The following is a 70,088-nucleotide window of genomic DNA, read 5'->3' as shown; positions in this document are numbered from 1 at the left end:
GATAGGGATAATAGGGTTAGATCGTCCCTGTGGTCTTAATGAGTTTCTTTTCTCCTCTCTTCTCCTCCCTTGATCTGCACTGATCTCATTAATGTCTGGATTGGCAAATGTAACACTGTTGGAAATTGCCAGTAAGTGTGTCTCTTCATTTTTCTGGTTGTTTTGGATCAAATGAGGCAGAGGGGGCATGCTTGTTAAAGGAGGTGCTACAGTTTAGTCCATAGTTTGTTGTAGAATATAGACTTAGTCACAAAAGAGAGCAAGACTCAGGTAAGATGTGCGACAATGTTCTTGTTCACTAACTACTTGTGGTTTTTGCCACACATTGTTGCGGCTTGACTGTGCCCTCACTGAAAGGAAACTGGATGTGTGAAAACAGTAAACTAGTGAGTCCTGTACATTAATTTTACATTGGTAATTGTCCTGAGAAAGGAGTGTGCTTCATGTGTGATTACACTTTGTATACCTGTATATACCTACAACTCTGTGACCGACTCCCTTTAGCTTGTTTTAGGCCACTGATGTACTTAACTCCCTAAGCCTTCATTACCCCCAAATCCCCAACATGGCTGTTTACTGAGCTCTGTTATTGATGGACTGCGCTGAGGATGAAACAAAACTAAAGGCCTGATGCATTGAGTTAATTGAAAAGGGATTGATGAAAACAATCACAACATCCTGCAGGGTACAGACCCCGAGAGACGGAAGGACACATGCTCTTTCTCTGGGAGAAATAGTTGAGATAAGTGTGTCTCCATCCCTTGGAGGCCGGAAAGGTCTTGAAGAACTAACGTCCAGTTTGTGAGCTTTGGAAAGAGACTCTTGACACAGCCCTGCCTCTTCAAAGTGGCAGATATTTCTTCAAACTGCTGTTTTATGGCAGTTTCATTATGGCACCTTTCAAACGTCTCCAACCAGATTTAAGGGAACTTGCTGTACATGAATCTGTGTGGGTGTGTATCTTTTTTTATACTGCACGTTTAAACATGAATATCTTTCAGTCTACTGCAAAACAGAGAGGGGAGACAGACAGAAGAGTGTAGAGAGAAGAGTCCATTGCCCACTCATCGAGACACTTCCGTGCACATCATGTACCTGTCATCCCCCTCGTGCTTTTAACCTTATAGCCATGTACAGATAAAACTACACTGTAGAACAGACAACTGGAAACCATAACAGACAATGGCATGCCTAAGGTCTTCAAATCTGCACTTGAGAAGAAAAAAAAAAAGAAAAAAAATGTTATTTTTATTTTCATCTTCTTTGTTTTCTTTTCTTATGGGGCTGGCTCTGTTTTTTTTGCTGCTCCCTTCCTGTAATTACATAATGAACTAATTGCATTTGCTATACTGAGGAAGAAGGAGCGGTTGACGAATGGTTTGGTATGAAGATGAATCATGTAAAAGTTTGACTTTGACATTAAAACTTCAAACACTCTTGTTTTTCAATTGTTTTCCACAGTAACTATGAGATAAGCAGTAGTTGGGGCACCTATTATAACTCCAAACTAAATCATTTTTCTTACAAATATCAGCTTGCGGGGCAACCTCTAGCTCCCCCAGTGCGCCCCATGTAGGCTGAGGCCTTTGCTGCAGCCCAGATTGGAGTCCGACCTGCAGCCCTTTGCTGCGTTTCCTCCCTCCTCTCTCTCTCTTTCCTTTTAATCCACTGTCAACTTTAGCCCTTGTGTTGTCCTCGTGTCAAATTTAACCCGTTTCCAAAGTTTTTCATGTCAGAAATATGGGTTTCCTCAAAACAAAATGCTTTACTTTTGACCTGAATGGACAGCGAGTTCATGGTTGAAGGGAAAACAACGCAAGGGTTAAAAATAAAAATAAAAAAATAAGAATATCAGCTTGCGATGACCAGTCTTTGGGAACGACTCCACAAACATGGGAACATGGGAAGATAGTTGTGTTGCTCTCAAATGAATTTTTGGTAACGCTTTTTCATAATGCACCATTTACAAAGGGTTTAAAGCTTTAATTAATGGTAAATAAATCATTAACTTTATTGTACTGCTATAACCCGTTAATAAAAAAAAAAAATTGGATTGCCAGTTTGGGAAAAATCCCCTTCCAGCATAAAATTTTCGGGAAGTTTCTTTCTGGGAAAGGGCTCTAATACATTTATTAGCCACTTATTAACATACATTACAGGCTTGACGGATAGCCTGTAATAACTGTTGACCCTTTATTAATGCCTTGCTAACATTTACAACCTAAAGGGTACCTTGTTAGAAAGTTGTAAACTGGTGACAAAACCATCTCAAGATCCATTTGCTGGCTTATTCGGGAGCTTTTGATTGTAGATGTTCAAACTCCCACTTCCAAAACAACTGAGAAAAGTGCATATGTGATAGAACAAGCAAATGAGTGTTCTTTGAGTGAAGATTGTTTTGACATCTTCTGTTTCTAAGGTCAAGAATAAACTGTGAAGCTCTGTTTTTAAACTGTTTTTATGCCCAAGCAACAGAACCAAAAACCTTTAATTTAGCAGAATGACATCTTGATACTCTTATGTTAATATGCACCTGGCTGACACACGTGCTGACTAGCATACAATTTGAAAGTATCACTTAAATGTGACACAAGCCATCAACTTTATGTTTGATAGGTGAATTTCCTGAAGTGGATCCTGCTGCATGAAACCTTTTAAAATGTAGGGGGCAATTTAGACTTAGAGTTATCTGAAAAACGCAAGGTGTTAACTACTGCAAAGATTAGTGTGAAGGACTCAAAATGTCAAAAGAGTCCTGCAATCTTTTTTTTTTTGTCCAGTATGCAACACTGACACCATATGGTCATGAGTCAGTATTACTTTAGTTTTCTGGCTGTGCACATCATTTTGTAGCATGTAAGGAGTGGCTCTCCTTTGTTTCAAATGCATTTTGGTAATAGTGAAGGATAAAGTATGAAAAGCAGAAGGACAACGAAAAAAAATAAAGAAAATAAAAAAATGTAAGCATGCTTCTGAAACAACAACTCAAAAGTAATAGCTATATTTCTTTGCATATTCAGTCCAAGGCCATTTCTTTTGAGCTGACAGCTGGAAGACACAAGTGCCAGAAACCTCTTTATACTTCAATATTTATGTCATATTAGATTTATAAAATAAAAATAGGTGGATGATACATTACACTCAGAAGTGTAAATCTGAGAAAAAAAGAGGGAGCTGTGGCTGCAGATTTAAAAGTCTAATCAAAGGGGTAACTACTAATTTGATGTACAACAAAACAACCATTACAAATATTGTAAAAATTAAACACATTTTAACGATCAATTATTTATTATGTTCAACAACCAAACAAGCAAAAAGCAGAATCTACACTAATTATGATTTGAACAGGCCAGGAAGTTGGTAGCACTTAGTACTATTCCGCAGGCCCATCACAATGTCAATCCACTGCTGCCTACTAATTCAATTGTTTCAAACAATATAAACCTAATATTCACATCCCAGGTTGACTGAATGATGTTGTTTCAGGAAAGGTTTAAAAATGTGGAATTCTATTTTTCTCGACTGGGTTTACTTGAAATCTCAATTTACGGGGCAGGGAAAGCCTCAAGGTTAAAGAAGCAAGCTTGTGACGGGGAGGTAGTGGGTTTAATCTCCAGACCGACAGGATAAAATCCGGGTGAAGAAAGGCTAAGAAAACAACCTCACAAGCCACCTCTTCCAAGCCTGTATCTCTCCAATTCCAGAGCGTTGACGCATAAAATGGATAATCTGGAATTACAACTTGCTGGAAATCTCTTTGTTCGTGACTGCTGTGTTTTGATTATCACCGAAAACCTGGCTTCACCCGGGAATACCCCATCTTAAAATACAGCTAGCGGTCCACACCCTACTACGCTGGGACAGGACTGAAAACTCCATTAAGAGTAGGGTAGGAGGGCTCTGTATGCACTTACATGATAACTGGTGTAATAACGGGACAATCATAGATACAAACTGCTCCCCTGACCTCGAGTACATGTCTGTAAGATGCCAGCCTTTTCCTACCGAGAGAGCTAACGGTAGTGATCCTCACGGCTGCGTATATACCGCCCCACGCCAATGTAAAAACAGCGCTCTCTCTTCTGTTGAACACCATCAACGAACAACAGCGGGCCCAACATGATGGCGTAAGTAAGTAAGTAAGTAACCCTTTTTTTAAACTTTATTCATATAGCACCTTTCACAGACAAGAGGGGTCACAAAGTGCTTTACAGTAAAAACAAAAACAAAAGCAACACATAAATTACTAAGCCATATTGCTAGTTAAGAAAAGATGTGTCTTCAGTTGTTTTCTAAAAGTTTACACAGAATCAAAAGCGCTCAAGGCTGAAGGAAGCGAGTTACAGAGCCTTGGAGCCACCACAGAAAAGGCACGATCACCTCTGGTTTTAAAACATGTTCTGGGGACAGTTAAAAGGTCTGGGCCTGAAGACCTCAGAGAGCGACCAGAAGTGTGTGTGCAAATAGATCCTGGATGTAAGCGGGAACTTGACCATGCAAGACTCTATTAGAGTTATTATTATTATTTCTACGGATGATTTGTTTAAACAAGTGTAGAGTACATTGCAATAATCCAAACTTGAAGAAATAAAAGCATAAACAAGCATCTCATCCCTTTTTTAAAAACCACAGATCTGATATTAGCAATGTTCCTGAGATGGAAAAAACAGGAACAAACCACAAAATTCTCATGACTATTAAAACACATAGATTTGTCAAAAATGAAACCCAGATTTTTGCCCAACATTATAATCAGAGAGCCACAATGGCCTGCCTAATTTTAGAGGTAATGCTGTCTGGGGCAAAAATCATCACCTCAGTTTTGTCTGAATTTAATTTAAATGTCAGCCATCCACTTGTTAATGGAGGCAAAACAAGCGTACAGCAAGGACAGTTTGTCTAGCCTATCAGGGCAAAAAGATAAATATAATTGGATGTCATCAGTATGATAATGGTAAGATATTTCTTCAAAACTACCAATAATCTTTCAGAGAGAAAGCAAACATAGACTGAACAGCAGGCGGCCGAGCACCGAACCTTGGGGCACACCACAAGACAGAGGAGCAGGACCATCACTCTCTCTCCTGCTCACCCCAGCCTACACAGCCCTCAGACGCAGCGCCAGGTCCCCCATAAAGACTGTTAAACCTGGCCTAAAAAAAATGCACTCTCCAACCTACAGGACTGCTTCAGCCAGATGGACTGGGACTTATTAAAACACCAGGAGTTGGGAACATTCACAGGAACAGTACTGGACTACATCAATTTCTGCATTGGGAATGTGACTGTGGCGATAATCATTCGGTTCTTCCCTAACCAGTAACCCTGGATGACCAGCCATGTGCGTACAGGCCTGAGAAGTGGATTTAAAAGAGCCAAGGCGGACAACAAGAGGAACATTGAGTCCCACCTGTCCAGCAACAACACATGGGAGGTGTGGCGGGGCATACATGACATCACAAACTACAGAGGTTTTAATGCAACATCAGGGGACCTGATTGCAAAGCTGTCAGAGCTGAATTGCTTCTATATAAATATATATATATATATATATATATATATATATATATATATATATATATATATATATATATATATATATATATATATATATATATATATATATATATATATATATATGTATATATGTATATATGTATGTGTGTGTGTGTGTGTGTGTGTGTATGTTTACTGTATGTCTTCCAAGGCCATATCATTTTGTATCCTCATTATCTACAATTAGTAGAATCACTTGTATTAAAATGCCACGTCCAATTAAAGACCATCATTTTAAGTCTTTAGGAAAGTGCAATCCCATTACTATAGAAGAAAAGTCATTACACCACACAAAAAAGATTTTTGAAACACCAAAAGAATCAGGTAGCATATCAATCAACTTCTAGTTGTAATTCATATCACATAAGTGGCCCATAAAAGGCTTTCTAAGTAAATCACACTGTTTCACCAGATAAATGGACAAGGAGTGTCTGCACTACAAAAAAGGATGTCAATTTCTTAAAACTATTAATTAAATCCCACGGACAGTCCCAGTGGATGTGCATTTTATGGATTTTATAAAGATAGAGGAAAATGTTGCGAGGGAGGCGTCTTTAAAGTAAACTGCAGAATATTAACCTCTTCACAAACTGTCCAGTATATCAAATGGTCTTTGGAGATGTCAGATGCTTTCAAGGGCTTAAGAAAACTCATTTTCTGATTGAAAGTGAGCTCAAGAGAATTGCCTTTCCGCCTTTACACGCAGAGAGAGGGCCAATGGCTTCAAAGTGAAAAGATTTATTGGTGTATATGCTGAAATGTTTTTTGATGTCCAGTCAAATAACAATTGTTGCAGAATGCTGCGACCCTCCAACACAAGCATCAGTACAGTTGAGCGTAAAGCCTCGCAGGTGTGCTATTTTCTGTCTGTGCTGTGATCCCTTGTTCAGAAAAGCCTTGGAGCAGAGCCGTAAACATTCTTTCTCCCTGATCCGCAGGTGGTTGATGTTAGTTTTGATCTTACCAGTGTTCCTCTGTAGGCTGTCACTTGTGTCTTTTCATCCTGTCATGGTCACATCAGCTTAAACTTATTGGTGCCATCAGTTTTTGGTAAAAAAGCAGGAAATATACACATAATCCATAAACAAATATACAACATGATTTACATGAAAGCATAGAATAGGATGACATATGTATGTATCAGCCTACAACTACAAAGAAACTTTCCAATAAAAACTGAGTTATCCACACAATCTAACATCTTTACAAGGTCAGAAACCCTGGTGACTATGAAAGAAATTAAGTTTGGCTTGCTTTATTTTTGTCATTAATTCATGCCACGATGGCCATCATAAAAGGAAACGCCCCACAGCTCCAGTGCTAGTGCACGGAGAAGGGTGCAAATCCCACATCATTCCCCATGTTTATCGGGCTGACTTATCTCTAAACATCAATGACAATGATTTGACTCTGTCTGCGGTCAAAGCCTATGCAACAACCATCTCATCCTGCCACGAAGGCTATGGCAAGAGGACAGTTTTTGCCCACCCCCTGGTAAAGCGTGTTTTGAAGGGGCTCAGGCGACAGAAAACCTGCTGTGCGCTCTCTCACCCCGCTAACCTAACCTAGACCTAGCCCTGGTGCTACGAGCTCTGATGAAACTTCCTTTCGAGCCTCTGGCCCTAGCCTCTCTCAGGTTTCTGTCACAAAAAATGGCGCTTCTACTTGCTCTGACGTCAGCCAAGAGAGTGAGCGACTTATGTGCGCTGTCAGTTGTCCTGCCTCTCCATTAGGGTGGACGGGAGCGTAGCCACTTTACAGCCGAACCCTTCTTTCACACTGAAAGTTCTAACAAATTCCTTTCGGTCAAGGTTTTTTTCCCTCGTAGGGTTTTACCCCCGCCTTATGACAACAACGCGGAGGAGGCTTTTCACCATTTATGTCCGGTGCGTGCGTTATCACAGCACGCTTTACACACACTCAGGCACACACAGCAGCGGTGTGTTTACTACAGTGAACACTCCTAAAGAGCGGCCCTTTCAAAACAGTGTCTGTCGCATTGGCTGTGCAAGGCTATTACCCAGGCTGATATAACGTGTCTTGTCTTTAAGATTATTGTATCCTTTATTTAACAGTTTTTACTAGGCTTGAGGCACATTCATTAACGCTTGTATATTCTGCATTGTGTTCTATGTTGTGCTGAGTGACGGAAGGACCTGGACCATGACCAGCTGCTAGCTGCTCTTTCAAAGAAGGCAGAACAGTGGAATTGTCTGTACAAATCAACAGAAAAACACATAAGGCTCTGTAACATACAGTCTCCTCCACACAGCACACAGGTCTTAAGCTCTTCCTCTCAGCTAGCACATACATAACTGGTAACACCTTTAGTAATAATAGCAAAAAATAGTTTAAATGAAATTGTGAAAATTAATTGAATAAATGATATAATACTCAATGTATTTGACAACATTAATTACTTTCACATGCTTTATAAAACCACTGTAAACACATGCCACACAACCACTATGCCAGATGAATTAGAATGAACATTCTGCACATACCTGTACAAATCAGAAGAACACATAAGGCTCTGTAAGATGCAGTCTCCTCCACACAGCATACAGGTCTCAAACACCTGATAAACATACAGAAAACCCTGTAGACTAGCACGTGAAAACACGTCTATTTTAAAGCTTGCAAAAAGTCTGTTTACAAGGTTTATATTCAATTGACACATGAATTGCATGTTCGTAACCTAAAACTAACATTTATACATGCATCAAACAAGGTTTGCATTGTCCAAAAAACTAATTAAATGTTTAAAAATCAAGAGCAAAGTATAACATTACCTCCTGTCAGCTAGTCTGGCGCGGACTGAGAGAAGCGCCTGAATGACGGCACAAGGCCTGCAACCTCTTAAAGTGGTAGGACAGGTATTGACACCTTGGCCTGAATACAATATTCAGGCATAACTAGGCAATACAACACATCTTAAACATATAAAGAAAATTTAATCAGGATTTGGTGACATTTCAACCGTAAAAGTAAACCAGGGCATCCCGGTTACAATCACACGAGGGCGCTTTTGGCGATGGAATACATGAAAGTAGCCGACATCTGCGCAACAGCCTCATGGGCATCCCCATGCACATTCATCCCCTCGGTCCTATCCACACTCAACGACGGTTGATGCGCCGTTGCATGTGTGTTCTGCCTGCTGTCCCATAATGATAATAATGATTCTCATTGATCATGCAAGCCTACAATCACGCAATAATGCGCCATTGCATGTGTGCTTTACCTGCTGTCCTGACCCCAGTGGGTCCGCTCTGTTTATGGACAGTTTCTGCTGACGTAGTTGAGGCCCGTGCTGGACGCAAGGGCGGGAAAGAAAATCGTCATGACTGCACATGTGCGGATGGGATAGACCCCCAGTAGCGGTGTCTTAGAGAGCTGCACCTATACTAATAGAATCTGGAGTTCCAATATGGAACTATCATTTATGCTGTTTTAAAATGTAGGTTTAGGTTAGGTTTCTGATGATTATGTTTTTTTGCAGTTCTGCAACAGCCAGTCTAGTCACTGATGTCAGCACTGTACAGTTGTCATACAACATAAACAACCTATGATAGAATATGTGAAGGGAATTAAATGATCGCATTCAAGAGCAAAATAACCTGCAATGTCCTGTTTCTCGGTATTGTGATGGTCTAAGATTTGAGTGAAGGGCCAAAATGTTTTATGCATTTTAGCATTATGTTTTGAGTAAACACATGCATATACTGTCTTTCTTAAGGAGTTATAAAGAAACAATTAATCAGATCAATTCAATGAATTTTAATGTCAAGCATTACATTCTACTTGCTGCAGCCCATGTTCTAAATGAAAGTGGACTTCCTGTAAATTACTAGAAACGCATTGAACCAGTCCAGATTGCCATATCTGCTTGCTAAATGTCTATGTAATGGCACTGGTGTTTTGGGACATCAAAGCTTTGCTAGAAGTCACTTAGTTTAATACAAAGGTGTCTTTGTAAATTTCGCATTTGTAATTTTTACTTTTAAAAAGCGAGAAACTGGAATACAAAACTATTAGAAAAAGTACTTTACCCCATTGTTTTCCAGATCTGGGTCATATATATTTTTATTTTGTTGATAGCAATTGTGTAATTTTATGTCTTCTCTGTCCTCACAGATAACCCTGAGATTGCGGTGGTCATAAAGTAATAAAGACTTATATGGATGTGTAATATATGTGTGTGTGTGTGTGTGTGTGTGTGTGTGTGTGTGTGTGTGTGTGTGTGTAGCTGAAGACCTGCAGATCTTGATTTGCTGTTTCAAGTGATTGCAGAGGTGTGGGTCTAGTTGATAGTGTCTGGCTTCTAAAAGACCAAAGACAAAAATATCTCTGGCTCCACCCTCTTGCTGTTTTTCTCAATGCATGTACAACTACTCAGCTGTTGTGTAGTTTACCTACTAATTGAGAAAGTGTTTTGCCTATGTGAAGAGGAATTACAGCTTTATGCTGTGGCTGTGACAGTAAAGCCTCGTTATGAGGCAGCTCAAGGCTGTCATTTTGAAACTTGTAGCAATCTTTATTTTTAATTCACCAGTAATTGTGATGCTTTCAGCTTAATTCATCTTGACTCACCTCAACAACAGAGATAAAAACCTGCTTCTTTAAACCTTTTGATACAAATTGGTCAATCTTGAAAGTATCTGGTGATATACCTGCCATGCCATGTCAGACAAGTCAGGTTCACCTAGGCCAAGGCAAAGAAGCCAGTGAAAGTATATGTCATTGATCATCAACCATCTACTGTAAATCTGCCTTAAGTACAAGCTTGACCTTTTACAGTAACAAAGCTCAACATGGACACCAACTGGACAAAGGGAAGTGTTACAGCCTGAATACCATGCCACATTTGTTAAAGGTCTCCAGTTAATTTCATTTGTTAGCTTTATAGCAATGTTAATTTGGTTCATAATCTGCTACTTTGAAATGTACTCCAAAAATAGAGTCCATAATGTTTAATTATTAGGTCAATTTAGTCAAACACAGTGAATCTTCATAGAATGCATGATGTTCGGACCAAGCAAATCTAAACAACTACAGTACATCCATCTACAATGCAACAGATAAAATAATGATATTATCTGATACTGATACTGACATCACTATAATATCTAAGAGCTAATTTTAAACAATGTCCATCTTGCCTCATGTTTTAGATATAATTGGTATGTGTTAATTGGAATTCTTAAAACGAATAAAAATTGTACTGTTAAAGTTAAAGATTAATGTTCCATGTTACATTACTTTGAAATGACTATCAAAACTGTTAAATATCAACTGAAAGCCAATGGACATTAGACATTGTGACCAAAAGTTTTGTTAGTGTTTGATTCGGTCTTATTCACAATGTGAATTTATTCAGAAAATGAATTTAGCATATTTTTATGTTCATTGCATAGTAGCGAGACTCAGCTCACATGTGCACATTATGGACCTGAGGGACCTTCAGTGATAGAAGAGAAGCACAGCTGGCCCAATAATTTGCCTGGATGTAGACCCTGTGTTATTCCCAAACATCAGCTCGTTCCTTTCAAGGGATGGGAAGCCTCTGGATCATTATGGCATCTGTTCAGACTTCTGTATACCCTAAACACAAACAAACTCTGTTTTCCACTGTTTTCATTTCTGTGATTTCCTGACCTGCTACAGAAAATGGAAAACTCAGTCTCAAGTTCAATATTACATCCCTTTGGTGTGCTCCCAGAGCAGATGGTAGCAGCAGAATGTAGGTCTCCGTTGGTCTCTGTGAAGGTAATGTTGTCTGGAAACAGTTCATATGGAGTGGAAGCTAGAAAATCCTCTTTTTCACATAAGCAGTCTGTGTGTTGTAAATAGAAGCCAGCAAGTAGACTCTGAGAGGTGACACTGGGAAGATCACATGACTGCAGGACTGTCAAAGTGTGCTATTAGGTCTACTACTTCCCAATGCTTTAGAGCATGGTTTTAACATGTTGGCATGTGTACAGAACCTCCCTATCTGCTACACATGACTTTATTTAAAATGTTCTTATATTTAAGATATTTTGCACTGAAAATAAATGTTTACATTTTTAATGATCATGTAGAATGGTAAAGTGGATCATTTGTTTGTAAGGCAAGACCCTGCACTGTATCTCAGGGTAATGCTTAAAACAACAATGTCTGATGTATAAAGTTATTATCATACACATAATTTTCCTGGCTTGTCTCAAACTTGTACAGCTAAACTACACTAAATGAACCTTAAAGTGTCATGAAATTTTTGGAGTGATAATTATCATAATATCAATGCAATTGATGCAGAAAATGTGTAAATACATAAAAACACCACTTTAAAACAAACTGCATCTGCCAAAGCCTTTTCCTTTGAGATAAAAAAAAAATCAGAACAAATGCTGCCAATCTCTGCCAGAAGAAACTTGAAAATGAAGTGAAGTAAATGTGCTGTTATTGTCAGGGACGACAATAAAGCCTGTAGAACCGCTGGGCTTCTTCTACATTAACATCATTTTTAACTGGCTGACACTGACCATTTATGATTCAGTCAGTTAATATGAAAAAGTGACACGCTAAGTTTAAAATTACATTTTTCTAAAATGAGCTTTGAAATGAGATTAGATTTCATCCTGACTGATCAGCTTTGAATCATTAAACATACCCACCTTAATGTTTTTACTGGACGGAAGAAACACATGCAAAATACTTTTATTTAAATATCTCTCACTTCAATTTGTCAGAATTAGGCTACAACCAGACACAGAACTAAATTCATTGCCACAAAGCTTAATAATGTCATCACAGCCTACATGAGAACTGTTCTACTGCCTTCATTAATGTACTTCTGCAGCATTTGGAGATCAGTTTAGTTATCAGTTTAAAACCCTTCCACGTATTCTATTTAACCATTATTATCCATCCTCCCTTTTCTTTGATCATGTGTCCTTTCCCTCTCCCCACACAGAACTGACTTCCTTCCACAAAGCTGTTATAATGTCAACACAGACTACATTCAATCCTGATGAAAACATCAATTTCATACAAAGTGTCATATTTGGTTTCTGAGGTAACTGAGGTTGCTGGATTTAGTCATTTGTGTGCTCCTTTTAGTTTTAGGTCAAAATAAACAAAATAAAGATTTTCTTTTTTTACCATAAAAAAGGATTAGGTCTTTCCTTGACGGTGATTCCGTTTTCTAGTACGTCTTAATGTCAGACAATTAATGTTACTTAATTAATTTTACCATAAAAAAGGATTAGGTGTAATTGAGGTGTCTATAATATTTTTTACCCAAAAGAATTGTTAACCATTGTTCATATGATTCCGTTTTCTAGTACGTCTTAATGTCAGACAATTAATGTTACTTAATTAATTTTACTATAAAAAAGGATTAGGTCTTCTTCCATTGTTCAAAAGTTTTAAGGTATCGTGCAATGCTCCGTGGCTTTTTCCTGCATGCAAATTACATTTGAACACATTTGAACATTCCTTTGTTTCTGACGCTAAAAGAAAATGGAAACATGCTGAAAAGTTGGGCATTTTAAAACAGGGTCTATGGGTCTATCGACTCCTTTTTGAAGCAAGCCTCAAGTGGCCACTCAATGAACTGCCGTTTTAGGCCCCTCCTGCACTGGCTTCTATTTTTCAGCACTGGAGGTTGCTGCTTGGGTCTCAGAGTGTTGAACTCATATTATCCTAACTGAAGCACTTGCTAAATCAACATGACAAAGACAAACCTGTAACACTAATACTACTCTTTACTTGTTAAGTTGGTATGAAACTCTCAGGAATCTTCGTTTTATCATCATTTTTGACAAAAGCCAAGTCTTTATTGATCATTAGTGGTTCCATTGGAGACACCAGAAAACAGCAACAAAACAAAGTGGCATATAAACACCAAAATTTACCAAGAAAACGTTCAGATTAATACAATTAAATTAAAAACAGCTTAAAAAATTCTTAGTGAAGTTTTGAAAAGCGGGGGTGGTAGCTAAAGCCCTTTTACAGCAGTGAGTTGAGCATATCATTACAACAAAGATCTATATCTGGCATGAATGATTGTCAGAAAACTATCACACACAAGTCTTTACAGTGAAACTCTAACATGTAGGTACAGCCATCTAGATATTCATTTTACAGTGCACAGTTGTTATTGTATTTGTTTCAACTGCTTATCTACTTTCACACTGTATAAGAGAGTATTGACGCATTTGCATATAGATGGTGGAGAGGAAGTTGCATTGATTTTAGTGCTTATAAGTTCACAGTAATATTAAAATGTATGTATGTGTGTCTATATGTGAACCTAGTACCAGCTTGCTCTATCTACAGTGAAGGTCATTGTGTTTTCAAAGCATAAGCCACAAGTAGTGCAACATCTAAAGACGTGTGCATGCAATATGTATAACTGATGCACTTGAGCTACATTGAAACAAATATTGCCAATATGTTGAAAAACAGATGCAGGAGAAATCAGTTATTTCTTCAGCTGGGCACCAGAAGGGTGAAAAGGAGCACCATGTCTGAGCTGACCCACACAGTATTTGTGGAAAGTGAGGAAGAATAAGGAGGAAGTCATGCTGACTGGGAAGGAGATAACAACATTATGACATAACACTGGGTACACATTTGGGATCTGATACCAGATGTGTGTGTGTGTGTGTGTGTGTGTGTGTGTGTGTGTGTGTGTGTGTGTGTGTGTGTGTGTGTGTGTGTCTGTGTGTGTGTGTGTCTGTGTGTGTGTGCCCCAATCTTGAGCCTGTGAGTTTTAAATGACTTGGTTCATTGTAAACCACACTCTTCTTTTATTGGAAGTATTATTGTGCTTCTTTTCTGTGACCACGCACTAAAGGCAAATGGATGAAAATCATAATGGTCTGAAAAGAGTGTCACCATTGTGCAAAAAAAAAATTACAAAGTTATTGATAAATGCCAGTGTGGTCACACTCGTAGCCATAAACACACACACAGGAGATGAAACCCCACAACAACAACACTCTGTGCACAGTCAGGTTGTTCAACCAAGGCTGGTGATGTTGGAGCGACCACCGGGAGGTGCTACAATTCGGTGGCCAGACCTACGAGGGATGTTATCATCGAGCTGTGACCCTGGAAAATATTAGATTTGTTTAAATAAATATTAGAAATCCATTAAATTCAGAACCTGTGCAGTATACATAAGAGGTCATAAATACATCTGGATATTGATTCATTTGACACATTAAAAAGAATCAAAGGAATCACTGGATTGGATTTTAAAACTAATATGAAATACATTGTTTCTGTTACCTGATAGGCTAAAGTTGGACTGGTGAAGATTGCGTATTGGTGGTGGTTGGTGAGAGATGGGTGAAGTTCTGGCTGACGGAGCAGGAGTTATATATTTGGGGGTAGGAACCACATCATACACGGGGCCATCATACAACCCACGAGTAACACCCTGCTGTTTCTTCACCTGGATAGAAAAGACACAGAGACATAAAACACTGAGATAATCTGTTTGTCATTCTTCCGAAACAAAATGGCCAGTTACCCACCAGTCACCATAATTTAAAGCAAGTTGGCTCAGTTGCTTCACTGGAATCAGCTAATATGGAAATAATTATAGAATTTATCAGACTGCAAATATTGTTGTGAATATATGAAGATATTTACTAAAACCAGTGTATTTTACTTAAAGCGTTGTTATCAAAACTTGAACCATAATTATCATATAGCATCTGACCAAATGTGGAAATACTGTATATTCTTGCCTCAGTTTTCCTTACCATAACAATGCAAAACAAAACTTTGACTATGACAGTGACTCTTGTCTGTAGGCTTTTATGATGTAAATGCTTAATTGAGATGTCCATAATATTTTTTACCCAAAAGAAATGTTAGCCATTGTTCATATGATTCCGTTTTCTAGTACGTCTTAATGTCAGACAATTAATGTCTTAATGTAAGTAAACACCAGGGACAAGAGTGGAAATAAGTCTCGGACTCAATGCACAACCAAGTGTTTTATAAATATATTAGACTGTTGCCAATAAACCAAACCAAACTGAACTGACAATGCTTTTTCAGTGGTTTTTATATGTATGGTTTTAATATGTATTAAAGTGATTTTGAAGACAGTAAGCAGACAAGCATGCTATAAGGAACTTGATGTTGCCCATCTAATCTTTTAATGGAAAATACTTTTACATGTATTCAAAATGAACTGTCTACTGTACCTGGTTCCTGAATTTAACGCGCTGGTAAGCGTAGTCTGGGAAGTGCTTGCGGGGGATAAATCGGCCGGTGCCCTGCTGGGCCTGCAGCTTGCCTTCCTCATAAACCACCCGACCTTGACTCAACACCAGCGCTGGACCTCCACGGCACTCCAGACCCTCAAAGATGTTGTATTCTGAAGCCTGTGTGGAGAAGGATAACATACAAGATAAAGAATGTGGAAAAAGTGAATTAAGCAGATGAATAAGGGAGAGCTCTTTCATTTCCATCCCACCATTCAGAACAGATGCCCTACACTGTCACGGCCCACTGTGTCATTTCAGCAAGCACAGTGTCAGAAGGCTTAATACATGCAGTAAAATGCAGCAGTTGAGAAAAAGGGGGATGAATATGTGAGAGACTCGGGGCAAATAGGAGGAGTGACTGTAACAGGAGGGGGATGGGTAGGGAGATGATAACACAGAATGGGTGAGGGGTAAAGGGGGATTATGACCTAAAGCCGGCACCAGTCTGGATTAAGACATTGGAGAGTGGCAGAGCAGACTGAATACATTAACCACTGTCTAACATTGTCACTGTACTCCATTGCCTAAAGTCTATTTTCACCTCCGAGGCCATTCGGCTTAGTTGAAATGTTTCATTTTGTTGTGAAATTAAAAGGCTAGGTTCACCTGAATTGCACAAAAGAGAACACGTGTTGTTACTTAACTCGTGGGGCATCTAACCATGTAGATAGCTCTGTATGTATGTAATATATATAGATTGCTGATGCAACCCCAAACATACAAAGGGGTTGAATTTAATTTTGCTCTTGGTAATTAAAGGAGTAAAACAACAGTGTCCCAATAAAATACAGTCCTAACTGTTAAAATCTTTAACTGGAAAAAAACTACTATTGTAGAACTTTAAATGGCATTGTCCCCAAAACAGTCATGTAACTAATGTAATACATGTATGTTGTTGTAATACTACCACAACTATGCTATATGACATCATTCTACTCACAGTAATGCCAGGCTTGACTATGTCTTATATCAAAATTACATTTAAGGGTTGTTTTCATCTCCTCTGATCTGACTCTTGTGTTTTTTCTTATTTCACATTCTCCTATATAAAACCTCTCTCTCCTGCAGCCTTCCTTCTACCCCCTGTCCTTTAAGTACTTCCGCTCCCTAAACTGGTGCACTATTTGTGATTACAGAACATCAGTTGCATTACACTTTTTATCCCTTGCATCATAACAGTTTATCCATCGTCCCTTTTCTTTTGTCATCTTTCCTTTCTCTCGCCTCCTATTTTCTTTTGCTCTCACCGACTGCTGGAGTTTGGCAGTGATGGTTTTGACGCTGCTGGGGTCCCAGATGACAATGTCAGCATCTGAGCCCACCGCTATCCGGCCTTTGCGTGGGTACAAGTTGAAGATTTTAGCAGCAGTGGTAGATGTGACTGCCACAAACTGGTTTTCGTCCATTTTGCCCATGGCCTGAGAGACAGAAATTGGTGAACAAAACTCAATGTCACTTCTACACAAAAGACACAAACACAAACACACATACACATCCTCATTTCTCACCACGGCCTTGTCCCAGACGAAACCCATTCTCTCCTCCACTCCGTTGGTTCCTTCTGGGATCAGGGTGAAGTCATCTTTACCGATTGCTTTCTGGGAAGTGCTGTAAGCGCAGTGAGCGCTGCCCACTACCTGGAGGTCCCCACTGAATCAAGGCAACAAAATTATATGAAATCATCCCCATACCCTTCACACTGCAGTGATCAAACTGTCAATTGTTATATTTTTCACATCAGAATTTTGAAAGGCCTTGAAGGCTGCTGGACGGATCGTTGATGTGTCACTCTTCTCACTCTTGGATATTACATTACAAAACCCGCCTCACCCGCAAAGCAACCAGCATTGTGGGTGACCCCAGACACCCTTCTCAAAGTCTCTTCAGCCTCCTGCCATCTGGGAGAAGGTACCAGAACACCTTTTCCTTTATATTGCACATTTTCAGTTTCTTCACTTTTCTATACTGTTTGGTTTTGCCTTACATTCACGTTATTTTAAATGTATTTATTGTATTGTATGTATTTTTACTTATTGCACTGTGGGTGCCATAAGAAATTTATTTTCAATTCCTGTGTATGTCTGGCACATATTATGAGAGAAATGACGATGAAGTTGAATGACTTGAACAATGGAAAGCTTCAGTTCAAGACAATTTTTAGATTCAGGCAATCGTGATGAAGATAATGACGGACATTTCTAGTTTAAGCCATTAGGTGTCCTCATTGAGCATCTGAGTTAAAGTAGAAGTCATATGTTGACCTGGGGCAGAAAAAACTGCCAGCTGAACCAGTCAGAATAATGCAACACAGCTGCAGTCCCAGTCCCTAAAGCTTTAACTATACCACATCAAAAATGTATTATCACATATCAAAACACTTTTAGTGTTTGTTTGGCCATTTCAAACAACAGATGTACTTCAAAACGCATTTGGGCCTTAAAGCTTTAACTAGACCACTACATTAATGTATTATCAATAAGCCAACACCATATATACTGCTTGACCCCTTATAAAATAGGTTGAATTTGACTGATAAAAAGCTATGATTAGAATGATTTGTCAGCTGAGGCCTTTTAGTAACTTCTTAATTACATTACTTTATGATAGTCGGCTGAGGGAGCGTCGCCCAAATGCCATGACAGTGCATATTATTGAAGCAATGGGTCTCGCTGAGGAAAAGTGTTGTCCTTTTGTTCACGTCTCCAGAAAAAGAACAACCTAAAAATACACCCTATTGCTTCTGCAGGAGCTCAAAGACAACAGCAGTATCACACCACCAGTGTGACAGCACAGACCCGCCTAGAGAAGATGATATTGCAGACAAAGTGTGGAGGAGGAGGAGGAGGAGGAGGAGGAGGAGGAGGAGGAGGAGGAGGAGGAGGAGGAGGAGGAGGAGGAGGAGGAGGAGGAGGAGGAGGAGGAGGAGGAGGAGGAGGAGGAGGAGGAGGAGGAGGAGGCAGTTGGTAGCCAAGGCAACATATGATGGGATTCTAGTCCCTGTGCTATTTATGGAATCAGGCACAGTCAAAAATATACAGTAGATTATTCTGTGCATTGAGTTGAATTGAATTGTGCGTGCGCACGCACGCACAATTCAATTGTGTCAATTAATCATTGATAATACTATACATATGCTATAATACATTATATAATATTTACATGTATAAGTGTGTGTATGCTGTTTAAGTGTTTTGCAAATGATTATGCATTTCTTTATCCATTATTAAGTCTCTCCCAACCCCTTCCTTCTGCCCTTCTTCTGCCTACAAATCAACACATTTTCTCCATCTGTTTTTTGTTGTTTTTTTACTATAGCTGGTCTAATAGTGTGCCTTACACAAGCAGTTGTTTGTGGCATAAAGACCAAACTAATATCTAAGGGCGAGTAGTGATAGTTAGATCCTTGCAGGAGTGTCCTTTGTCATCCAGCTGATTAGCATTTCACTTAAATTAAACTAAATTAAACACTTTGTCTGCCCTCAGTCTGCTGTCTTCATGAAATATACTGTAAGCTACATATTTAGTCAGGCTTGTCAGAGCAATATTGTCACAAATTGCAAAACACTGGGGCCTAGCATTAAAAGACTTTGCTCCATTTACTTAGTTTGCTAAATGTTCTTCCATTGCTAAAAATGGTTTTAAGACTTACCAAGCCAGCAGTGTGTTGAGGTGGTCTGGGGTTGTGGGGTCAGGACTCAAAGGTGGAGAGGTCACATAAGCAGCTGCTTTGGCCCAGTTCCTGCTCCAATAGTGAGAGCCGTCAGTGACCAGGCTAGCTGTAATTGGCTCCCCAAACACTACAGAACCTGAATGGGAAGATAGAGGGACAGTGTAGGTCAGGATGTAAAAATATGTTCATAAAGACTGGAAAAGGCTTTAAAATAGAATCGCCTATTAAATGAAGGCAACTTCTGGAGTGAAAAGAAAGAGTGGCATACCTTTCCTTCGGGCGTGGGCGATAGTGTCGGCGGCACTCTTGCTCATCACCTTGGTGATGTACACAGGACAGTTTACACGGTTGCCAAGCGTGATCGCACGGAAAACTGCCTCAGCCTCCAGCTGCATGGAAAGAAAACATTAAAACCTTTGGATGGATGGATAGATGGATAATGGGGTGGACAAAAATGATATCACCTCTTCAGGACGACTCAGAGGATGGCCTTCAGGTCCGGTGATTCCCATTCCGAGGATTTTTCTCTGTTCCTGAAACAGAAATGAAATCAATTTAATTACATAATTGTATTAACTATAATATTTATTAACTTAAGACCCACTACAATAATTGTCAGCATTACCTAACAGTACTTGTCAAATCAGGTTTTACCCACATACTCACATTTAAGTGCCTTTGCTGGTATTTTATGGCTGTAAAATCAAAATATCATGGTCTGTCATGCTATCAAAGAAAATAAAGTATGCATTTTCATCCAAAATGCAAATGCACTGTGGGGAGCTTTTTGCTGGCTGCGCTTATGCTTCTGACAGCGGTGTGGAGAACAGCAAAATTGGGATGAAAACCAGGCCCCCGACCTTCTTAATGTTTTTTGTTTATTCATTATTTTTTATTGTATGTCATAATCACTCATCAGCGCTCCCATTATTTTCATTACCCTCATTCATCTTCACATACATCATGGTTTTTGCCATAATTGTCCCCTAATCTGCATGACCACAGCTACCACTTTTCATCAGTGGTGTCAGAGCATTATCAGCACCTTCACTCTCACCATCTTAATCACCCTTACATCATCATCATTAGAATAATAACGGTCATCAGCAATGGCAGCCTAGGAAAAACCTGTCATGCTCAGCAGCTGCAGCAGCAGCATTAATCCTCCCTCTATGAGAGCTGGAGAGTTGTGTAAAAAGAACGTCTCTCAACTGCAGTGCAGGTTTTAAGAGACTATAAAGGTAGAAGATTAGTCATGAATTAGTTCAGCCATTATATATTGTTAGTTACTTCCCCACTGTAAACTCTTGTGTCTGGAGGCTGAAGACACTGACAGGTTGTGTTGTTATAAGAGGTATGAGTAGTCAGTTGCAACGATAAAATGAGGTTCTATGCCACTTACCTGAGCAATCAGGTCTCCATTTTCAGCATGAACTAACACCACAGCACCCAGCTGCTTTAAGAAGGAGAATGCCTCATACAGCTGAGGGAGCAATGAGTCCAAATGAAAACAAAGGGATTAATAGTGAAAGGAAAGAGCAGTAAATCAGTAGTTGAGTAGTAATTATTATGAAGCATACCTGAGAGTCTGACATCTGGTACACGTCCTTGTAAGCCATGTACACTTGGAAGGAGTTGATACCTGACAGCAGTGGAAACGATGAATGCATTTATGACAAGAAGGTAACAGGGGGGGGAAACTAAGCAGCGAGGATTACAAAGATAAATAGTGTGAGTGTAGCCCTTATAATGTATCATGAAATGCAATAAAGTTAAAATGAAGGGCAAACTTCAAGATGCAAAATACAGAAAATGAGCCAGTCTTTTCTGGTGACCAAAGCATGTAGAGCATGTTCATGTCTAGCATCTGAGCCAAGTATTACAACTTTCATCATTATTTTTTAAAGCAACTGGACACCCAAGCAGCTGCCTTGGCTTTAGTAACTGGTTTATTTTGAAACTGCCCCAAAAGAAAAGGGATTTTTACTTTAAACAGATTACAAGCAGGATTTATATACTACCACCACGACAGCACCATAGAGACCGAGACAGCGAACAATGGATTGCCGCTGTGTCTTCACTATAAGAGGATTCAACACTAGGCAAAATTGTTTATAAATCTGTCCCTGTTGTTCTTATGAAATGAGTCCAAAATAGGGGTGAACATGAAACAGAAAATCAGCAATGACCACAGCTCTGAAACACTATGGAGTAACTAAAAATGGATGTACCTTTCTCTTGCACCAGCAGCTCCAACTCATCTTTGACAATCTCATTCCACTGGGGGATGTCTACATGCAGGGAGTAATCGCAACATGCCTTCTTATCTGCAGCCTCCTGCCAGCACTCAAACGCCTTGAGAAGACTCTCCCCTGGCGCAGGGGTCACATGGTCGACTGAAATGTGGGAGGGATTAAAGGTGAAGACAGAAAGAGTGCAACTAAAGTTTTTCAACTCTAGACTGATTATGTGGTGGTGTGTGCATATGAGAGTCTAGACATCCACACTCACTGATCATGGTGGTGCCCCCAGCGAGTGCAGCCTTGGTCCCCTGGAGGAAATCATCAGCAGGTTGTGTGCCCAGGTAATGCTTCATCAAGCAGGTGTTGACATCTATCCCCCCTGGTATCACCATGCGACCATTGGCCTCGATCACCTTGATACCACCCGGTACAACTAGATTCTCCCCCACCTGCCTGCCGAGGGTCGGATATATTAGACATAGAGGTGGGTGAAAGTGTGGGTGACAGGGAAAAGCGTTGTGCAATAACATACTTGGTTGTAGATGAAAAGGGGTTTTGGAGGTTGAGGAAGTTAAAAGGGGAATGAGGCAGTGAAATTATTATTGACTGCAAAATATTTGCAAGTCCTTGTATGCCTCTTTAATTAGCTCCTTATATACGCACTTGATAAGCCCATCCTCAATGTACACATCTGCATAGAGAGACTGGTCATCATTGACCACCCGGCCTCCTTTGATCAACAGTCTTCCACTCTGCAGGGGAGAAGTAGAGAGAGGGGGAGTGTTAGCTGTACAGGAACTGTTAAATTAGATCCTGACATGTTGATCTATTGCACAATCAGGTATGTAATCCTTGACTTTTTATATTATGACACACTGCGATAGAAAGCCATAGCCACATAAGTGATGTGAATGGTGGGGTCGCACAAAAGCTAATGTTTGTAGTGTTTGCCTTTCTCTTTATTTGCATTAATTTTATGTAGGATGAGACTATACGTGCAATCAGATACATATTACATATTTAGAAGCACAGAGTTAGATAAGCACCTCTTTTTCAGATTACCATGCTTCCACACCCTATAATACCATAAAAGGTGCCTGCATGGCAACAGCTTTAGGAAGATGTTATGTATCCTTAGTAACTAGTGATTACCCATTTGAGATGTGGCAGCTGACAGCCCCGCTAAATTCTTACAAAAGAAAGAATGTGAATGAAGTCTTGTGTAATTTTCAGTCTTCATCATGAAATATAATGCTTAGTTAGGCAATATCAATTGCAGGTTGTCTTTGGATTAATTTGGTATTTGATAATAGCCTACTCTGTAAGGATAGAGGAGGCTTTCTGCAGAACGGGTTTTATAATATATCCATTCCCACACCTTTGTGTTGTTTAATGCAAGCCATTGTTTCCTGCGCCCTGGTTAGATCGCCACTTCAACCAAGTTAATCCCTCTGACAGGCGGCGAGATTAGACAACACTGTCCAACCCTGAGTGAGAATATGCGCTTGTTTTGACACACAGACATTGATAACTGTCACTTCTGTGTCTTGGATTTTCTGTTTAATTGAAGAGAAACCTTAGAACGACCGTTTGCTCTTTGCCAGCTCACTAAGAATGTAATCCCTTCTCTGACGGCATTGGCAGCAGGGATTTGCATACAAGCGGAGAGCTTCTCCGGCCGCTGACCAGGCCAGGTCTCTTACCGTCAGACGGGGGATGCTGTTCTTTGCCTGGTAACCGGTCCCAGACATGCTCTCTCCGTCACTCTGCCCCCTGACAGTCAACTCAGAAGCGGCTTGTAATAAATCCAGCGCCCTGCGCTGCTCTCTGCGCCCCTTTGTCTCCCCTGTGTGTGTTGGTTATTGTTTCCGTGTGTGTGCGTCGGGATGTGTGGCACGCTAACCGTGGCCAAACAGGTGACTATCCTGTGCGTGCGCGTGTGCGGAAAGCGAGCGTCTGCCCGGTGGCTCAAACAAACAGCTCACGTGAGAGCACAAAAACAATACAGCGAAGGTTGCTGTCTGGCGCTGTCCCATTCAGCACCACAATCAAAAATGAGCGTACTTGTGTCGATGCACATTTGCATTTTTGGGGATATTTTGTATTAGTTGCGTAGACGTAGCCTAAACAAAATGGCCAAACTGCAATGTAGCACAAAACTTCATCATTTATGCAGACTTACGCATTTGTTCCAAAAAATAACCCAGGGCATACTCAAATTGTTTCTACCAGCTGTAGTCTATGGGCGTTTTTATCACTGCTCAATGTGTAAATCACATATCGTGAACACTTGACAACGATCAGAATTTCCACCAAAATGCCAGGCACAGAGAGAAAAAGCAAAAGAGCAAAATATCTCCTCCTACCTCCCCATTTGGGCTTTCTTTACCGGATGAATATCTGACCTCAACACCGGGATGTGCATTGTCAGTCTCTCCGGTTGAGTTGGTCAGTGACCCCTCCCGGGCCTCGCTGGACGTCTTGCCCATGGGGTCACCAGCGTCCAAGACCCTCTCCCGGCTCCCGCTTCTCGGGGTGCGGCTCCCTTTCCTCCCCACCGCGTAGTTATCGAAGTCTATGGTCTTGCTTTCGAACGCCCCCTCCACGGAGCTGAACATCCCGTAGGTTTTCTTCTGCTTCGGCCCGGTGTTGATCGGCCCCGCCAAGTAGACCGGCAGCTCATCCTCCCGGTTCCACTCTCTTCTGCAGTCAGACATTGTGGCTTCCACGACAGACGTAGACTCCCCCCAATCTGAAATGATGACAGGAGCCTCGACTGTTTTACGTCTAACCAGGTCACGGACAGCCCCGCCTCTCAAGCGCGCTCTGATGCTTGAACCTGCAAAAAGCAGCTTTCTCTCAGCAGCTTTTCTCTCTTCACCCACTACGTTAAAGCTTTAAAGATACAAAAAGGGACATGGAGGATTTATTCAAGAAAACGTTATAGACATGGGTAAAAAGGTTCCTCACAACGAAGCAATAAAACGCCTGTAACCAATCAGATACGTTGGCCGTTTGACTGGCATATATTTCTCCCTATCAGAGGCAAGTATATTTCAAGAGTGCAGCCCCTAAAGTTGTGGTGTTGCTGAGGACCAGAGACAGGAGAGTTTTGGCCACGGTCAGTGTCCCTGGTTTCGCGGAGCAGTGTGGAATGCGTACAGCTCAGCGTGGACTACAGGCACAACTTTTGAATTGAGGAGGACAATTTACTTTTTATCCTGAAGAAATCTGCTCATTTAGTTTTCAAGTAAGTTTTTTTTCTTTTGTTTTAGCCATTGCTGTATTGGCGCAGGTTTAGAGTTGAGAATTTACTTGACATGAAGTTCCCAGTTCCCGTATAGCTACTTGCACATTCATCGTCCGCGTGTGATGCATGTGAAAACCCAATGAAACTCGCTATATTTTCCTTTCAACATTTAAATATCATGTTAACAGAATGTTTCTGCTTTAATTTGCCACTTTGTTTCGTCTTTCACAACATTGACTCACACTGATTAAAACAGGGTTTCCCTGATGTCAAACCTCTTCAAAGGGAAGGTGTCATATGTTTGTGATGATGGGTGGGTGTGACACGTGTCTGTGGGGTGGAAGACCCGGGTTTGATTCCCTCTGCAATATACCGATCAATGTGTCCCTGCGCAAGACACTTATCCCCTAGTTGCTCCTGAGTCGTGTGACCACTGACATACATGGCAATTCTAAGTTGCTTTGGAGAAAAGCGTCAGTTAAAGGTAATGTAGTATTTTAGCAGCAAACCAGAGGATGCGATCCTCCAATTCTCTGTCTGTGAGTTTACAGTGTCTACCCCCAGCAATGACTTCTCATGACTCACTTTTAGAACTTGCCTTGGTTATTTTGTTACAGTGCATGGATGTCATTAGTACATGATGAAATATTTACACATTTATACTTTTTATTCCAGTCAATATGGAGAAGGAGTTCCCATCATCTCCAGAAGCTGTGAACACTCAGGGGTCATGCCCAGCCATGTATGGACTCTCTCTTCCATCCACCAAACAGAATCCTCCTTCACTAATCTCTGCTGTTGTCTCTCCCGCCGCCAAATCTCCAACCTCAACAGAGACTACTACAGAACCAACAATATCATCTAATTCTTCTCAAACATCCGCTCACACGATCTCTAAATTGACGGATCCCCCTCCTTCTGTCGAGGGGTCAAAGTCCTTAAGTCCTGCTGCGCCCAGTAAACCCACATCCACTGAACCCTCTTCTCCTCCTCCAAACAAAACACCCCTTGCTACGTCTCCTAAGTGCTCTACCCCACAAATCCCCCAAATGTGTTCATTGCCCAAGCTCAAATCGGCCTCCATTACATCAGCTTGCTTGGCCTGTAACACTCCAACGGATTCCCCTACTACTCCTTCCATCTCTTCTTCTACTGTGGCTCCTACAACTTCTTCCAGCGTTCCCATGAAACGCACCTTTGCCTCCATGGCCAAGCGGGTGATCATGCAGGAAAGACTTAGGAAAGCTGAGGAGGATCCCAAAGATGAAGACAATGGTAAGAATGCCTTTGTTCTGAGTTTGGGATTAAATTATATTGTGAGTTTAAAAAGCCTTGAGTGCAGAAGCCTCAGAGTCCAGACACATTGCTGTGTTGTGGTGATAAGCCTTGTGCTATGTTTATAAATGTATTTCCATGTGTAGCCGGGTAAATCTGCCCTTGAATAACCATCTCTCTTGGTTTCTTGTTTTTATCGTTTTGTAAAGCAAATATTTTATACAAAAACAGAAATTAAAGTAATACAATACACACAGTAAAGTGAAATAAAATTATTATTTTCCATTGGTTCAATTTAATGCAACATTCAAAATTTGAATCTGAATATTGAACGGATTTGAACAGATTTGAATCTGAAAAATTTGAATATGCTTCTGACTATTGCAGAAGAACTCCTTTGCTTAAAGGACACTGGAGAGACAGTAACAGTTAGGGAACTCAATGCAATTGACAAGTAATGGTGTGACATAGTATCTGGGCACGGTGTTGATGGAGCTCTGGGGTCTTGTCACAGACTATATTCATATACAGACAGATGCACAGACTCTCACATCTACTTCACCTCTGACTTCTTGTTATTCTCATATTACAAGATATATGTTGGTTGGGATTTGTTCAGTGCAGGCTGTAAACACAGTGTAAAAACCAGTCACACTGTTCATTTAATACAGTCATACCACTATACACGTTTGGATGTGAGGGTATTTTTTAATCCAACATTTCAAAATTATTTTTTTCATTGATCGAGATCTCTTCTTATCTCCTCCAGATGAAGAACCAGAGGAAGATTTGTCCTTGGAGCAAATAGAGGAAAAGGCCAAAGCGGGTGATGCCAGAGCCCAGACCAGGGTGAGTTAAAGTACATGCACACAGACTGGCCCTTGGCATTGTTTCAGTCCTGCTGGTTGACTCAGTCTGGCTGTGAGCATGTTTCTATTTTTGGCCACTTGGAATATGATCCCGGGCTTTCAATATGATACACCAAAATGCTGTCACACATACACATCATTACAAACACTATTGCAGTGTATTGCAGCACTGCACTGAATTTGTACAAATCTTAATGAAATATTCCCACTCTTTTGTACTTGTCAAACTCTACCAAGAAGTACAAATGTTAAAAGTGCTGCTGGCAGAAGAGAAAAGAGGGGCTAGAGGTGGAATATGAGCCAAGACTTTACATTTAAGACCCACCAACCCAAAAGGGTAATTTCCTGAGTGGCTTATTGTGGAGCCTTACCTTTCCCATTCCAAATGTTATGTATTTGCAAAAACCAAGCACCTAAACAACCACTTGTGTGCGTGTGTGTGTGTGTGTGTGTGTGTGTGTTTGTGTGTGTGTAAGTGAAATGCCAAAACATGTGACCACATCAGGATAGAGGTTGGATTAGAATGGATCGGACTCTGCAAAAATGTGTCATTTACCCTAACTCTATATATATGCATACACAGGGAATCAGTGTTTACTGTTGGTGTGTAAGTGTAGTTTGACAACACCGTTGATACAAATACATGCTAATAAATCAAGTTTATGAGATTGTAGTATCTTACATAGACAGCAGAGACAGGAATATTTTCATGCTATTTCAAATGAAGACACACCTCACCCCCCTGCAAACAGACACATGTAATGATAATTAGGAGAGAAGAAAGTAAAAAAAAAAAAAGAGTTAAGATTAGAACACAGTCATTGATATGCCTCTGGGGCCTGCAATACCCCCATAAAAAAATGGCTACCCCTCACACTGATGACCACAGGGAGAGGGAATTATAGGTTTTGTACTCATCTGTAATTCATGTGGTTTCATAACTTCACCGTGAACTGTTTTGATTGCTTCTTTTTTTACCAAATAAATAGTCCCTATAAAACCAGTGTGCTTTGAGGATTATCCACACTTATGAGGGACATTGTCTGATTTTACTTATTTAGACCAAGCCCACACTTGCTGAATAAATCTCCTCTCTTCTGTGTTTCAGCTGGGTCAGCACTACTTGATTCTTGCTGAAGAGAAGGACACAGAGCTAAATAATCGTCTGGCTGTTAACTGGCTGATTAAAGCAGCTAAACAGGGTAGAAAAGGTGCAGCGAGAGCACTGCAACACTGTTGGATGAAGAAAAAAGGTTAATGTTCCGGGAATACAATGCACTGTATTTGTGTATTTGTGTTTGTAGTTCTGTAACTTTTCTATGTCTGTCGCCATCTGCTAGGAATCACCCCAGAGAATGAGGCCGACATGCGCAAGTTGTCAACAGAGAGTAAATTTGAGCTGGCAGTTCGTAAAGCAGCCATGATGATGTACTGGAAACTCAACCCGGAGAGGAAGAAGAAGGTGGCTGTGGCTGAGATGCTGGAAAATGTCAGCCAGGTCAATGCAATGCCAGGTAGAATGCACACACACAATCACAGCCATGTGGACAAAGACTCCATCAAAACCATATCAACAACAATCCAGCCTTATGTACTACAGACGGCCCAGAATGCGGGCATAGTGTTATAACTAAAGCTGCCATTGATGTTAAATATATCGTATATTCCCTCTTGTCATTTCAATATTTGCAGCTGTCATGGTGAAGAATATCACATAACATGCAGGCCACCCTGTTTGTAGCAACACTTGTGTTGTTGTTATTCCTCACCAGCAGGGAGCACTGCGAGCAGGATTCCTGGCCCAACCTCAGGCCAGACCCAGAAAGTATTGGAGAGCATGGTCAGCAACGAGTGTAAGTATGCAGACAGAGCTCTCTCTGTCAGAGATAAAAAAGAGAATCTAATGGGTCTTCTTCTATAACTGCTTTCTTTGTGTCCTCTCAGCCACACAGTTAGTGGACCTGGATGACTTTGTTGAGATGACCAAAAGGTATGCACAAGGTATTGTCCCCTCTGCGCCCCATACTGGCAGCCAGGTCACAGTCAAGACTAAAAGCTCTACGGATGACAACAGAAGTGGGGAGGTAAAAGACCTAATCAGGAAAAATAAATCCAAAATCAGTTGTCATCATAAGGACACAGACGTCATTTTCCATGTGGGTATTTTTGTATGTGGACCCAATTGTGTTTTAACAAAAGGCTGAGCTGGTCCCATCAGGATACAAGAAGGCACGTAAAAGTTCTTGGAGCTTTGGCCGAAGGGGGATGATGCTGAACACTAAACAGAATGGTGCCATAAAAAAAGCCATGGACATGAAATCACGCTTAATGGTAACGGTATCTTGCAATAAATTTCATTCTTTTTTTCCTTGAGTTGTTCTTTATTAAATATCTGTGAAATGTCTTTTGTTGATTATTCTATTCTCTTTCCTGGTTTTGTCATGATGTAAATTTCTCAGGTCTCTCTTTATATCTGTCTCTCTTGACTTCAGATCCTGCAGTACCCGCTGCAAGGTATTGTTGAGATGAAAGAGCACCTGGTGGACTGGGCGTCACGGGCCGGTGTTCAGTGGCTGAGCACAGTCATCCCCACGCAACACGTCAACGCTCTTATTTTCTTCTTCATCATCAGCAAAATGACAGTTGATTTGTTTGCTTTCATCATCCCGTTGCTTGTCTTCTACCTCTCCTTCATCTCCATGATCATCTGCACACTGCGGGTTCTTCAGAGCAGCAAGGTGATTGTAGTTGTCAATATAGCCCCGTTTCTCTCTTCTGTGATGTATTTGCATTCATTGTTGTTTTTCACTTTACTGATGTGGATGAACATGTCGGATGTTTTCCACGTGTCATAACCTCTTTTCACAAACTATGCCAGTGGGAAACTCATCTAGTCACGTAATGCTGTCATTTTCCTGTCATAAATCACTTTATTTGACATCTGACCTGTGTGAATAACATGAAATACAGCGGAGAGGCCAGAGAAAGCTCATCTTGTGACTTTACAGTAATAACACTGATGTCTCACAACTGGCAGTGATAGTGGTAATAATTTATGGATGTACAAAACATTTTATATCTCTCTTTCTTTTAACTAACTGCTTTGTTTTCTTTTTTTTCACAGACTTGGGAGAACTTCAGAGCACTGACCTCTCTGCTGATGCATATAGAACCTGACTTGGATGTGGAGCAGGCAGAGACCAACTTTGGCTGGAACAACCTAGAACCATATCTCTATTTTATCCTGTCTGTTTTCTTTGTCATTTTCTCCTTTCCTGTAGCTGACAAGCACTGGATCCCCTGTTCTGAGCTCTCCACTGTGGCCATCTTCTTTACTGCTGTCAGCTACAAGAGCCTCAGCCCCATCGCTGCAACATATGCACGCCGAGCAATGGTCATAGAGGTCAGCGGGCACACAACACTGGCATAACAAATGTGATTAAATGAATCACAGTTCTGCATGTTGTAGCCTACAACTACAACTCACAGAGTATGACATTATTACTATCATATCTTACACAGCACAAAGCTGGTTTGTAGAAATGTTTGACAGGAATGATCTGTATAGGATGAGCTAAAACATAAAGAAATGTGATCCTTTTAATGCTTTTTAATCTTTAAAAAAACAAAAAATTACAATTAAAACAGATGGTTTAAAGTTTAACAAAAAAACATGTGTATGTCTTTTTTTGTAAATCCAGGTTGCATCATCTCTGTGTTGCCTGACCCAGTTCCTGCCACAGAACATGACAGTGATTCGTTTCCTGGGGCACACCTTTGCCACACTGCCACTGGGGGAGTCAGTGGTGCTGAAACTCAGTCTGCCCTGTCTGCTTTATGTGTATCTGTTCTATCTGTTCTTCAGGTGAGCATGAGCATTTGATATTTTGGATGTGTTGTTGAACACCAGTTAAATATAAAATTTGATTTCCTCTTTTTTCTTTCACCTTCAGCATGGCCAGGGTGCGTGGTTTCAGAGGGACTTACTGCTTTCTGGTTCCATACCTTGTGTGCTTCATGTGGTGGGAGTTCTCTGTGGTGCTCCTGCAGAATTCCTCTGCTGTGGGTCTAATGCGCACCTGTGTGGCTTACTTTCTCTTCCTGTTTGCCCTGCCTGTCCTGGCTTTTGGCCTTGCCACCATGCTCTTGATCCAGCTCTTTAAGTGGTTCCTCGAGCTGGAACTGACAAAGGTTATTGTGACCCTGGTAGTTTGTGCGATCCCCGTCACCCTGCGGCTGTGGACGCGGTTCAGCATGTCTATTCTGGATGTCTTCCGCTCACTGACCCACCGCGGCCCAGTCAAACTCATCTTACTCTGCATCTCCATGGTGATCCTATTCTTCTCTATCTATGTGTACCATTCAGAGGGGCAGAAAGTGTACAACTCCACCCTGACTTGGAAACAGTACAGCCAGGTGTGTGGGCCCCCTGCCTGGGAAACGAAAGGCATGGCGCAGACACAGCTCTTCTGCAGCCACCTGCATGGACACAGAATCACCTGGGCTGGGCGTTTCAAGCATGTCCGTGTGGCCGCGACAGAAAACGGGGCACAGTCGGTCATTAACATGTTGCCGGTGTTCATGGGAGACTGGCTACGTTGCCTGTATGGAGAGACGTATCCCAAATGTGAGCCAAAGAATTCTACAGTCGCAAACCTAACAGCTGCCGATTTGTCCGGTTCTGCATCAGCTACACTTTCACTGCCCATGCTTCTCCAAATGCAAGAAGAGGAAGAGTTGTGTCAGATCAAGGCTCTGGCCAAAAACACCTGCCATATCAAGCGCTTTGACAGTCACTTCTTTGAGGTGACAGTAGGGATGTTACGTAATGAAGGTGTTGAGGACCCAGCCTGGGATATAGTCCTAATTGCCAGCCATGAGTTCCGCCAAGTTCTGCTTAACCTCAATCCTGGTGATGTGGTAGAGTTTAGCACCAAGCTGGAGGGCCGCCTAGGAGCCAGGGCTCCAGCCTTTGAGTTAAAGGCGATCCACTGTCTGAACTGTGTTTCGTCACAGCTGACTGGAGGCAGGCAGGTGAAGATAGAGAGAGACTGGAGACGCACTACAATGAGAGCCCTGAAATTTGCATTTGAATTTTTCTTTTCCCCCTTCCTGTCCGCAAAAATTACCACCTGAGAAGAAAGGCAACAAGACAGTGATGCTCAAGCAATAAGGACTCACACTAATCTCATCAGGAAGCTATGCTGTCTTTATCTTGTGATGTGATCAAGTTACTAATGTAACTTATGATGTTGTTTACAATTTGATTTAACATAGATCTACAGCTAATGTTTATGTAGTGAAATTTTGAACAAGGTGATTGCATCGAACTTATTTCATATTTGAAGTACTTCTTGTCAGTGCATGACTTTACAAAGATTTTTAAAATGTACTTTTAAAGCAGTTCAACAATGGTTGGATACCAATTTACTCTACTAATCACTTTGAGTTTTCTAATCCCGCTAAACCAAGAGACAAAAAGATAGTCACCTAATTTTGTCCAAGGTACTGAAGCTCTGAAAATATAAGACAAAAAATTATGGTGATCCATTTCGTCTGATAAATCTTTTTCTTTCCTGTGTTTATGACTTAAAAACAGGTGAAAAAAGGTTTTGCCAGGACAATTATTTTTCATCTCTGAAACAGGTGGGGAAACATGTTTTGCCAGTGTTTGTTTTTGTTGTTGTTGTAATACTCATTTTGGCCACTAGAGTCTGTAGTCCACCACTACCCCGTGTTCTAAATAGGACTAATTCATTCATGTTTTCTTCAAGGTAAGTTTTAATTTCTCCATTAACTCTAAACAAAGGGTTTATATAATGTTTGTAAGCCAGGTATGTTACATTACTAACATGTCTTTCTTTTGCCTAGAAATGTATTTATATTGGTGCTAAAACAGGGTGTAGTGGTGCACTTCAGCTTTTTTTGGCCATAATAACTATTTAAACATACTTTTTTTCACCTGTTGTGACAGACATTCTCACTTGCCTCTCAGAGCTTCTGTAATAGGACTGTGCTTTTAGAAGGTTCATGTTCCAGTTTCCAGAAATTTCTCTTAAAAGAAAGAGAATTGGTAAGAGAAATGTTACTGCTGCTTTTGTACTAAGGAATGTGTTACTAGTAAGGGGAATACATTTGCATGTACAGTATGTGTGTACCTGTTTGTGTGTAGTGTATTATAAAATGTAGGTTTACTTATTTTTTTAAAGATTATTTTGGGGGCTCTTCCCTTTATTGAAATGAAAGGGGGAGAGAACCCGGGCCACTGCAGGACTCAGCCAATGTGGGGCAAACACTCTTACTGGGTGAGCTAGAGACTGCCCCTACCTATTTATTTGGAGGTTTTGTGGCAATATATATGTAGGGCTCTATTAGCCAAGAATGATCTTTCTTTCTGATCTTAAAGCATTCTGGTCTTAATCTTATTTATAGATTTAATATAGAATATATATTTAATGATCAGAACATGAACATGTTCCTGTGCCTTGAGCTGCAGTGCACATAAGATGCAATTTGAAAAGCCAATTTAGGACATTAATCCGTTATTTTTGCGTTGAGCCTGTCCATGGCAAGCCCACAAACTTGTCAAAGTATGCAGCTGTAGTCTCGGTTTCATGGTTCGTACTACACTCGGACACCAGAATGCCCCAGCAAAGATGACATGGCCAATGATGCAGCAACTAAATTCCGGCAGGGATGACTTTTTAATATGATTTCTTTTTTTATAAACATCAACAGTCTTCACAGTCGTCTACATTGAGTCTTCCTCTGGTATGCCTAACTCTAGACATACCAACAAAAGATTGAAAAGTGTTCATTCCATAGAAATAGATTGCCAGTAGTGTGGATTTGGATATTTATATGATTTGTTTTGCCTCACAGTGTGCTATTACAACACAATAAATGACAGTTTTTAACTTTGCTTATTGTTACTGTAAGGTTAAACTGATGTTTTAAGTTTTTATTTATGGGTTGAGAAGAGTGTCTTACTTCTTAAGCAAAATACATTATTTCAAAAGGAATTATTGAAATTCGATTATTTGAAAAATGATAAATGCTGTTGCAAAGCTAAAAAGGAGGTTGTTTTTCAATGAGATGGTTTTTACAGGGCAGTGAAGTTTTGTTAACTGCATTAGAAGAACTTAGATAAGCAGCATGTGATACTTGCCGTGCATAAAAAGTCATGTGAACATATTAAACTAATCTCTACAGAATTTACCTGTGAATGACTTTCATTGATGTTGAACCTGTTTACTGTGAATCTGAGTGCCTTCTTTATTTAGTGATGGATAGGAGCGTGCAATCCCAGTCTATTCAACTATTAAAGTGCTTTTCTTTCAAACAAAACCCCCTTTTTGATGTTTTTATTTAGATGCATAGTCTGAAAGTTCAGTGATGAGAAATTTAATATAGACACACAAACATAAAATGATCCAACACATATATTTGTCAGATGTTATCTTATTTTATTAATGCACATTCCTTTCATTCACCTCATTTAAGTTGTGTTTTTTGTATAGTTAGATTTATGCTTCTTTTTTTTTAAAGTATGATAGATATACACGCTAGTAGCATTGAGTAATGGCAACATGCTGCTGCTGTGCTCCTGAACACAAATCCTCTCAGTGTCTGCACATGGTGGTGGTGTTGATGTGATAACAACTGACCTGCCCTAAGTTGCAGCTCACCATTGGAGAAATGAGCCCTGTAATTTATATAATGCTTCAGCTGGCTTGCCAGGATGTAAACCATTTTGTTGTGGGTTGTCATTGTGGAATTTGTTCGTTAAACCAATCAGCGCACGATTGTGTCTGCATTCAACAACAACGGCGGACACTGAAGACCAAGACATAGTAGCTAGTCCACAGGCTGTAACATAAATATCTATACAAGTGGAACATATACTGTATATTAACAACCGTCTAATTGTACTTGTTGTTGAAGGTCTACACAGTGAAATTGTTGTTGAACCATCAGACGGAGTACTCGTACCGCTTTTGAAAAAGTGCAACCTCCACCTCTGCCCTGATTCTGTTACTCCACCTGGTACAGTACACATCCAGACCACTTACAATGATCCCATCAGGGCCAAGGTCACTTGAAATCAAAGCACTTCACTGTAAACAATCAAATCTTGACCAAGTTACAGAATTCAGTCCAACACATACATCACCTTACTGCTGTATATCCTAGGCTTTTCACTGCAGAGTAGCATGTGGCACTGTGAGGTATACGGTATAATGACATTATAAACCTGTGATATAATAAATTCACATGACATTATTGGTTGAATGTTAAAGACATTTCAGCAATGTACATAATGAGCTATTGGACTGATGATAACCTTTGACTTTCAAATACACTGGACACAAACTCACTCATCAACACATTGTTTATACTTAAACTGGGGGACTAATTTGTAAACAATGTGCGTAGATTCCATCTTTTCTTGATTGTAAGACACTTCTTTAAAATGTGCTTATACATTATAAAGTGAATGCTGCTCATTTTAAGTCAGTTAGCATAACACTTAACATGAATTAAACTTGTTTAAATTAGATTTAATCACCAATTAGCCTCAATTTGAGCATATGTAGAAAGCTCAACATTAACCCACTGTAGCTCTCATTTTCAGTATATTACCACGAAGACTTTAGTCAAGAAAATAACATCATCAAAACCCAATCCAGGCCTAATAGCCACGTAAAAACTTTGAGTGTTGATTTGTGCACATTTTACCCATTCCCTCTTCACAACCAGCAATATCTATGTATGTGCTGCTGCAAGAAAAAGCCCCTACATCGAGTCTTTAACTGAAATAGAGTGATTCCACAATCTTTCTATCCATAAGATGCCAAGTTCATCTGCAGTGTACTGGACAAAAAAACGCATCTTTTCTAGAACCAAAATTGGAATCGCCTTAGAAAAAAAAGAACACCGAATATTTACAGCTAACAGTAAAAAGAGTGTATACCTGTAGAAGAATAGCTCATGTTTTAAAGTAGGAATACTGCAGCACTGTGTTTTTGTTAGTGCTATTATTGCAAAGTGAATAGAACAAAGATGATGGAGCATTTACGAGTGAACTCTCCAAGAGCACTGCTCTGAAGGAGAGGTTCAGCAGCTGCTGTCAACCCATGAAGAAAAAATGAGAATGTTGTTGTGAAAAGCTGTACAATAAGATAACACCACTCTTAATGTTCCACAGTAGTGAAAAATATGCTTCATCCGTCATCTCAAGATGGTTTTGTAGCATCATTTACTGTCTCTTGCTACACATCGCCAATCTTCCATATTGTGTCAAAAGGTAGGCTACCAGAGCACGAGGAGTACAACATTGTGTGGTCAACAGCACTGAGTCATTGCAGATAGAGAGGTGTCCCCGCACCTCTTTTACTGCCCCTACATTGGAGCCAAAGATATATCTTCAAAAAGTGGGAGTAGCAGGACAAAAACATGTCCTGATGGGTACTGGAGATGTCAGTTTGCCTTTTTTTGGAAAAAATGATTATACACCTTCCTATGGGATCAAACAAATGGACAGTCTTGTGATTTTTTCATTAATCTCATCTTTTATCAACACAAAGAGATGTTGCTTATCAGTACGTTGTGATAGTGCTTGGTTTTCACCTAATCTTCTCATTAGATGTCTCTAAGACATCCAAATACATTTGGGTCGCTGTTTTTCGTTGCGTCTGCCACTGTCCATATTGCCATCTCTGTCACTGTACCTGCGCCTCAGGGTTGACACGATCCTGGAAGATGTACAGGTTGTTGGTGGCTGCTATGGCAATGATATTCTCAGACGGGTGCCAAGCCATGTGCAGGATTTTCTTGGTAAAGTCCAGGCTATCAACACCCACATCTCCACGGCGACGCTTTCCGCCGTTATACACACGCCGGGTTCGCAGCACAGCCCGAGGCTTGCTGCTTTCGCGCCAAGCCTCTAGGGTTACGCCTCGCCCCGTCTCCCTGTCAAACATCCGGAAGAAGCTGTTGTATGCGCCTGTCATGATCACGCTGAGGAGAGGAAAGATTGACATAATGAGATGTCATATTGAGAAGCGCAAGATAATGCAGTGCAGAGGGTAAAGAAAAGAAAAGCACGGTTCACGGAGGGTGGGAGGAAGCGGGAAGGAAGAAAACAAAGTTGAAGGCCCAGTGATAGATCGGACTTCTACTAAGCTTGTCTCTGGGATTGATTTAAATGTCAGATAATGGAAGAGGCTGAGCATTTAGAGGATCACTGCATGCAGAAACACACTGACACACTCCCCTTCCTACACTTTTAAATGGACTTAAATATACTGTACTTTGTCTTCCTTTTTCTCCTTTTTATCTCTGCCACTTACCTGTCTGAGCTGTTCCAAACACACTCAAACTTGTCAAAGATGCAGTCGTTTTCATAGAGGGAACACAGCTTGCTCCTCAGGTATTCATGGACCTGGGGATCAAGCACACAGTCAACCTTAGTTTCTGCCATCAGAATTAAACAGGATGGTCCAGCAAATCGACCACGTGCAAAGAACAACTTCTACAACCCACTGCTTGTGTTCAAGTTCTGGCTAGATGCCATTTTCATCAACCACACAACAAAGCCAGGCTTCGAGGATTACATTAAGTGGATTGGTGGGCATGCATTTAAGGTAATACAGATTGTAACTGACACATGGAAGAGACACAGATCAAGGAACAGATGCGCTACGTCACCTGGTACGTCTCCACAGGGCCCTTGTCCATGTTTAGGTCCCACACCTTGGCGGTGAGGTAGTCCCTGGTCAGCAGGTAACGTCCACTGTGGCTGAACTTCACATCCGACACAGAGGAAATGATCTCTGAGAAAAAGGACCGGCTCCCTGGATCTTCAGGTTCCTCAAACACTGACCAACGACAGAGTGATTGATTATTCATGAATTTAATGACAGATTTTTTTTTTTCGTGTGTGAGATCAATGTGCTCAATTCTATGTTGGAATGTTTCATCAATGTGAAAAAGCTCTCCAATGTCCACAACATGCTCACGTTTGGTGTGTCTGTCACAGAGTGCGGAGGCTCTCATGTCACAGAGGCGCAGGGTTCCCTTACTGCTGCTGTACACAAACAAGTGGCAGTGGTGAGGGTGGAACTCTGCTGCTGTGATCACCTCTGTCAGATCCTCCATGTTGGCTGGTTTGATGTCCACAATGTCTGAGAAAAAGGTTTGTTAGGAATTAAACAACACAGAGATGGCACGAGGGCAGAGAGAGCCATACCGACTTTCATGTTTCAGTACCAACATGTTCTCCACGTTGTCAGCTCATTTTGCAATCACAACTTTAGAAATGCTCCCCAACTAGCCCCCAAAATGCATGCTCGCTCTGCTCCTGTCTCTGTTCTATTTGTGGTAGTGCTGTGTGGTAGTGTGCCGCTGTGTGAATTATTTAAACTCTTCTTCCATAGATGCCTCTATGATTTTCTAGGTCAGCTTCCATTTGAATGGGAAACCACCAACTGCACCACCGTCCGACATGCTGCAGCCTGCGCTGAACACACGGCACTCTAATCCAAACATGAATCCCTGTTTACATTAAATATAGATCAAGGATGAATTCAGATCAGCAAGAATATAAAGTAAATTTCAACTGTGTGTATATTTCAGGAGATGGCATTGTGTATGATGGCCTTGTGTGTGTGTGTGTGTGTATGGGTGTGTGTGTGAGAGAGAGCATTAAAGAGTATACATTTTGGCACACTTGCAGGTGGTGCATATCCACACTCTTACATACCTCAGATTTAGTGTGCCCTTGTTCTTACAGTAATCTTTAATACATAGATTCACTGTCAGTTTTTTTTGTTTTTTATGCACCAATCAAATTTTGAATATCATTCATTATTGGTTAGGGAAATTATTTGAATGCATGTCTACTGAACCCCAAAATATTATTGACTTACTATTATTGACTTACTATTACTAAGACCAAGAGACTGGATCACATCACTCCAGTTCTGAAGTCTTTGCACTAGCTTCCTGTGCCTCATAGGATTGATTCCAGAGTACTTTTGCTAGTTTACAAATCACTACATGGTTTAGGGCCAAAATACATTTCTGATCTTCTACTACACAATAAACCACCCAGACCTCTCAGGTCATCTGGGACAGGTCTACATTCTGTCCCCCGAGTCAGAACTAAACAGGGGGCAGCAGCGTTCAGTTTCTATTCTCCTCATATCTGGAATAAACTCTCAGAAAACTGCAGATCCGCTGCTACTCTCAGTTCTTTTAAATCAAGGTTGAAGACCTTTCTTTTTGATGTTGCCTTTCTCTAAAGGCGGTTAATCATTTCTTTAATGTTTAATTTCTTCTACTGCCCTGAAACTTTTATTCTTGTGTTTGATCAGTTTTAATTTTTTAAGTTTTAACTGTTTATTCTTGTGTTTTATCGGTTTTTATTTTGTAACTGTTTTTGTGTAAAGCAGTTGAGATGCTGTGTGGCTATACAAATAAAGCTGCCTTGCCTGGCCTACGACGTGATGTTTTTTTATTCCACTCTTCTTAGTTTGTTCTTTATTACTGTTCCAGAAATTGATTTTTACACACAGTAAAGATCATCCTATTATAATTTTCTCATTGCTGTTGCAAGAATTATTGTGATGACACAAACTAATACTTTGTACTTTCATTCAGGGAAGTTCTGGGAATTTCATACCCTGTGAAATCTTATACAGCTTCTCAAGTAAAAGATTACGTTACACAGAAAAGTCAAAGGCCAGCTACAGAGTTATAGAAAGCCGAGAAAGATCTTTCTCAGCAGAGTGAAATTTACAATATGTATGATATAAACAATACAAATCACTGTTAGGAAGGATACTGAAGCTGCGGTCTGTGATGCCCAGGTGCCACATATTGATGCGGAGGTCATCGGCAGACAGGTAGGTCTCACCGTCACTGTTGACTGAGATGGAGTTAACATGGTAGGTATGTCCGTTGGAAAACACTCTTCTGGGACGAACCTCCACCATCAGATCTGTTGGTTTCAACACCGGCACCTTAGATAGAGAAATAGAGATTATTGACGAAATCGGTACAAAATAAAGATAGCGGGGGTACTTAATAGAAAGACAATAAGGTACTTTTCATGTTGGTTAATTTCTGCATAACACAGCCATATATTGTTCGTCCATATTTGGTCCATTATGTGCTCTGGAAAATGCTACATTGTTTATGGAAAATCAATAAAAATTGTTAAACAAAAAAAAAAGAAAGACAATAACAAAGACATGTAGGACAGAATTAGAGGACATTCGAATCAGGGGTCATGTGAGGGCACTGGAACTTCAACCTGATACGTGCAGTATTTGACTGACCAAAATAAAGGTGTCTGTGTGTGTGTATGTGTGTTTTTGCACACCTGCAGAGAGGTAATGGTAGAGATGTCCTTGAGCCGTCCCTCCTCATCTTTCAGATTGTATCCCTCTGGTCTCTTGTCTCTTTCACTCACCTTCCACAGTTTAATGGTCTTATCTGTGACAGGCAGAATGATTTGCACATCAAAGGAAGTTGATTGAGTTGAGAGTACGCTGACAATAAATGCTACGCTCAGTGGACAAGAGAACTGATAATCATTTCCTCCTTATGTGGACAGTTTCTAAGGCAATCCAGGTAGGGCAATTAATTCTTATGACAGAAACATAATTTAAGCACAGATTAGATGATGTTTTTTTTACATGGCAGGTTGGTGCCACTCATGTACGCCCAAATGTGATTCCAATGACTTGGTATTACATTATCTCACTTATAATAGAAGATGAAGCCAGTCATGATCTCTCTAATATCAATCAAAATCACCCCTGTTGATATCTAATATATCAACATAAGGTCCACTTATTGAGCTTATCCTAACTGAAAATTAGATCTAGGTTCTCTCCTGGTGTCACTGGTTTCTCACCATTGGTGGAGAGGAGGAAATGTGCTGCATTCTGCTGTGGCAGCCATCTGATCTTGTTAATTTTCTCTTCAATCTCTAGACTCTTCAGGTAGTCAAAGTCCGGCTCGTGGCTCTGGAATGTGCTGTAGACATTGTACTCGCCAGAGTCCCCTGTTTCCCCCACCTCCTCCGACTCCCCTTTAGACTGTAGAGGGCAAAACATAAGAAAATACAGTTTTGAATGAGCATATGTTTGAAGATAGACTACAGAGAACATCCCTTTTGGACAAAGTGACGTACAGAATGCTGTAGTTAGGGCTTAAGTAGTAACTATTACATGCTGTTTGTAGATTTTCTGGGTATAGAATGGGGCAATTATTTCTATTATTGGTTTTACATGTTAAACCAACCTCAGTCTCTCTCTGAAAGATGACCACTCGGCCACCTTTATCCCCCGTGGCCAGCAGGTCCCCTGTCTGGTTAAACTCCACCGTAGAGATGACATCAGCTGGGAGGGCGACAAAGAAATTTAAGATAATTAAGAAGGATAATGGTTAGAATAAAAGAAGAAGGGGTGAAGGAGAGATAAAGAGGCGATAGAATAAAAGGAGATTAAGTTGGCACAGGAAAAATGAGGGGCAGAGAATTAAGAGAAATATGGACAAGGGTGGGAATAAAATACTGGATCGAAACAAAGTAACCAGTTCAATAAAACCACAATAACTCTGACGATGATGATTGGGCCAAATGTGGATCCATTCTCAATGGGACAACACAATAAACACTGAATGTCAATTTTGCCAACCACAAAATCAAACAAGTATCTGTCATAGGAGAGCACAGCATCACATCATATCTAAAATGTTAAACAGGCCAAACAATGAAGTGTTTCTCAGTGAGTGTTTACTGAGCCATAGATTGATTTATATTAACATCCATTCCCTATATTCAGCAGTGCAGTGATAATGCACCCATGAAGCAGAAATGAATCCATTCAATCGTATCATCTATCATGTTATCTGACACCACAGAGACAGTGATGACACACGGTCTGGTCTGTTTTACCTTCGGTGACGTAGTCTCGCAGGAAGGTGTGGTTGATTTTGGGGCTCTCAGCGTCCTCGCCCATCGGAAGCTGAAGAAGGGTGACCCGCCAGCGCGCCCGCCCTGAAGGGAAGGGTCCAATCCGTGCTCTCTCTCCCCACCCAGGTTGCGCCCATGCTGCTAGGGCCTACCGTAGCGGCCTGGAACAAGGCATCATGGGTAACCAGCTAGAAGGAGAAGAGGCGTGAAGAAGAGATGGAGACGGGATTGGAGAGGGAGGAGGAAGAGGGGATTTGAGATAGAGGAAAAGGAACAACAGGAAAACAAGATAGAGGAGGACAGAAAAGATGAAAGTGGTGAGGTAGAAGATGTGAGGCAGGGAGAAATGGATGAAAAAGCTGGTGATGAAGTTGGAAAGAAAAGAGGAGGGCTGTCATTAAGTGGGCTGACAATAGATGCACACAGAATGCCAAATGGTGTGACCTTTGTTAGACCGCTCCAGCAGAGAAAGAGAGAATACAAATTCATCCGTGTGCACACAGAGACAAGCACATGATGATGAGGATGTGAGTGTGAAAATATCTACTGCAATTTTCACTCTGACAGTGGTAGTAAATGTTCCCAGGGTGTGGTAGTCTTCTCTGCCTACTTTCCAGATCCCCGATCTCACAAGCACACACACACACACACACACACACACACACACACAGACCCTTCTCAAACAGATAGTCCTTGACGGAGATCAGAGGAGAACGCAATGTCTTGCCTGTGCTGCAGGAGGGAGACAGGCCTCAGCACACCTACCAGTCCGCCTGCTGCTGCTGCTGCTGCTGCTGCTGCTATTCCTGCTGCCGTGTGTGTGTACGTCCTCTGCTGCAGATTGCCCAAGCAGGCCCGCGTGACTGTCCCAGGGAGAAGAGAAGGGAGAGAAAATAGAGAGCAGGGGTGCTGGTGAGAGGAGGAGAGGCAAAGGAGGAGAAAAAAGAGAAAGAGGTAGGGATAACGAGGAGGATGGAGTTCTCCTGCCTGCTGATGCTGTGGAATTGATTCCGTTCAGCATCCACTGTGTCATGGCAGCCTCCTCTTGGAGCAGCCAATCACAGCACAGCTGTCACTAGTGGTTCAACCCACTGCAGATGATGAAGGAGTAAGAGGCCAGCAGAGGGAGCAGTTAGACACTGAGTGGTAAAATTCAGAATAAGATTTAGGGGTTAAAGGAAATACTTGAATTACACCATATACCAATGCTTTAAAAGGAATTAAATGCAAAGAAACCAATAATTGCCAAATGGTTCTGCTTCTCTCCAAACACCACAGTGTTGTCTCTGGAGACCATCTGAGAGGGTTTCTATCTCTCGAATGGGATATTCTATTTACAAAAAGATTTAGTTTGATAAGCCTTTTTTAACAGCACTGTTTGCCATTCCTCTTTCTTACATGTTGCTTATTATGTTGTCATAAGTGACTATCTACAAGACGTACCTTTAAAATAATCTCTTTTTGAGAAGTTTTACATTTGCCTACTGACATTCCAGCACTCCATTCTTTTAAGCCTGCATGTAGTAAGTTCCCCCCTCACTGCTACCATCTCACCATCTCACTTATTAACACTAGCATGTGTGTCTTCATTCTGATACAATACTTGTCATATGTTGTTTGCCAGTTTTGATGCAAAACTGGCATATATATAAATATACTGTATGAACAAACAAGACACACATTGTGTGTGTGTATATATATATATATATATATATATATATATATATATATATATATATATATATATATATGTATATACAGTGTGAATACAATTTTGTCCAATAATTTGATTTGAAATGTATTTGTACAATTGGGAAACAAAGTGAAATAAGTGAAATGATAAGGTCTCTACATTTTGATGAGCAGGCTAAAGACAGGCAGTAATTCATGGGAAACTCGAACTTTCTTCACATAGCCTAGCACTAAGCAAACATGGGGACTAACCTATGAGCTCATTCATAAAGGAGCAAAGCCAATTGTTTCTGGAAGTTTAAATTAGTTCCCTTTAATGAATAAACCAGTGGCGCCGGATCGGCTAAGTAAGAGGTCAAGGGATTACCTTGACGCAATCGCCTTCTCTGGCACTCCACTTCAGTCTGCTTCACTACGTCCACGGCACATGTGTTTCTCCTAGAACGTTAACTCATCAGGCAAAAAAATCTGAGTTTAGTCGATCTTTTTTCGCTTTACCTGAGCGAGGGGATGCCCTGCCTCCAATCTGATGCGCTGGAATTCATGGAGTCTGACAGTGCGACCACCGGGATATCTCCTGCCACTGGGACAGAGAAGTCCTATATCAGGGAAGCAGTGACTGAGCTGCCAGTGGTGAGGGACATGGACTGGTTCTTCTCCCCGCTGTGGAGCCCTCGCTCCAAAACGCGCAGCAGGTTTGGAGGCGGCGGAACGGGCCAAGTGGAGGCATGGCTGGATGATCACTCCGATTTTACGAGGGCTTACTTTTTACGCAGAGCTTCCGAGTAAGATATTTGACACTAAACCCCTTTACATCTGATAACTGCATCTATGAATTCGTGTAGTCTATTTTAAAAGTCATATATGACTGTGATAAAAACAGTTTTGACAAAAATGTGTGCGTAATGACATAGTACTCTTTGCTAATGACTGTAAGCCAAGAAAACGTGGCCCTAATTATTATTGCATTGGGGAAAGGTTTCCTCAACAAAATGTATTTTTCAAAAGATATTCTTTATGTTGTGATTTGTGCTTTCCCAGCCAATCAGCTATCTGTCTTGTTTGTGACATCAGGGTCAGTGCGGGAGAGTCCCCAATGCCCAGGTTTCCCAGGAGCAGCTCTGACCACTCTGACCTCCCCAGGAAGGCTCATCACCGCAGGACTTCCTCTCCATCGACCAGCTCACACTTGAACATTTCATCTTTGATGGACAGTCTCAAACCCCTTGCCTTCAATCTCAGGGCCCCTGAGTGGATGGACAGCTCCAGTCCAGATATATTGGGCAGTTACTCCCCTTGTTCTCCATGTTCTCCTCGCTCTTCACGCTGCTCTTTTTATTCCAACCGTCCTCTTTCTCCCGTTTGCCCTTGCTCATTAAACTGTCCTCACACTCTGTGTCCCACTACTACAAATACTGCAGCCTGTGGCAAAGCTGAGTATTGCCCATGGATGCTGGAGCTCCTGAAAGGAGGACTCAGCTGGATGGGTTCTTTAGCAAAGCTCTGCCAGGGTGCTGTCTTGCACGCTGGGGAAATCCTGGCAGCTGATTGTTGCTCCCTGTCTCTGGTAAAGAAAGACTGTTGTGGAAGAAACACCTTGGAGGAGGTGATTGCCCTGACAGCATTAGGGTGCTCAAGCGAGGGTAACCTCTGCAGCCATGCACACCTGGAGCTGGTGAAAAGTATCATGGGATGTGTACTGGCTACAGGGTCACCAGTAAACCTGAGAGATGCATCAGAGGTAAACCTTCAATCTGACACACTAGTTGTAGTCCTCATGACTCTGTAAGCTTTGCTTAACATACAACTGACAACCAAGTTGTTTAACTAACAACTTGGTGTGTCAGTCTGTTGTTTGTTTTAATCAAAGTTTTCAACAAAAATAGAACATGTAGGGCACATGTATTTTAAATGACCAATGAGGACTGTGTACTAATGAGTCGCCCATTTCATGATAATGCGTTTTTAGACGGGGACATGGTTATTTTTATGTTGTGTGGGCGTGTATAAGGGAATCCCAGATGACGCACCTGCGTCTAATCCTTTTAGGAACTCCTGATTAATCTCTGATTATTGAGAGGGGGATGTTCTCTACTATGCAGTACTTTTCCTTACACACACCTGCGCAAAGAGAAAAGACAGCATAGCTCACTTAAACGCTTAGAAGAGGTGCAACTCCTCACCAACAATGTTATTAAGAAACACTGCAAATGTCTGGCACAGTTAGCAGGTAATCATCCACTAAGCAACGTTGAGGATGGTTGGTATCTAACAACCTGTGGGGCAGTATTGTTCAGTCAAAGAACAATATTGACCATGTAGGGAACAGGCGTATGAATAGAGTCAAATTTGGGTAAGTGTTATAACCTGTTTCCTCAAAATTGCATTAGCTCATAAGTCACACAATGTTGCAATACACATATTTTACACACACAGATGTGTTGCGATTACGGTGAGTATATATAAGTGATGGGATGCTTGTCTGCAGTGATATGTACTTACATGTCCTTTGTTTATTTCCTCAGGATCCCAGATTGCATTTAGATGAAGATCAATCAAAGATTAGGACAGTTTTGAGTGTTCCTATAAAGGCCCACAGGGGAGAGGTAACATTTGTTACTATTTTTCAATTTTTTTCAAGACTGTATGATGTGTGTTTTTGCACATGCCTTAATGCTTAATCAGTGTAACTATTTGGATCCTTCAGTGCGGTATTGTAGAGGTTATGCAACAGATTGCTTGAAAGCAAAACGTGTTCTTTTTGCGGCCAGGTGGTCGGTGTAATTATAATGATCAACAAGAGAGATGGCTGCGATGGATCAGTTTCTGTTTTCACCAATATGGATGAAAAGGTGAGGGATGGGAGGTTTGGGACTGTTACTACAGGGCAGCAAAAGCTCTTGTCTATTGTGTAAGACTTGTTATGTGATGTATGTCTCCAAATTTAATGCTAACTATATATAAATGTACACGTTTTGTATAGAAGTGACTAATAGCTGTTTGCCAGCAATACCTTTCAGTTACAATAAGATTGAGTTGAATTTTATTGACCAGGTGTTGTCAAATCATATGGATGTGTTGGGGATGGTCCTGGATAATGTCCAGCTGTATGAAAGCTCAAGACAAGAGGCCAAACGCAGTCTGGTAACACCACCAGAGAACTATATGAAATTTACCTATTTCTAGGTATGTATAGATGTCTTATGTATTCTTATCTATTTGTGTGTGTGTGTGTGTGTGTGTGTGTGTGTGTCAGGCCTTGATAGAAATGGCACAGGTATTGTCAATGGAGCACTGTTCTTTTGAAATTCTGCTGAGTAAGATGGCTGCCACCATCATGCCCTTCACACGTGCTCAGTACTGCACCATCTTCATCGCTAGCCAGCAGACTTCAGTTGTGGAAGACCAGGTGCATGATCCTGTTTGATCCGTTTGAATTGTTTTTGATAAATTCATATCTTTCCTAATGTACGTTATTTTCTGTTCCTCTGGTGGTTTTTATTTCAGGTTTTCTTCTCCAGAGTGATCCACTTGGAGTGTGAGGAGCTCGGATCAACCTGCCAGATCTACAGAAGGTTCTGCCTATTGCTTGACTCATAAAGACAAACAAGGATTATTGCCTAGTCTATAGCTGACATAATTTTTGCTTATAACAACTTTGTAATTGCTTATATACATCAATAAAATTACATTTTATTCATCTAAATTTAGACATATTGTTAATAGTTCCATGTCATTTTTCAGGCAGCGTGACATCAGTGACATCGACCAATCATCTGCCCTTCAAACTCTGGTTGCTATGAAAACACTTAATATGTCGAAGAGTTCTGAGGGATCACTAAAGAGTCTGATCTGCTGCCCCGTCAGAAATGAGAGGTCTGAAAATGTTATTGGTAAGTCTCTTTGTTACGGTTGTAGGGAATTAGAGGACTCAAATGCAGAGAGAGACAGGCAGGCAGGAGAGTTTGTAGTTGAGGGTTTATTTGACAAAAGAGTCTAAATAAATACAGGGATCCAATATGCAAAAACAAACAACATCCGGAGTAACCAAGGAAGCAGACAAAAAACAAAGTCCAACAATAAAGAATAGTCCACAGAGAAAAGCATATCCAAAAACAGGAACAAAGAGGCTACAGGGAAGATACACCACTGAACAGGAGCACAAAACAAATAATCTGACAACAGAGAAGGGGAACACCAAGACTAAATACAAAGGGTAACGAGGTAACAAGAGACAGGTGACACAAGGGCTTGGAAACAGGTGAAAGACATCGGACTAAACAATATGGCACGGAAAACAAGACTTATTCCAATAGAGAAAAACAAGACTTTATCACAATAAAAAAGGAAACTGAACATATACAAGACACTTACAAGAGATCACAAGACAGAAACTACAACATAGAGCAACCAAGGACCAAGACTCGAAACAAAACATGAACAGAATGAAACAGAACATATGCAAAACAAGACCAAAAATAACACAATCACAGAGACAGAAAACCAGGCTTAGAAATTAAGACAGGAAAACAGACTACCGTAATAAGACAAGACGAAACACCTAAACCATAACACTCTTTTGACTCATGATACATTATTCATCTGTGTCTGTTGCACTTATGGTATCATATCATAAACTCTGGGCTTCCACAAAAAACTTCATGAACTCTGCCTTCTCTAAAACACAGCAATATAGTCATTCTTGCTTGGCACACCTAAACCTACCTGAAAAGAGAAGTCAGGTACTAGTGCGATTAAGACTATTAGTAAAGGGATTGATTAAAAAGTATTATGCTTATGCTGCACAACTGTCCTCAATCCACGTCTTTGTTGTCATATAGCGGTGTGTCAACTGATGAACAAAAAGAGCAGAGACTCAGATGAGATAGAAGCCTTTAACAGATATGATGAGCGTCTACTAGAGGACTTGTCGGTGTACTGCGGGTTGGCTCTGCAGTATGCTCAGGCTGTGCAGATCACTGAGGAGCGGAGGGCCAGTATAGAGGTCACACAGGAGGTGGGAAACCCAGTTATTCTACTCACATCTTTAGCTTGCAGACAAGAGAATTTATTCAGGCAACTTACAATGTGTGTATGTGTGTTCTCTCTCTTTATCTTAGGTTCTTGCCTACCACATCACAGCAGCAGAGTCGGAAGTCCAAGCATTGCAGGTGACTCATGACTTTGTTTGCTAGAAATGAACCCTTTCTGTCAGTCTGGTCTAGCCTTGCTGCAACTCCTGACCTCTCTGTGCCTCATTAATAGAGTAACATACTGTACATGTAATACATAACCAATTTTGACCAGAACAAAGACAAACTCACTTGTCTTCTTTAATTTCCTTTACGCACACTAACTTTTCATTTTGTCTGAAGCCACATTTTTTCACCACCTAAGTCACTCTCCTTGTTGTTCAATAGTCATGTAATCACCCCTCAGTACACAGCAGGTCAGATTGATAGTCTTCAATCCTAACAGATGAGAGTCATGTACCAAATGAAAGCTTTTAATTAGCCTCTAGCACTGCCTGAGAGTGGCAAAGCTGATGGTGAACTTACCCATGTTAAACCCAGATGGTTTTCCTGCTGTGTAGACTTTAGTTGTGTTTGTGGGTGTATTGTTGTTGATTGATTGGATGTAAATTATACATGTGTATATTTCAATTTTTTTGTTTTCAGGAGGCCACTATTCCTTCTGTTGAATCATTGAATATTCTAGACTTCCATTTCTCTGATTTTGGTCTTCCAGAAGACCTGACCACTCAGGCCACCATTCGTATGTTCCTGGACCTCAATTTGGTGCAGGATTTTAACATTGATTACAAGGTAACTGACCAAATTAGGCTTCATTGAGAGAGTAGTAGCCAAAGAAGCCTCTATGAAAAAATGGCAAGCATATCTCTCTTTTAAAGTGAAAAGCATAGTAAATTCAGAAAATTCTATTGATCCCTCTTTAGTTATTTACCACCTCTTATAATGTTTCTTTCCTCCAGAGTCTCTGCCAGTGGGTACTGACCGTGAGACGTGGTTACAGGAACAGCGTGCCATATCACAACTGGAACCATGCACTAAGCACTGCTCAAAGCATGTTTGCTATGCTCATGGCCGCAGACGAACTCCAGGTTAGTGCATCTTGTCTGCGTCCACATTATGTGTGTTTGCCCATGTGCATGTATGAAAGCCTACACTACCAAAACACAAATGTGTAAGGATAAAAAGTCTCAGTAAAATGTATACACCCCCTGTATACCCTAACAGTTACATCGTGTTGATGAACATCTACTGTTGTCTGTTTTTTGGTTTTTAAGGTCAATTTTAAAGTTTGTGGAGGTGTCATTCAAGGACAGCTGGGTTTCTCCAGTAAAGAGCACTTTATATCACTTGAAAGAAGATTCAATTGAGACTCCCCAAAACCTCTTTGCTGCTTTCTATGGGAATCACACACCAGCCTAAATCACTACTTGTGACCCCTGTTGCCTTCTTACTTCAGGCTCTCTCTGTTAAATGTTTTTTGTCCTTGATTCAAGAGCCTTGAGCTATCACACAAAACACAAAATGTTTGAGTATGCCTTACTTTCTTGACAGGCTGACTTCAAATTGAACACACATTCATGTAGAGAAGCAGGGAAATAACTTATTTCTCTCTCTCTCTTTCTCTCTCTCTCTCCATCTCCTCTCCATGTTTTTGTTTGTATTTTTAGACAATTTTTTCCCGTCTGGAGATTTTAGCACTGATGATAGCTACTCTGAATCATGACCTTGACCACAGAGGAGTCAGTAACTCGTACATAGAAAGGTAAACACAATACTCCCCCTCCTTTCATGCTTTGTCAATCGTATATATTTGCTCAAAGAATTCATCTAACCCATGGCTATGTACATGTAAACCAGTAATATACTGGTAATATGTTCAGTTGTTGGTAACTGTCTTCTTATAGTCAGCCAATATATACATATATCTCTCTCTCTCTCTCTCTCTCTCTTTCAGGAGTCAACAGCCTTTAGCTCAGCTGTATGGACACTCTTCTCTTGAAAACCACCACTACAACCTATGCCTCTTCATCCTAAACAACACTGTAAGACTCATCCAATGATCTTCACATTACTTTTAACCCATCTCTTTTTCTCAATCGTCACCTGTTTCATCATATCCAACCACTTGTAAATCATATAGTACTGGGTTTTTCTCCAATTAGCACACTTAATTGGACCCAATTTCTGTCCATCTATCTGTCTCTTTGACTTGATTCCTTTTTAAATCAAACTTTGCAGGACACACATGCACACCTATTGTCAATGCAAAATAGTTAATATAAATGATATATAAATACACTAAAATGGAATTAATTAGATGGTAATCTGATAGATTGTATTATGTTTGCTATAGATAACGATTGATTGTGTACATAGGATGACAATACTTGAAATATCTCCTGCTTGCTTGACAAAATTAAAAATGGTTTTCTTGATTCTTGCAAAATGGCATACTCTGCAAAAGCTGTAATGGTGCCAGAAATTCTAGAAATAGAAAAAAGTTTAATCAAAGTGTAGACACTTTGTTGGCATAACAAACAGCTTGTTACCATGCCTGACTATCTATGCATATATCAGGTGGTCATAGAGGTGAAGTCTTTACTTTACTTCGCTCTCTTACTCGGTCGATGTCTCTCTCTCGCCCTCTCCCAGGGGAGTCAGATTCTCAGCGGTCTCTCTGCAGAAGACCACAGATCTGTACTACACATGATCAAAAGGGCAATCCTCGCAACTGACCTAACTGTCTACATGGAGTATGTTAAAACTGAAAATGTCAAAGTAGCTGGAGGTCAACTCTTTTGTACATCTTGTTTTAACCCCCTTTTCTCTGCTTGTCTTTTTAGGAGAAGAACAGAGTTCTTTTCTCTCGCCAAGAAAAGGAGAGTGAACTGGAAGAGCGAGAAACAAAAAGATTTACTGAGGTGAGAATCAAATTGAGTTAGAACCCTGGACATACAGTATGAAAATGATATCTATTATGGAATGGGGCAGTGGACTATTCCTTTAAGAAATTTATTCACGCCACAGGTCAATGTTGATGACAGCCAGTGACCTCTCTGCTATCACAAAGCCTTGGCCTGAACAAAAAAGGGTAGGCCTCATAAAAGACTTTTATTTTTCTTTGTTTATCTCTGAGTTATTTTTGTGTTCATCTTGACCATAACCTAACTTTTCCTCCCAAAACAGATTGCCAAGCTAGTTACCATGGAGTTCTTTGCCCAAGGGGACAAAGAGAAAGAAGAGTTCAAAATCAAGCCCATTGTAAGTATTACTAGCAGGATTTTGTCCGGTTACATTGTCATCATTTTAAAAAAGAAATCCGTATTGTTTATGGTAACTATCACATTTTTCTTACACTTGATTGTATTGTACAATAGGAATCACATTCAAAACTGTTTTCACCTCCCTAATGCAGCCTTGTTAATGTTAGTTAATGTGCAGAACAACAAATACACATAGCCAGTTTTTACTATTCAAACACATTGATGGTACTTTAGTCACATTGGAATATGGGGGATTTCTTGTTTGACTAGTTCAGCTACTCTTGGTCTGGCCTTCTTTAAATAGTCCTAACAGCCAGTTTACACTTTCTTCTGACCAGGACATAATGAACAGAGAAAACAGCACTCGACTGCCATACATGCAAGTTGAATACATTGATGACATCTGCTATCCACTGTACGAGGTGTGTTATTTCTGCAGGTGTTGCATGTGTGTGGATGAATGCATGTTGCACAAGCATGCATAGGCCTATGTGTGTTTGTTTGTAAGGAAAAGAAAATCACAACATTGTCCTAATACTGTTCTATTCTCGTATCCTCTATTTTCCACTCTTCCATCACTCCAATCATCACACTCTTTGTCTCTGTCTCCCCCAGGCTGTATCTAGACTGTTCAACACCTGCTCCCCACTGCTGAAGGGTTGTAAGAAGAACAGAGAAAACTGGATGCAACTTACTGAGACAGCAGATGAAGAAGATTGTAAAAATAGTACTTGTGTAGCCCTGGAAACACATAACAACAATGAGGAAAAGACACAGACAGAGGAATAGAGGACTAGACAGAGGAAAAAGACACCTGCACCTGTTTGTTGCCCATTCTGTCGGAGACATCTTGACTAAATATTTTGCGTAGTGTCCACACATCAGAGATTTTTGACTACTAATGTGTTGGTATATGCAACAATATTTTCTTATGATTTATTTATTGGGTTTTCAGGTTTACAATGTTAAATGTAATTAAACACCATGTTGTCAATTTACACATCAGATTTAGATGTCACATTAAACTATGCAGTACAGCTAATACAAGGGCGCCCACAGGAGACAGTGTACAATACGCAATGCTACAATAAAAACATGCAAGGAAAATATGTATGTATGTATGTATGTATGCAGGTACACACACCCACACGTACTTATATATATATATATATATATATATATATATAGAGAGAGAGAGAGAGAGAGAGAGAGAGAGAGAGAGAGAGAGAGACACTCTCCAGGCACATATTTGTAGCCACTAAAAATTAGATTAGATAGATGTGTTTTCTGTATCATAGCATAATACTTTTGATGTCTGATAGTTAGTTTTAAAAAGAATTCTTGTGCCAGAAAAGCCAAGGACATTTAATACACTGATATTGTTGCACAGATCGCCATGGCAATTTCCTGTGTGGCTGAGATAAAAGTACAGACTACAGACAGACAAAATAACCCCCTTAGTATTAAATGTATGGATGGATCGCTCAGTATTATAAGATAAAAGATTAAACACATGTAGCTCTGTGGGTATTGGGCAATGGGCTTGGGTGCATTAAGGCAATGTAGTTGCTGTCGCGTTTGTCACATTGGGCAGTTGGGTTCAGGGGTTGTGCGGTTAGCTAACCCAGCCTCTCGGGGGCACTGATGCGCTTTAATGCGACGCAGTTGCTGCCGATTCCGGCCCGTAGAAGAAGACGTCGACGGAGAGACAAGAGGAAGAAAATGACAGGGCGCGCAAAAAGAAAACCCAAATCCAGTCAGGTAATATTACAATCTTTTGACCCCCTCTGTTGTGCTGCAGTTATATCCGCTTAAATTGCTGTTTTGGCAGGCAAGGAGCTGTGCTGCGCGTGGTTATAAAGGAGACAAAGCAACTTCTGTTAAACGCTAAAGGGCAGAACTGTTTGGCACGGTGTGTGTGTGTGTGTGCAGCAGCGGTCAGACGACAACATGGCAGCAGCACTGCTGCCCAGTACTGCAAAGCGGCTTGTTCAGTGGCGTCCACAACCAGCTACACGCCCGGTTATAACATACCATTTCGATGTTTGTTGCATTAACACAAATCCGCAGCGCTGATTCGTGGAACACACCCGAGTATTGTAGTTAAGTAACGTTTGTAGGTTGGTCTGTTGTAGGAAACACCGCTGTGTTACCTCCCTCTGCCGGGTACAAAATGCAGAGCACTGAACACAGCTCCACTTAAAAGGGATAGTGGAACCCATATGCTATGCAGTTGACAGTTTGTTAATACCAATACAACAACCCTCCAATAAACCCTACCTTATTGAGGGCTGTAATGATCAGCCTTTGTTCTAATTTAGAGTTCACCTTGGTCATTTTGTAGTCTGTAGTTTGTGATGCTGTTGAGTTTGAGTTTTTTTACTTAGTTTTATTTCATTAACATATTTTAGATCACACACAATCATGAACACTAACATCCCTTGAGTTGACAACAAGTCTGACGTTATACACAACCAAAATGTTGTGTATAACATAGTTGTTTTTCCTACAATACATTTCTTTTAGGAGTCGGGTACAGGCAATGGGGATTTGAAGAAAGCCCGCACTGATGAATCCAAAGCCGTGCCAACGTCAGAGGTGGATTCAGAGCTACGAGAGGAGGTAGTGCAGCTGTACAAGCTTCAGATGCCAGAAGATCTGTACCACTTCTGGGACTTCTGCAAGGAGCTTTGTCCTGACAGCCCCCGTGGTATGCATCTTGGTATAGAAATACTGATAGGACAATACAGTACAACTGACATTTAATCCTACATTTAATTTAATACTACTTGTCAAAAAGATGTACCGTGTTCTTCTAAACAGCATTGCTAATTCGCACTGCAAGTTTCCATGTCCCAAATTGACATCTTAAACTGTTTTATCTTTTACTTTTTATGGCCAGCAGTCAGACAATCCAGGGGTCTCATTTATAGAACTGTGCATAGGATCTTTACTAAAAGTATACATACGCCCAAAAGCCAAAAATGGCTTACGCCAAACATAATTCAGATTTATAAAATTGTGCGTACGCACATCTGTAAGCGTTGTTCCCGTTATAAATCACAGATTACCCACAAAGTGTGCGTACGTGAATCAGCCTCTTATCCTGCCCTGTACACGCCCGTTTTTAACCATAAAGAGTCAATGCAAAGCCCCCTACAAATACTGATCAGTTTGTTAATGACCCTGGCAGTTCTTTTGTAGGATCAAATCATGACAACTGGCTGGGAAAAAGCAATAAACCTCTCAGACGCTTGGTAATTGCTTTTAAATTAAATTAAATCATAATTTCGGCCCGTTTTTCGCACAGTGTATGGAAACCTGATCTATAGACCTCCTATATTAATAATACTGTCCAGCTCAAGGACAGCTTTGAGATACCAGACCAACATGATAAGGTATATTATTGTATTATATCATAAATCATATCCAAACAAGCCTTAGTGATAAAGTTGCAGATTATAATATTTATTAAAAAAAACACTTCCCGGTCTTTCATTTCCCTCTGTAGACTGGAATTGGTTGCCCCCAATTCAGTACACAGATCCCAGAGCACCGCTTTAGGGATATTAAATCATAAAGTCATGGTTGTTGTCCCTAAAGTTTCTTTCTCTCCTGATTTTCCCATTGGGGGTTAATCCTCCTGCTGCGCCAGCAGTGCCATCATGCAGCATTACGCACAGGGTTTACAGCAGTAACTCTATGTTTAAAACAATTTGTGACGTTAACACCTTGCCAAAATCACAGCATCAACTAGTGGTATCTCCCCCCCCCCAAGATACAATTTGAAGCAGAAATGTAATAGGCAAACACACTTTTCTTCATGCAGGTCACAAACGGCATTAAAGTTAGGAACAATAACAAGGACATTAAGGGTAAAGATTTCACGAGAGCTTAACAGCTGTATTTTCAGACTTTGACATTTAATGATATATGCACATTTTAAAGACAGATATTAAATTATTTTCTGCCGTTATCTGATGGTAGGTTTATTAAATGCTATCCTGTACTCCATGCAGTCGGGCCATCTCATCCTCCTGCGGACAATGTGACGGTGAGACAGCGCCAATTAAATATTAAAAACCGAGTTTTGATTAAATATTTGAGTTGGATTTTACAAGGTACTTAAAGTGAAATTATCGCTCCGTACAAGCACAAATGACACTGCTGGATTTAATCCCCATAATAACATGGATGATATAGAGTGAAAATGAACATGTCGATTGTAATCTTTCCAGATTAATAAAATATTTGTTAATTTTCGTTCAAAAGTGGTGCTGTCCATCTTTCAGCAAGATGCAAACACTGTTAAGGGTTATCAACATAAGCATACATGAGTCTGCAAATCAAATATTTAAATCCTACTCACAAAATATTGTACAATGAATGACCATACCAAGGTAAAGGAAAGCGACTGAAAGAATTTGGTTTCTTGAACATTTCTTTGAGTTTTTTTTTTTAGTTCAAAGATGTGGAAGGTAAAACTGTATATATACAAGATATAACGATATAAGTATCAAAACAATCTGTCAAAGCTTGATTTGCAGAAAGTGTACTCAAGCATTTGACTGATGTCTATACATTAATTTCTGTATCATTGAATTCTGTTTTTCATCTTAATGTATATAGGTGCACTGAAAGACTCACTGGGTTTGCAGCTGGTTGGGCCCTTCGACATCCTGGCTGGAGCCAACAAAAACTCCAAGAATCCTCAGCCTAACTTCCACATTCACTGGAGGTATTTATACGACCCGCCAGAGTTTCAGACCATCCTTCTGGGGAGTGAAGACAGTCAGCGTCACATCGGCTACTACAGGTATAGAGCACTTGTCTGAAGGTGTGGGATCTGTGCTGAGCCAGTGTAATCGCTTGTTTGACGATTCTGTAGCTTCCACTAGAGAGCCCTTATCTTGGCCTACTAACAGCTTCTATACCAGCTACAGTGATAGACATGATTTAGCCAGTGGGGTGAGGGGTGCATGATTAGTTCTGATTTACTGAATGCTAATGTTCATCGTTCTCAAAATCCACCAGAGACTCTCCAGACTCCCTACCATCGTTTGTCGGAGAAAATGAAGCTAAGAAAGGCTGCACTATCACACAGATGGGAGACAATGTGTTTGCCGCTGTCCTGTGAGTACTAACCAGCACATATTCACCATACAGAAACATATTCTATACTTGTGATCAGTTTAAAAAGGAAATATTGAATCTCACCATAGAGTTAATCTGCATGAGTCATTAGAAAAGTAGAGGGCATGTTATCTTTCTGGCTATGGCATGTTTAAATTTTGTGGTACATGATCAAATTACAAGATGAGCACACTGACACTGCAACTTTCATTTCTCACCAGTAACAAATGGTGAGTATGCATTCCAGTAATCAGGCACGTACAGACAAATATTTATTCTGACCTATGTCAGTGTAAATAGTATCGGGACTTACAATCTTCGTTCACAAGACCTTTTCCTTCGGTCTGTTCCGACTGTTAGAACTGAGCTGGGGGGAAAGGCGTTTAGGTTTGCTGCTCCCTCTACATGGAACAAGTGACAGAAATCCGTGAAACCTAATGAGCTGGTCTTATTGGTCACTTTTAAGAGGATGTTGATTCACTTGAAGGCAGCAACATCTGGCTGTAGATGTTTTGCCTGATGTGTTAACCCATGTATTGTCCTTGGGTCAGATTTGACTCATTTTTAAACAATGTCTTTAACAGAGAAGTGGGTTTCTTTCAAACAAATCAAAGAAAGAAAAAAGACAAAAACATTGGGGGGGGAAAAAAAAAGGTTTGAAAAAATAATTAATATAAAAAAGAAATATATGTAATTTCAAAAAAACTAAAAGTTGCACTGTTGACAGGAAGACAACACAGGAGTTAAGATCCGGATTGACTTTGAAGGATTTGCTGTTTCAGTTGTTTTGTTTTTAGTGTGTTTGTATATTTTGTGGTTGTACTGCTGCCTGTCTTCGTCCTTTATCTCAAGGAGCCTCTTCCTGGTTAAATTAAAGAAAACTTTAATCCTTAGGGATGACTTTCCTTGCGGAAGTCATCCCAAAGGGATTAATAAAGCTAATTCTAAGTCTAAATAAAAGTAAATAACAATATAAAGCAATAATAATGTTCAGATTGATTTTCACTTGCTCAGATAAGTGATCATAAAAGGTGATTGGTGCACCTACCTATTGTGATAAAGTGCCTATTATGTCTTTGATTGCCTTCACAATATTCAATATGACTTCTTTTTTTTTTTCTTTTTCATCACGCGGTCTTTTTCCATTAATGACCTTTTACCCACTGTTGATCCCTTTGTCCCTGCCTCCGTCAGCCTGTGTCTGTTGAGGAGAAGGAAAGAGAGGGGCAGCAAGAAAGCAGGGGGAGAAGCTTTGGAAAGGTTAGAGGCCCAGCTGAGAGACAGGGCAGAGACTCTGGGCTTGTCTCTGGAGCAGAAGACCAAAGGCATGAAGCAAAGGGACAAGAAGGTAACTTATACAATGGAATAAACAGGACTATTATCTATTGGTCAGTTGTATTAACAACTTGCTCATAGCGCTCCTAATTTCTACCTCATACGTTATGCTTTGTCCATCATGACTTTAAATTCCTTCCCCTGCGGCAGTGTATCAGTTCAATACTCAATATAATATCTATCTATAATAATAATAATAATAATAATAATAATAACATTAATAATGTCAATAGTTAAATAAGTAGAGCTATGTTTACCAGGTCATTTCTTAACCTATTGTTACACCACAGGTGGTTACCAAGACGTTCCATGGTGCCGGCATCGTTGTACCTGTGGACAAGAACGATGTAGGATACAGAGAATTACCAGAAACAGATGGTGAGCTTATATATTGTGTGTTATACCAAACCTTAAAAATGTGTATAATTCCTGGTATAGATCCTATGAGTGAATACTTGATATGTCTTTTTCTCCCTCCTCTATATCCAGCTGGTCTCAAAAAAATCCTCAAGGCAATTGCCGAAGCTCGGAATGATGAAGAGCGTGTCAAGGCCTTTGGACCTCTCCAGGAGATGATTACGTTTGTTCAGTTTGCCAACGATGAATGTGACTACGGCATGGGATATGAACTAGGAATGGACCTCTTCTGTTACGGATCACATGTGAGTCTCACAAAGTGTTGCATACAGTGCCAATTTAACACTCACATTCATAGCGCGCAATTATGTTATATAAATAAACGTCCATTACATTGAAGCCATTGCCAAAGGTGTTAATACAACGCTATCAGCTCCACAAAAATCTCTCTGTATTTCTCTCAGTATGGCTAAATTTACAAAAAGGATGCGTTTTACGCCACCACTGAGAAAGGACAACCGCAACGTTCAGCTTTGGGTACGAAGAGGACATAAAAATAACAACATAATTACCTTTTCTGAAGAGTCCATCGGGTTTTTTAATCTTCCGTATCGTCCTTGACCTATTAGCTGTGTAGAGTAGTGGGGGTGGTAGGATCACAGAAGGCTTGCATCATGTGGATTCACCAACAGTAGTGTTGTCATTACTTAAAATTCCTCATGGGGGCGACAGACACTACGCACTATAGCTTTAGACATACTGTATAAAACCAACTATTCAGACAATTGAGATATGGTTACTTTTCTGTATGCAAAAGCATGTTTTTCTGTGAATAAATCTCTTCACAGATGGTTTTTCAGTATTTTCCATTCTGCACAGTGCTTCCTCAGCGTCTTGTGACATCGGGTTAGGTGCACTTGGTTTTGCGATAGTAAAGTTAACGCAATCCTAACAATTTGGGGGATTTAAAGGCCAAAAAGTTAGGAAACCACTCCTTCAGGCCATGTAAAAGCCTGAAAGTTGCAAAGCCACTAAGAAAGAATTGCATTATTAATCTTTGGTTTCCTGACTCCCCCCAGTATTTCCACAAGGTTATCAAGCAACTTCTGCCAATGGCCTACAGCCTCCTGAAAAGGAATTTGTTTGGGGAAATTCTGGAGGCCCACCTTTCCAGCCGCAGCCACGACAACCTAGACCAACTCTCCGCGCATTAAAAAAGACTCAAACATCCACTCCAGCTCAAAGCTTTTCCCACCATGTGTCCTTGTCTTCTGTTTGTCATTGTTCATGTTTTTTCGTGGTTCTGGTGCTACTGTCATTGATTGGAACATTTTAATGATAATCTTGTTTGTAAAATAAAGTTATTTTTTATATATTTACCTGTCCGGTTTTTGTATTCAAGGCCATCGCAATATATCCTTTTATGTAATGTGTTTAAGTCTTGAATAGTTTGGCCACTGCCATGATAGGCAGTGATCATGTAAAACATTGCTTGTAGGACGATATTGTGTGATACCATGCAGTGGAAACAGAGGGCAGTGTTGCATATATAAAATAAAGAAAAGCATCATCCCAGGTGCTTGTAAAACATATATCTCTAACTTACAAGTTGAGTCAGCATGTCCCATAGTAAAGATAAACTCAACATTCAGTCATCAAGCATTCACACTGATTGGGGAAAAGCTTTATAATGTGGCCTTAGGTTCTAGAGATGTCATGTTTTCATGTCTTTTCTTAGATGTGATAAATTGTGATATGATACTTTAATTGGAACTGTTATTTCGAAGGCCATGCTGTTAGAAAAGGGAAACTGCCATAACATATTTAGCAATGAGTTGCGACACAACAGAATCCTCAGGAGCTTGCTCCCTTTTCCACTTAACCATAGATGGCCCGAGATTTTGATAAAACAACTTTAGGCCCTTCTAAGTTAAAAGACAGAGACACAAGATTACATAATAATGGAGACTTCAGTTAATTTTGTACTTTCACTGTACTTACTTTGTACTTCATGGAAGGTATCAAGCAGCTGGTAAGCAGTGAACCTAGGGCAAACCCCTGTGGTATTGTAAAGTCTTTAAATCTAATATATTTTTGCAAACCATTTAAAAGTATGTCTATCTTCACCAAATTTCTCTGGACTTGTAGAATAATTACTAAAGACTGATGTAATATGCTATACTGTGTCCAAAGTTATTGCTTTCTGTTGCTATTTTCTAAGGCACATTCATTAAGTTATAAAAACTTATTATGGAAAGACCTTGGTCCTGGATATTTGATGTTGGATGCTCACCAATACAGATTGGATAGTCCTACACCAGACCTATCACAGTTCATGTCCAAACTGTAACCATTACAGTGACAACAGGCTGAAAGTAGTCTGTGTGTGTGTGTGTGTGTGTAGTAAATATTTTCTAAATCTTTGAAAAGAAACCGTACCAAACGTTCCTTCATGTTGGAATTAGCAGAATGAATTAAGTTGTACTTAAGGCAGGGAAACATTATAGTCTTAGTCTTAATACAGGTTATGTGCTTTTGGAATAAAGAAATGCATGCAAAACAAGTTATTTGACAGTTGCTGCACCACTGGTCAACCCTTATTCCTGTATTTTTATCTTGTTCAATTTAAAGAGAAGGTAAATTAGAATAGTATCTAACTTGAAACAGTATAATTCTACTGTCTATTGAACATGATTTCTTACTCTTTTCCACCTCACCCTCCTCGAGTCCTGCTGGTTTTTAAATGCCTCCCAAGACAATGTTATTGATTTTTCCCTGTCAACCTCCATTAAATTTGCAGCTCAGTGAGGACACACAGGCCAAGGGTGGGGGCGTAAGAATACTAAGAAGAAGGAGCCTACATTATGTAAGTCCAACCCAATGTATCTGGGCTTTGATGATTTCATACCTGATATTAAGCAACCTTACAGTTTTCATTTAATTTTGGACCACACTGTTAACTTGCTGCTGCAGAAGCACCGACGGATGGGGGGGACACAAACAGGCAAAACAGGAGCGCACTGCTGCTTCTCGCTGGTGCATTCACGTGCCATTGGTAAAAACTGCTCTGGTCACAAAATGTTTTGATACAGACCTATACGTCTCTTATTTTAGAACAGGAATCAAGTGGAGCAGAACCATTTTTCTCAGTGGTAATACTTTATGAGTGCATATAATGTGACTTGTAACTGCTGTTTTAAGTGATGGTGCAGGCTATGATAAAAAATAACAAAACTAATGCAGACAAAAAGTTTTAAAAAAATAGACACACCATACTCTAACTAGTCACATACTATAAACCAATCATTACATAGTTTAAAATACTTTTATTATTTTTCTCGCCCCGTACAGATCCTATTTCAGCAAAGTGGAGTTGCAGTTTTTTATTCAAATTGATCATCCTAATCAAATTGTGTTTACAACATTCCCAACTGCCCTTTTTTTTTAAACCTCCTTTGATTGAGAATTAGTGATTCTAAACAGAGACACAGCAGTATAGGTAAGCCTACATGAGTTTTTCTTTTTCTTACACACATATCACCCTCCTCCCGGCCCACCCCATCCCACCCCGACTGGACCAAATAAGAAAGTATTACAATTACAGACAATTTTAAAGGAAGTACATGAATAAATACATATGATTTATGTGAGGGACGGCACGCCTTCAAAACTCTATCATGACACACCATAGTGGATTACTATAGCCAGGTGTATATTGTATATGGGTAATTCTTCAACTATGGTAGCCTACCACAGTTTCAGAAAATAAAAACATTTCTACAAACAGTTTTATAGTATCAGTTGGTTTCTCAATCTGTCTAGAAACCTTATATATATTGTAGCTAGAAGATAGAGGGGGGCAATCACTCCTCTGGAGTCATTCAGGATGATCACTTTCTACACCGGTAAGGCTTGGAGGTTGCTAAAGTATGACCTTAGAGATTCCGACTGTCCTTAAAGGCAACATTGATCCTGCGGAGTTTCGTGGAAGCGCATTCGCGCGTTCACATCTCCACACCACATACACGCAGGCTACAACAACACACCGGGAGCATCTCTGAACTGAGGGAGCGCTCGTTTTGGTTTGACAATCTGGAAGAATCACTGTATCCTATTTTGTCACATATCATAACAAACTGTTTGTGACGCCGCAGAATGATCCCGGGCCCGGCCGAGCCTTGTGGATTCTGAGGCCCCCCACAGAGATCCACCTTGCAAGGACCCCCACTGCCCGCGTCTGCGGACCAGCAGCAGCCAGCCTGAGACAGAATGTCAAAAAGCCCTGAAGGAAGTCTCTCCAGGCGCGGCGGCTCCGATGGAGACTTGAAAATGGCCTCTTCGAGCAACACGACTCCCGAGGGTGCACCTCCACCACCGCTGCATCAGAACCGTATACGGCAGGTGGGTGTCCGCAGCCTGCTGCTCTGCATTGACCGGCCCAGCCAGCTGTGTAACGAGCAGCCCAAACCGCTGCCGATGATGTGCAGTGAGGGAGAGCATTCAAAGGCGTCGCCGTGCTTAGCACGTCGGCCCTGGTGATATTCTCAGATGTTCTCAGATGTCCTCAGATGTTGCATAGTGTTCAGATTGGCTACTAATAAGAGCAAGCAACTCGGCGGAGAAAATGCCAGCTGTTTTGATAAGATACTAAAATTGTGCTAGTTGTTATGCCCGTCAAAATAAACACCACCAGACTTGCGCTGACTCCATTAGTCACTATTACAGGCTGCAGTAAGGAATGTTTACAACTTCATATACAGCCTACCTGCCACCACTGTAGGTTTACTGTTTACATGGGATATGTCCTTTGGTCAGAGGGTGGGTATCCCTGTTGTTTTCATTGACCCTTCTGCCTCAAACGTGACATATTGGTACTCGTTTATCTAGGCCTAGTAACTTGAGTAGGCTACTGGGCTCTTGTGAATTTTAGTTGGCAGACTGTGTCAAACTTGAAAAAAAAAAAAACAAAGATAGTTCAATAGGCTTCTGCATGATACACACAATCTCACTTATTCACACACTGTGAAGGAGGCTATGTTTTTTTGTGGTTCCCCTTCAGCAATGCTTTGAGATACAGAGAGGGAGAGAGAGAGAGAACTAGAGAGTGTGTGTGTGTGTGTGTGTGTGTGTGTGTGTGTGTGTGTGTGTGTGTGTGTGTGTGTGTGTGTGTGTGTGTGTGTGTGTGTGTGTGTGTGAGTGAGTGTGTGTCGGGCTGGGATGGTTTGCCAGTAAGTCTGTCCTTGTGTTGACTGAAATTGTGATATCACTGGTAGGCTACTATGCAGCTTCTTATTCCTCTCCATAACATATATGTCTTGCTAATAACTATTTCATTTATATCTATTAGTATGTTTTCATAATGTATTGCATAAACTAGAGAAAATGAATGTTAAGTGTTACCACCAAGATCGAATTGTGTAATGTGTGTGTTTATGTATTCAATGAGAGTGAGTCAGAAGATGGTAGTTTCCTGTCTCAGTGCACTCTCCCAGGCTAATGTGATTCCAGTAATGGACTGTAGTGCTACATAGACACACAAGTACACACACACAGACACACACACTTAAATGTCTTCTTTTAGGGTGGGGCCATCGAGCTTATACTTTGATGCAATCAGGTTTTTTTCCATTTTCAGCATTGAGAAATCTAAACACTGAAAAACTGCTTAAACAGGTGTTGGTGTGCTCTTCACATACACAGAATAAAGATGAGCAAATTAGCCAAAGGTCTCTGAACTAGGGCTGGGCGATATGGATCAAATATAAAATCAAATATCACGATATTTTTGACCAAATACCTCGATATTGATATTGCGACTATCTTGTGGTGGTGGCTATTGGTGCCTTCACAAAATATTTAAACAATGAGATTTTGATTAATACTTGTCAGTAATGTTGATATAATCACTAAGTGGGTAAAGGCAAATAATAGTACAGTTACAACAGTCTGGCAAGTTTAGAAAATGACAAAACTCTACTGTAATGCAGCCTTTAAAACCAGGAATACACTTATGTCATATTACAATATTACAATATCCAAAATCTAAGATGATATCTAGTCTTGTATCACGATATCAATATACTATTAATATATTGCCTCTGTCTGCTTATCTTAATGTGCTCTACTGTATAATGAGAGTACCTCCCCAAAAGTTGATAATTTTTGTTAAACGTGTACAAATAAGCTTAATATTCACTCTCCTTAAAGCTCTTGGGTCTCTTCCAGTTCCTGTGTAAAATATCTGACTGAATGACTGAATGTTTGACTCTCCTCACCAGCTAGCTGCTACTTTGTCCATCTGCAGTTTGGTGCTGGGATGGTAGTGTCCATGGTTTCATCAGTGCTTTTTGAGCTAAGAGGCTAGAGAACTTTAAAGAGAGTTGGGTGAGATGTATGTGTTGGTTTATCACTGCATGTGACCTATTTCACATTACATGTAGTTATTTCATTCGTTGTAAATTTGAAAGAAATATTGATTAACAAAGCTTTAGGTACTTTTTGTTTATATATGTTACATTATTGTACCTTTTTAAGAAAATGGTGGCAGTTGTACTCCAAAATGTACTTTTAAATCTACCTTCTTCTGAGTGTGTAGTTGCATTTAGCCCTGTCAATATATAGAGACAATTACCCGGTTTTCTTAGGAATATCCACCAACCAGAACTTGCAAGAACTTACCTCTGACAAAAGAATTCTTTACAATGAAGATTGTTCAAAGCAATGTCTGTATTACCCTGAGTAAACAGGACATGTTTCTAGGAAGACACTATGCATGGCTTGATGCCAATTGGGGTTAAGTTCAAATCTATGTTACGTCTAAGTCTGTGATTTGGGGGAACTGATTCTGTAAGCTGGGGTAGACTCTGCGATAGAGATGAAAAAGATGAATTGATAGTTTACAGATTTACGCGTGTGAGGCAAAAAAGAGAAAATGACAAAGGGACACAATGTGATGTGAGGATTTTACATTCAGATCTAAAAATACTGCCTGTCTTTCTTGTGATTGTCCTGGAGAAGGACAGCTTCTACCAAGCCAAGTGGCAGTGTGTCCGACTGTGTGTGCTCACTGAACCTGTGTCATTGGGCATTTGTGTTCTGGGCTGGGTGGTGCTGAGCGATAGCTTCCTTTAGTCTGCTTTATCCTCTATCTGAACAATACAGACATTGCATCATCATTCATCAACCCTCTGTCTGTGCCAGTCCACTTTCTTGTGGTTGCATAGTGGATACTTAAAGAGCTCAGTTTGCAGAGCTCTATTCAGACCTGGATTGTATGTATAATGCAGTCTAATATTGGTAATTGAAAGCTCTGACCCTCCAGCCTTCAGTTGAGACATGCCGGCTACCTTCAGATACAAGCTCTCAGAGATGAGCTTCAATCCTGCAAAACACAAAAGTCTCTCTTCCCTCACCCTGTCTGCCACACACTCCTCTCCACTACTGATCCCTTACACTAAGATCCTGATATGCCAGTAGGTCAGATTTCACTGCAGCCTTTGACATTTTCATCTCTCTCTTTTATGCCTCTCTGTCTGCATCACTGTGTCTGCCTGCCTATCTGTCTATCTCTTTTTCTCCACTGGGAGTGGTGTGATGGGATTCTGCAGGAAGGGAGTCCTAATGGAGCCATGGTCTTCATTACATTACCTCTGAACAGACACACACACACACACACACACACACACACACACACACACACACACACACACACACACACACACACACACACACACACACACACATCTTCCAATGCATAATGTCAAATAGGAATGTTTAGCCAACTGGGGTCTGTGTGGGTGCAGTTTTACAGGGTGTATGTGTGTATTACACAACAGCAGTAGCATTACGTAGCTGTATTTACCCAAGCTGTCAGGGCACTTGCTTTCAGTGCTTACACAGAGACCTGTGAATGACCAAAGCAATTCAGCCACTGCAGTACCTCTACTAATGGTTACCAAATCCCATTAAGAATTAATATTTTTTTCCTGTGAAAGACATGCTGGCTCCATATTGTTGTTTACTGTATATTGGCATAATTTAGCAAAATATGTCTGTCCAGTACACTGTCCCGTTCTCTATATATAGAGTATGTACCAGCAACATCCTCATCAGAAACACTTGATTTCTAGTCGATATCATGCCGCAATGTCTTGACAAAACAAAACCCACTAAGTCACAATTGTTGTTGGTATGCAATCTTTGTTTTGACATAATATCATCTTTGAATGGGATGTTACTGTAAGAGCACTACAAAAAAAGTTGGCTATAATTTTTTTTACAGAATGGCTTATCTCATTTTATCAATATTGTTATCTTTTTCAGGTCTGCAACTAGATAATTTTCATCATTGATTAATTTGCTGATTCTTTTTTTTATTTGAATGATCTTTAATTGTTCCTCAAATGTCTTGTTTGGTTCAATCAACAGTTCAAACCCCAAAGATATATTCTATTTACAATTATATAAAACAGAGAGAAATCCTCACATTGAAGGCGCTGGAACCAGCAAAGTCTTGCCATTTCTGCTTGAAAAGTAAATCAAACAATTATTTGATTATCAAAAAACTACATTTTCTTTTGATCGGCTAATTGATTGATTAACTATTCTTTCAGCTCTGACCTTCTCTCTGTTGTTCTAAACCATGTCCACCGCAGCGGACAGAGTTGACCAGAAGAATTGACTAGGAAATATTGATATCCATCTCAGAGAGTTACCATATTTGGCTTGATACTCAGACCACCAATTACCAGGGAGCTTTGTTGACGGCTTCTGATGCAACAAGGCATATGATATTATCTATGGGTTTTGTATGAGTTACTGTGTAATGGGGATAATAGCATTGGAATTCCTGTTGTGGATCCAAAATCCTTATGGCCCATCAACATGTCTATATTTGGGAACAAACTGCGTGCCGACACTGTCTCCTGGACTGACCTTCTTGGCAGTCTAGTTGGGGTGGCCTAGTTGTATGTGAAACCATCTCCCGAACTGCCCTATTTCATCCTGACGGATGTTCGAAAGACTGTAGCATCACTTGTATCATAGTGTGTCATCAGCGTCTGCGCCAACATCACCATGCTTTTCTTTTTTCTGTTCATCATCAAAAGAAAACAAAGTAAAAAGTGACAAACAGATGAGAAGATACATGTTTTGCCAGTCACACTCTACACAAGGGCAGGTGTTTTTGGACTGGGAGCCATTTTGATGTTAATTATTCATTAAGGCCTTATAACTATTTCCCATCAGAAAGAGGGTCAGACAAGGGCGTGGTTGGTGATCAATGGACTTCTCAGAAGCCAAGCTCAAATACCTTGATGTAAATATGCTCTGGCTCGTCAGCTCCTTCTTAAGCTTCCTCCTCTTCTTCTTTCCCCACTGTCTCTCACTGTGTTTGAGTTGAGTAAGTGAAGCTTTCTCACAGGATAACACATCAAAGCTTTTCGCTGTGTTAACACACACACAAACACACAAACACACACACACACAAACACACACGTATATGTCTGAAAAACTACAGACTGTTTTTACCACATGCTGGGGAAGATGCTGTGATGCCATTTTCAACTCCTGTTGGAGAATTAGATGAATGCAGTTTACTTTTTCAAACCACCCAAATGCCTGTTTTATGTCCACACTCTTATGACCTCTAATTCAGGGATTTGTGTTACTTTTATCATGTCACGTTTGGTTGGCCTGTGATGTGGTCTGTTGATGGTCAATAGTCAGATTTTAAGATAAGTTATACATAAATCGACAATTGCTTTTTGTTCCAAGAATGATTTTTTGGCCATTCAGTGTTGTCTCATAGCCAGACTCAATGTGCTAAGTCAATTTGGTGACTTTTGGTGTCTTTTGTCTCTTGATACCAGGATATTGATATTGCTTAGCATTGATAGCATCTGCAGAGGGATAGCTTCTAGGCCTCTCTCTCATCTCATTAAGCACAAACTGACGTCATGTGTTCCCAAGGGACTTGGGCAGCACTTCAAAGAGGAAAAAAGAGAGCGCTGTAAATTACTATGACGGCCATTTACAAGGAAGTGGGTATCAAACTAACCTTCTTGTTTTACAGAGAAGGACTGTATATTGGTTATAGTTGCACACATTACATTTGACTGACACAGCTTTTAGATATAACACCTCATAAACCTGCTGTCCGTTGCGGGAAGGAGATAATTGATTTACAGGTGCAATCCGTTGCTTATTCTGCATTTCTAGATTCTTCTAGAGTCCTCATAGTTTGCTTTGAAAAAGGATGTTGAAGGCTGTGGTTCAATGTAGCAAAACACAATCAGTTAATGTGGCACTGCTGTCTGCCTGTATGGCTGCTGCCTGCCTGTCTGTGGAAGTGGGAAGCGAGGGTTGTTAGTATAATTGCAATACTGAAGGCTGATTGGAGCAAGACATGTTACTGGTAAATCAACAAAGTCACAAATCAGATGTTTCCATTTGTGTGTTACAACAGGGTGTGGTCTCCACACACACACACACACACACACACCACAATGTCTTAGCTGTCAGTCTCCTGTCATTACTCACTATATATGGGTGTGGTCTGATCAGGATTCTTAACCACCTGCTTTTTCTACACTTCATAGATAGAATTGATTCTGTGTAATGTGATTTGGTTTTGTTGCACACGGAGAGAGAGAAAGAGTGCATGTGTGTTACTTTATACCTCTGATTTACGGGGAGTTATGGACTGGAGCTATTTCTCTCTGTGTGTGTTTTTTTGTGTCTCTGGTGCTTCCACATGCATACAAAATTGGAGAAAAAAAACTATCAATGCTATTTTGAGTTTGAACGGGTTTCTGAATGTGTCCTGCCTTCAGTTTCCGGGTGAGCTGTTCGAAATCTGCACAAGCCGAGATCGGGTGGCTAACCGTGGCACTTGCTAGCACTAGCATGTTAGCTGGTTCTCAATGGCAAAACACTGCTACCACTAGTTCATCATAATCTACAAAAGAACTAATTCCATGTCCCTGTTCTGCAGGTATTCCACAAGTGCCCCTTGTTTGGGAGAAGTCTCCCAGCTAATCCTGCCTTGTACTAACCAAAAGTGATCTAGCTGATGTGATCTTACCTACTTACTGCACATTTGTGACTCCCAACAAAGATAGTATAGAAATGAGATGTATCCCTCTGTAGTTAA

At 40.5% G+C, this 70,088-nt stretch overlaps 6 protein-coding genes across 12 annotated transcripts in view; 4 read left to right on the top strand and 2 right to left on the bottom strand.

The window, feature by feature from the left end:
• The window catches only part of pcdh7a (protocadherin 7a), a 40,807-nt gene extending 39,371 nt beyond the window's left edge, over positions 1-1,436 (top strand). Inside the window, exon 5 of the mRNA XM_034858004.1 lies at positions 1-1,436. This exon is cut by the window's left edge and continues 2,675 nt beyond it. The gene's annotated coding sequence lies outside the window, so the exon portion shown is untranslated.
• Positions 1,437-13,353: 11,917 nt separating this feature from the next.
• crmp1 (collapsin response mediator protein 1) lies at positions 13,354-24,580 on the bottom strand. 3 transcript variants are annotated; one of them, XM_034858418.1, is made up of 14 exons: positions 24,110-24,580; positions 22,407-22,495; positions 22,012-22,196; positions 21,732-21,896; positions 21,081-21,142; positions 20,903-20,983; positions 19,965-20,033; positions 19,769-19,889; positions 19,480-19,636; positions 17,339-17,480; positions 17,078-17,248; positions 15,768-15,947; positions 14,839-15,004; positions 13,354-14,658 (listed from the first exon to the last, which is right to left on the bottom strand). In XM_034858418.1, the coding sequence occupies exons 1-14, from the start codon at positions 24,458-24,460 to the stop codon at positions 14,567-14,569; spliced, it is 2,031 nt and encodes a 676-aa protein (XP_034714309.1). In that variant the 5' UTR covers positions 24,461-24,580; the 3' UTR covers positions 13,354-14,566. The 3 variants fall into 3 exon arrangements, with proteins under 3 accessions (XP_034714309.1, XP_034714319.1, XP_034714329.1); XM_034858428.1 differs by having other exon boundaries at positions 24,149-24,580; XM_034858438.1 differs by lacking the exon at positions 24,110-24,580 and adding an exon at positions 23,447-23,635.
• A 259-nt stretch (positions 24,581-24,839) lies between these two features.
• Positions 24,840-33,129, top strand: wfs1a (Wolfram syndrome 1a (wolframin)). Of its 4 annotated transcripts, none has more exons than XM_034858113.1 (12): positions 24,840-24,993; positions 25,669-26,268; positions 27,038-27,117; positions 28,246-28,390; positions 28,478-28,651; positions 28,910-28,990; positions 29,082-29,221; positions 29,337-29,468; positions 29,630-29,875; positions 30,262-30,544; positions 30,843-31,002; positions 31,091-33,129. In XM_034858113.1, the coding sequence occupies exons 2-12, from the start codon at positions 25,674-25,676 to the stop codon at positions 32,271-32,273; spliced, it is 3,219 nt and encodes a 1,072-aa protein (XP_034714004.1). In that variant the 5' UTR covers positions 24,840-24,993; positions 25,669-25,673; the 3' UTR covers positions 32,274-33,129. The 4 variants fall into 4 exon arrangements, with proteins under 4 accessions (XP_034714004.1, XP_034713983.1, XP_034714014.1 ...); XM_034858092.1 differs by having other exon boundaries at positions 30,262-30,540; positions 30,839-31,002; positions 31,091-32,273; XM_034858123.1 differs by lacking the exon at positions 24,840-24,993 and having other exon boundaries at positions 25,674-26,268; positions 28,913-28,990; positions 30,262-30,540; positions 30,839-31,002.
• Positions 33,130-34,564: 1,435 nt separating this feature from the next.
• ppp2r2ca (protein phosphatase 2, regulatory subunit B, gamma a) lies at positions 34,565-43,171 on the bottom strand. 2 transcript variants are annotated; one of them, XM_034858804.1, is made up of 10 exons: positions 42,889-43,171; positions 42,106-42,482; positions 41,451-41,548; positions 41,062-41,245; positions 40,525-40,637; positions 39,985-40,162; positions 38,159-38,323; positions 37,848-38,017; positions 37,490-37,581; positions 34,565-37,157 (listed from the first exon to the last, which is right to left on the bottom strand). In XM_034858804.1, the coding sequence occupies exons 2-10, from the start codon at positions 42,167-42,169 to the stop codon at positions 36,860-36,862; spliced, it is 1,362 nt and encodes a 453-aa protein (XP_034714695.1). In that variant the 5' UTR covers positions 42,170-42,482; positions 42,889-43,171; the 3' UTR covers positions 34,565-36,859. The 2 variants fall into 2 exon arrangements, with proteins under 2 accessions (XP_034714695.1, XP_034714705.1); XM_034858814.1 differs by having other exon boundaries at positions 42,106-42,311.
• A 1,040-nt stretch (positions 43,172-44,211) lies between these two features.
• pde5aa (phosphodiesterase 5A, cGMP-specific, a) lies at positions 44,212-53,211 on the top strand. The gene is made up of 20 exons (XM_034858254.1): positions 44,212-44,600; positions 44,890-45,556; positions 46,341-46,421; positions 46,587-46,667; positions 46,870-46,959; positions 47,072-47,224; positions 47,323-47,390; positions 47,560-47,708; positions 48,657-48,832; positions 48,936-48,986; positions 49,494-49,640; positions 49,808-49,936; positions 50,516-50,610; positions 50,803-50,890; positions 51,501-51,601; positions 51,692-51,769; positions 51,876-51,939; positions 52,035-52,109; positions 52,450-52,533; positions 52,727-53,211. The coding sequence occupies exons 1-20, from the start codon at positions 44,326-44,328 to the stop codon at positions 52,898-52,900; spliced, it is 2,826 nt and encodes a 941-aa protein (XP_034714145.1). The 5' UTR covers positions 44,212-44,325; the 3' UTR covers positions 52,901-53,211.
• Positions 53,212-53,741: 530 nt separating this feature from the next.
• On the top strand, positions 53,742-60,154 carry LOC117936105 (histone PARylation factor 1). Its single transcript, XM_034858894.1, has 8 exons — positions 53,742-53,872; positions 54,638-54,821; positions 56,741-56,927; positions 57,146-57,244; positions 58,439-58,592; positions 58,870-58,957; positions 59,069-59,241; positions 60,016-60,154. Exons 1-8 carry the CDS (start codon positions 53,756-53,758, stop codon positions 60,148-60,150), a joined length of 1,137 nt encoding a protein of 378 aa, XP_034714785.1. The 5' UTR covers positions 53,742-53,755; the 3' UTR covers positions 60,151-60,154.
• Positions 60,155-70,088: the final 9,934 nt, after the last annotated feature.

Source organism: Etheostoma cragini, chromosome 2 (genome assembly GCF_013103735.1).
Source record: "Etheostoma cragini isolate CJK2018 chromosome 2, CSU_Ecrag_1.0, whole genome shotgun sequence".
NCBI lineage: Eukaryota > Metazoa > Chordata > Actinopteri > Perciformes > Percidae > Etheostoma > Etheostoma cragini.
The sequence above is the reverse complement of the archived record's forward strand: the minus strand, read 5'-3'. Positions and strand labels throughout refer to the sequence as shown.

Excerpts from the sequence above, each read along its gene's own strand:
- crmp1 (XM_034858418.1), bottom strand. The coding sequence starts at position 24,460 with ATGTCTGACTGCAGAAGAGAGTGGAACCGGGAGGATGAGCTGCCGGTC. Across the intron at positions 21,897-22,011 it reads TGGGGGCACCACCATGATCA|TCGACCATGTGACCCCTGCG; the intron begins GTGAGTGTGGAT and ends CCCACATTTCAG. Across the intron at positions 15,948-17,077 it reads CTGCCAAACTCCAGCAGTCG|GCTTCAGAATACAACATCTT; the intron begins GTGAGAGCAAAA and ends TTCTCCACACAG.
- wfs1a (XM_034858113.1), top strand. The coding sequence starts at position 25,674 with ATGGAGAAGGAGTTCCCATCATCTCCAGAAGCTGTGAACACTCAGGGG. Across the intron at positions 28,652-28,909 it reads CCAGGTCAATGCAATGCCAG|CAGGGAGCACTGCGAGCAGG; the intron begins GTAGAATGCACA and ends ATTCCTCACCAG. Across the intron at positions 30,545-30,842 it reads AGCAATGGTCATAGAGGTCA|CATCATCTCTGTGTTGCCTG; the intron begins GCGGGCACACAA and ends AAATCCAGGTTG.
- ppp2r2ca (XM_034858804.1), bottom strand. The coding sequence starts at position 42,169 with ATGGGCGAGGACGCTGAGAGCCCCAAAATCAACCACACCTTCCTGCGA. Across the intron at positions 41,549-42,105 it reads GCGAGACTACGTCACCGAAG|CTGATGTCATCTCTACGGTG; the intron begins GTAAAACAGACC and ends TCGCCCTCCCAG. Across the intron at positions 40,163-40,524 it reads CTACCATTACCTCTCTGCAG|GTGCCGGTGTTGAAACCAAC; the intron begins GTGTGCAAAAAC and ends TCTCTATCTAAG.
- pde5aa (XM_034858254.1), top strand. The coding sequence starts at position 44,326 with ATGCCCTGCCTCCAATCTGATGCGCTGGAATTCATGGAGTCTGACAGT. Across the intron at positions 46,668-46,869 it reads TCACCAATATGGATGAAAAG|GTGTTGTCAAATCATATGGA; the intron begins GTGAGGGATGGG and ends TTTATTGACCAG. Across the intron at positions 50,891-51,500 it reads TCTTCATCCTAAACAACACT|GGGAGTCAGATTCTCAGCGG; the intron begins GTAAGACTCATC and ends GCCCTCTCCCAG.
- LOC117936105 (XM_034858894.1), top strand. The coding sequence starts at position 53,756 with ATGCGCTTTAATGCGACGCAGTTGCTGCCGATTCCGGCCCGTAGAAGA. Across the intron at positions 58,593-58,869 it reads TGAAGCAAAGGGACAAGAAG|GTGGTTACCAAGACGTTCCA; the intron begins GTAACTTATACA and ends GTTACACCACAG. Across the intron at positions 59,242-60,015 it reads TCTTCTGTTACGGATCACAT|TATTTCCACAAGGTTATCAA; the intron begins GTGAGTCTCACA and ends GACTCCCCCCAG.